At 43.2% G+C, this 66,114-nt stretch overlaps 1 protein-coding gene across 1 annotated transcript; it reads left to right on the forward strand.

Moving 5' to 3' along the window:
• Positions 1-394: 394 nt before the first annotated feature.
• Positions 395-59,116, forward strand: SH3RF2 (SH3 domain containing ring finger 2; the record flags this gene model as incomplete). The annotated part of the gene is made up of 9 exons (XM_080920102.1): positions 395-928; positions 5,831-6,100; positions 8,300-8,395; positions 15,070-15,393; positions 40,797-40,873; positions 42,527-42,697; positions 50,004-50,248; positions 52,928-53,286; positions 56,629-59,116. 9 exons carry the CDS (start codon positions 395-397, stop codon positions 56,902-56,904), a joined length of 2,352 nt encoding a protein of 783 aa, XP_080776228.1. The 3' UTR covers positions 56,905-59,116.
• Between the last annotated feature and the right edge of the window lie 6,998 nt (positions 59,117-66,114).

Consider the following 66,114-nt stretch of genomic DNA (forward strand, 5'->3'; position numbering starts at 1 on the left):
TCTACCACTTTGCTTTAATGCGTTCCCTTGGTACTCATTAAAATATGTATGCTACTTGCACTAGAAATATCTTTCCCGGAAGGAAGAAAAGTAGGTTAGTCATTTACAAGCTTATATCAAATCTCTATTGCCCCCCATTTGATTTTGAAAAAGATGTTGCTTAAGTGAGCATCCGAAAACCTGGGAGGAAGGCTGGCTTCATAAAAAGTAAGATGCAGCTACAGAAAGAGGAAACGCTCAGGCCTGGGTTCTGGGGTATTCGTTTTCAACACCCTCCATATGTCTGATAACAGGTAAACTACAAAGTTTATTTTGAGAACCATAAGCCTAATGGTTAAGACCCTGGGCTTAAAAAGTGTCCTATGATTCGGACCGAGGAAATAACAACAGTGTAATGAGCAATTATGAAGCCTACAAGTCCTCCACAGGAGCCACGGGAGACAGGCCGACAGCAACGAAAGCAGCTTTGCAGTCCCAGTACGAGGGTCACTTTGTTGCAGCCAGTTTAAGTAATCAGAAGGCCGGAACCTCTACTGCTGGGGCAAGTGGATGGACTAGCGCAGGAAGCTCGAGCTCTGTGCCAACTAATTCAGCACCACAGGGCCACAACAGTCCTGACAACCCCATCACCAGCTCTGGGGATATCAGTAGTGCCCCAGTGGCCTACCCTTTAATAGGAGCCCAAGGAGTCAACAGCACAGCTTCGGGGAGTCACAGTGAAGGGATTGGGGGTGACAATGGAAGAGAGAGAGATACTGAGAACCGGGTGGTGGCCGTCATACTGATGGCCACCGACATGGCGAGACCAGGCATGGAGGAAGTGCCAGCAGACAAAAAGAGAGCCAGGGTGCAAATGATAGCAGGAATGGAGAAAGCAGGAGAGAAGGTTTTAATCGTGAAAACAAGATGGACCCCAAGGTGGACAGCAGTAGGATGGACAAAGTGGACAGCAAGACAGATAAGACACCTGGTGGCTTTGCCATTCCAAACACAAGAAAGGCCAAAGGGATAGTTAGAGGGTGTGTGAGAATCAGCGTGGTCAGTTGTCTCAAATTTTATTTTTAGAAAGATTTTGGTAATGAAGTGTCTCAGGGCTGGGTCAGGGCCTGAGATATGCAGACCCCCTGCCCTTGGTGGAGAACTGGAGCGAGGAGATAGTATACCTTCATCTGGTGTTCATTCAGATGTTTTCTTGGGAACCTGAGTCGGCCCTAGAAAGCAGAGAACTGGGAGGCTTTTCTTTTTGCTCTGGGTTTGTTTTAAGGAGAGTAAGTAGAAAATACTTGGGAAGAAGGGGCCTTTTAGGACACAAAAATTTACTCTAGGATTATAATCACTTATATTTCTTTACGAAAATGTCACCTTCCAAACATCTATAAATTGGATTTTTTTTTCTTACCTGTGGCCAGGCAGTCTTTTTTTAGAGTTGGCTTCTGAAAACCCAACTTTCTGACCTGTTGGGGATGCTTGGGAAGCAGTTAGGTGCTTTCAGATCTTTGCAGGGAAGATACCTGATATGGCTCAGGTTCCCCAGACTTTGTTTCCAGCCCTGAGACATGTAGGGAAAGACAGCCTCCCAGACACAGGCTTTGAAAGCCCAAGCCATTAGGACTGAAGGAATGATCCTCCTGGAAGGATTCCGGGATTATCCAGGCCTGGAGTACTGCTAAATTCGCCATTTAAAACCAACCCCAACAGAAGCTTTCAAAGAGTCTATTTTATTGTTTTGTCTTTCTAACTTGCCCTAATAGTAGAAAAGGTTTTTTGCTGAAATGATTCTGATTTTTGTTCTATCTTGTTTATAAAAGGAAAAGAAATATACAAAAAACAAAAAAACAAAAATAAAAAACAAAAGTCTAGATCCTGAATCTACCACCACCTCACTTTGTATATTTGGGCAACTTTTAACTCCTATGACTTGAAATTTTCTAAGTTTTGAAATTTGAATTTATATATACACTTCAAAGGTTGCTGTAAGAATTAAATAAAATACACTATGGAATAATGGTAGTGGTATATATGAAAAATAATATTAACCCATATATATAATATATAATATATAATATATAATATATAATATATAATATATAATATATAATATATAATATAATATATATATATATTAACATCATTGTGTAAAGGACTTTGATTCTCTTTTCTTTATCATTTCATTCTTTTCTTTTTATAAATAAAAAAGGATAAACATCAAAATAAAAGTATATGTATGGAAGTAGTCCAAGGACACATGGAAGGATCTTTCCCCGTTTAGAAGTAGCCTTCATCCTTGTTATTTAAGATGGCAGTCAGAGCTCCAGGTGCATCCCACACAACAAGGTGGAGCCAGGGAAGAGAAGACAGTCTTCTTCAGAAGGACCTTTCTGAAAGGTTTCTACTCCATGGACTAGAACTCAGCAGCTAGGAAGACTCAAAGTGTGGTCAGCCAGTATTCCATGTAGTCATGTGCCCAGAAAAAATGTGGCCCATGTTATAGTGGGAAATTAGAGAGAAGGAGTTTAGAAGGACAGGTGTTGACCGTTGGTATCTCCAACCCAGGATGCCTCCCAGGCTTAGGTTTTTCCTGGGCATCCTCTGACCTCATCCCTCTGCATGCTAGTTTCTCACAGTGTCTCCCTCAGCACAGGTCACAGTCACTTATCCTACTAAGTTTCATTTTCTTCCCATAGCTCCATCCATCACCAATAAGCTTTACCCCATTCTTTTTTCTCCCAGGTTTGTCTGATTTTAATAGGTAACACAATCATTTTATTATAAACGTTTAAAAACCAGAACTAAACATTTATGGGGGAAACACTGTTTTTCTTAGAAATAATCTGTGTTATGATGTTTAGACAATAACATTTTCCAAAGCACTAAAGCTAATACGTGGTGATAATCTAGTCCACAGGCCTGTCTGGCGTCTATTACACTGAACAGCATATTTAGCGATCCATGCTAAAAGATCAATATCAGCTTTAATGACTTCAGAGCTCTCACCATGTGGATGTGTGTCATACTTTACTGAACCACTTCCATGGGCCTTGCTCACTTACTCTCTGGTTTCCCCAGGGTGAGATGTTTTCTTGTAATTCTCTAAGCCCCAAGCTTTCCTTACAATATCCATAGCCCCGTTATCCATTGCCAAGGGCATGTGAGTACTTCTCTTTACAAAGTGCTTGGAATTGTATTTTCAAATGAGCATTGTAGAATCAAAAAAAAATGCTGGAAGATCTGAATTAAATTTTTCCGACTTCCCTAGGGACAGCAGGGAACTGTTTCATCCCACTGCTTAGAAAAACACAAGTATCTCTGGTGAGAGAAAGGCGTTTGCTGAAACCTGAGTTGTTAGAACTTTCAGTGTACCAAGGCAACCTCAAATAAAACCATATCGAGATGATTCCTGTGTGGAGAAGACAATTTCAGTGGTGGGGTGCGGGGTGGGAAACATTTGAATGTATTAATTATTTAGACAGACAACTGATCTGACAAATGATGGTTCTCGAGCTGATTTTTATTCAAAAGCTATGATTGATTCCTGACTAATTGTTTCCTTGTCTCAGTTGAGTTTCCTAACGATCCAGATGCTCATGAGGTCTACAGTTCTGAAGAAAGCTGTAGACAAATTGAGCCGCAGTACCCTCACAACCCACTTCCTATTTGCAGGTGGTTTCCATTTCCATTTTCTTCCCATCAGTGCTGAGGAGTAGGTAGAACTGTTGTCATTAGTTCGCCATTATACATGATACTAATAAAGGAAGACATTCACTGAGCACATATTATATTCTAGGCAAGATGTTCAATGCATTATGGATACTATTTATTGCTCGCAAAAGCCCTAATGAGGTAGACATTCTACTAACATCCTATTTTATACATGAGCATAGTTCAAAAAATATTAAACAACCCTAAATCATGTAAGGAGAAAGAGGTACAACCAGAATGCAAAATCAGTATGGAGACAGAAAGAATCATTGACTCGCTGTACTGGCTGGTTTTATGTCAACTTGATACAAGCTAAAGTCATCTAGGAGGAGCAAACCTCAATTGAGAAAATGCCTCTGTAATATCAGGGCTGTAAGTAAGCCTGTAGGACATTTCCTTAATTAGTGACTGATGTTAGAAGGCTCAGCTCACTGTGGGTGGTGCCACCTGAGTTGGTGGCCCTGAATTCTATAAGAAAGCAGGCTGAGTAAGCACAAAGAGCAAGACAATAAGCAGCATCCCTCCATGGCCTCTGCATCAGCTTCTGCCTCCAGATTCCTGCCCTGCTTGAGTTCCTGTCCTGACTTCTTCAATAATGAACAGTGATATGGAAGCATAAACCAAAGGGCTTATACATTTTAATCCCCAAGTTGCATTCGGTCAAGATGTTTCATCACAGCAATAGTAACTCTGACTAAGACATTCACTCAAAGTCACAAAGTTGTGTGTCAATCCTAACCCATACTCCCAGTATCAGGATTAACAACAAAAACACTCAGGTGTCCCAGGCTCAGAACTAGTGATTGCTGATACTTACCATTTCCCAACTGTGTCACCTTATGCAACTTAGCAAACCACGGTCTGTCAGCTTCATCAGTAAATTGGATGGTGAACTTCTGTCTCAAACAGTTACTCTGTTGTTTCCATTTCCTAGATACTATAAGCAGTGATGTCCTGCAACTGAAGTTTGCATAACACTGTGGAAGAGGGGCAGAAAGATTATGAGAGCCAGGAGATCAGGGAGTTTGCTGTAAAACTATGTCTCCTAGTAATATCAGAAGCTATTTCCATGAGGTTTCACCAACATGCTATCCCAGTGAAAGCTGATCAAGGATGATACCATTAGTTTTTCCAAATACCTTTATAGTGAGATAAAAGATACCTGCATATAAACACTGATTTAAAATTCTTTCGTATATATTTATTGAATATATATTCAATAAAGTGCTATAAATAAATGGAAACAATCAACTATAGCCACATTCCAAATCAAAGTATAAAATTAAGGTGCTGCTAAGGTAGATGGAGAAAAGCCCATGAGACCTCAGTCCTACACAAGGAATTACAGCCAACTGAGTAAACCTGGGAACATGAGAGGCAGTGCTTCCCAGATCAGAGCATAACAGTTGATTGTCCACTGCCAGTCATCCCTGAAAGCATACAAGTAACATCATATAAACTGAGCAGGTTGTATTTGCAGATATATGTGTACATGCATGTACATATAAGGATGCGATAACAATTGGAAAAGGTAGAAGCTACAAATTTGAAGGAGAGTGGAGAAATGAACATGAGAGTATTTAAAAGGAGGAAGGCAGAGAAAATTATAATTTTATTATAGCCTTAAAACTTTTTTTTAAATTGTCAAAAAAAAAGTTACTATGACAGTTGCTGTTAATCTACAATTTGACAGGATCTAGAATCCTCTAAGAAAAGAACAGCAGATACTGAGCATGCATATGGGGGGGCTGCTTAGTTGTGAGCAGGACAATTACTTAGAAAGATGGAGATCCTGGGCTGTGCAAAATGGGGAAAGAGAGCTGAGCAAATTAGAAGCAGTCACTGTTTCTTGACCAAAGCTGTGACATGAGCATCTGCTTCAAGCTTCTGATGCCATGGCTTCTGCCTTCTTCATGGGCACCTTGAACTGTGAACCAACATAAACTCTTTCTCCCTATAATTGATTTTTATCCATGTACCTCAGCACAGAACAGGAAGAGAAACTAAAACAACTATTTACATTACATGAGACAAATGGTCCACACACAGCCATCACTAGTAGTTGGTATGAGACATTTCATCCCTCCACCCCTAAGCTCAATTCCTATTTTCTGACCTGTGTCACTTACAGGTGCCTCGAGCCAAGGCCTTGTGCAACTACAGAGGGAAGAATCCTGGTGACCTGAAGTTTAATAAAGGAGATGTCATCCTCCTTCGAAGACAGCTTGATGAGAACTGGTACCAGGGGGAGATCAATGGGGTCAGTGGGATCTTCCCAGCCAACTCTGTGGAAGTCATCAAGCAGCTGCCTCAGCCGCCCCCACTCTGCAGAGCCCTCTACAACTTTGACCTTCGAGACAAGGATAAGAGTGAGAATCAGGATTGCCTGACCTTCCTCAAGGTAAGAATCACAGACCACATACAGACTGTGGCAAAACCCAGAGTCCATTGTTTAATACTTGATGATTCTTAAGAGTATGCATTTTACATCTGAATGCATATGTATATGTGCACAAATATAGGTATATAATTTCAACTATGGTCAATGTTCTATTGCTGTAAAGAGACACTAAAACCATGGTAACACAAAAGAAAACATTTAATTGGAATTTCAGCTGTGTTTTCAGAGGCTGTTCAAATCTCATAGAAACCTGAGTTTGGGGTAACTTTATTCTTTTCTTGTATGACAGGATAAGATGTAAACTCATAAAGTGGTGCTATTATAATTCCTCAGTAAAAGTCCTTTGTAAAGTATTTGTGTCTTACTATTATGAGAAATGAGATTTTACTTTGGATTCATTCTAACTAAATCATCTCACTGACCTGCATAATCTGAAATGATGATTGTCTTTATTTGTTTGGTTCTGCAGAGAAGTCTCAGCAGGGTCATTCTGATACCTGAACTCCAGAGTTTACACTTAGATGACAGTTAGAGAAAGTCCAATGTCATAAGCATTTACTGAGTGTCAACTGTTTAGCACACACTAGACACTGAGTTCTGAGGAAGACATGGCAGGGAACAACATCTGCTTCCCCAACCTCTCTAGGGATTTGCAAACAGAGACACATATACCACACACTCCATCATTTTGTAAACCCATTATTTGACAATTTCTTTTAAACATATTTTAATCTATTTTCATTTTATGTAGATGAGTATTTTGCCCGTGGGCATGCACGTGTACCATGTGTGTGCCTGGTACCTGTGGAAACCAGAAGAAGGCATCGTCTCTCTATAACTTGATTTAGAGATGTTTATTAACCACTGTGTGGGTGCCGGGAACCAAACCTGGGTCCCCTGCAAGAGCAAGTGCTCTTAACCACTAAGTCATCACTCCAGCTCCCCAACGGGCAATTCAGTCACTTAGAACAGTAATGAAGCAATATCCCTCCTGCCACTGACACATGCACATCAATGAAAAAATATGATATCAGAAAATTTTGTCCATTGGAACACTGAAGCTTCATTAGAAAAATCTAAACTCAGATAGTCCTAAACCCAGTACATCCAAAGTCAACCAAAGATCTTCCCTCTGGTAAATGTAGTGGCATGTATTTGTATCTGGAATCTCAGCATTTGGAATACTGAGGCAGGCTCAGTGAAACCAGCCTGGGCAAAAGAGAAAACAAAAAGATGGTGTGGTGGCTAGGGAGATGGCTCAGGAGCTAAAAGTACTTCGCTGCCCTGAGTGCTCAAGTTCAATCCATAAACCACAGGGTTCAGAGAGAGAAACAACTCTCACAAATTGCCCTCTGACCTCCATACACACCATGGTACATGTCACACACATAGGTGGGAAAGGAACAAAAAGTGTTCCTATTGAAGTATTAAGTATGACGTCATCTGTATGTAGACGAAGTAAGTGGACAATATCAGAGTTCAGAGGTCATGATGCTTGAGTGTAGGAAAAGGCACAAAGGAGATGTAGAGTTTTCTATTTTAATCCGGGTAGGGGTTGTGGCTATGGTTGATTGTTCCAGCTGATTTCCAAGATTTATGAACTTTATTGAAAGCATATGTGTGTCTTGAAAGGGATTTAAATCAATATTTATATGTATATATCTTTTATCTTCCTACAAAAGCATCTAGAAAAATAGTCATCCACGCTATTAGATAGCGTGGGTAGAATCCACTTATTTTTCTTATCAACATTTTAAATGTTTCTGCAACTTTATATATAATCTATTGTAGTTGGAAACATTTAAGTGAAAGCTGCTTCATTTTGATGTATTAAAATTGAGTTGGTTTTGGAAAGTCTTCAAAATGTGGATGAACAACATTCCACTTCACGAAGCTAGAGCAATATCACCTATGGCTTCCTCCTTGGCTTCTCCATATGATTAATTTAAATGAAAACCACAGACTATGCTAGCAATTGGAGTACTCGATTGTTCCTATCAGTACCATTGATCCTCAAATCACTTCCATTCCTCTTGAAAATCTCGGTGACCCAAACTCTACCCTTTATAATACCAGAAATATTTCCCACACCACCTACTCAAGAGCTCACCCTTTGTTCCTTGCTTCAAACTGATCTCCAAGGAAGGTTTTATCACCTGAAAGTAGAGGGCAGAGCTGATGGGAGGCCTTCTCTTTCAGGATGACGTCATCACAGTCATCAGCCGAGTGGATGAGAACTGGGCAGAAGGAAAACTCGGAGATAAAGTGGGCATCTTCCCCATCTTGTTTGTAGAGGTACGTGATTCTCCCATCTGAGTTTGCTCAAAAGGTTCTGTATGCCCGTGATGCCTGAGAGAAATGCTTATTTAACATGAGGCTTAAAACTTACTAGAGCCTCTGAAGAGGCTCATTCTACACAGTGACCCCCGCCCCCCATTTTGGTGAAAGTGGAGGAATGGGTCTTTTCTATTCTGTTTCTTGGAATGTCAAGTGGTGAGTTTCTCACATCAAACTGAAAATTCACCTACAAACAAAAAAAAAAAAAAAAGTGTGCACCACTTTATGTTAACAATTGCACATTTGAAGACTGTTTATAAGGAAATAGTTAAACACAAAACATACAAAATGCTCACTGTAGATTGTACGCAGCATTGAAAATGTGGAAATGAGCAAAACAACCAACAGTAAGCACTCACTGTGACGGAGGGACAATGTCTCACTGTGTAGACCAGGCTAGACTCAAACTCAGACCAGGCTAGACTCAAACTCACAGAGATTTACCTGCTTCTGCTAGGATTAAAGGTGTGTGCCACCATGCCTGGCCTACTCTTAATTAGGGTGCTAGGAAAAAAATTATATATAACATTTAAAATGTTAAAAAATATACCGTAGAGCACTTGATATTATGAGAAAATATATGACTTACCGTTGAATTGAAAATGAATTAAATGAGTGTAGATTTCCAAGTCCTCAAGATGAGAAAGTGCTGGTATCTGTCTGTCCATAACAATGTGCATATACTTGATACTGCTGAGCCAGGCACCTAAATCAACGAAGCTGTGTCACATGTGTTTTCTACCACAATAAAATAAAGTTGAACTAAGTTGAAAGTAGCTCTACAAATGTGTTTGTGCATAAAGTGTGCAAGGGGCTGCAATAACATGCACCAACATGTACTAACACATTGGGAGTAGTGACCACTAGACTAGGCTAAAATTCCAGATGGAAACCAGAGACTGACACAGAGTGTCTTCCTCTACAGCCCTCCACAGTATTTTTTGAGAGTCTTTCAAAGAACGTGGAGCTTACTGTTTGATGATACTGGTCCACAGGATCTTCCTGCCTCCGTACCCTCCCCCACACCCAGCACTGGGGCTTCAGGCACGTGCTACCAAAGCCTTTATGCAGGGTCTGAGCTCCAAACACAGGTCCTCATTTTTGCATAACAAACAGTTTGCCTACTGAGCTCATTCCCCAGCCTTACTTCTGTGGGGAGGAAAAACCCCAACTTAAAAAAGCAAGCTGGGTTATTCATTTCTCTAGTGTCATTATCTAACCTCTAGTCTCTAACCTCATTAGCCACAAGCCTCACCCTAGCTCGAAGCAAGTCACTGCAAACTCAAGAGAGTTTTCATTGTCTAACTGCATTTACTGGGTGCTTACTATGCATAAAAGTATTAAAAGTGAGTATGGGAGAGCTATAAAAGAAGGACAAGGTAGTGGCCCCACCCTCCAGGAGGGTGGTGGAACAGAATTGAGGTCGAATTGGGAAGAAGCCAATTCTTCCATGCAAGAAAGCCAAAGCAAGTTGTGCAATGAAGGGTGTCTCCTAAGCATTGTCCAGCTTTCAAGGAGATGGGTATTTCCTTCACTCAGCCAGTCAAAGCAACATCGGAGGGAAGGGTGGAGGAAGAGCCATACAGAACGGCTGTGCTTCTAGTGTGTGCACCCAAAGGTACCCTCATTCCTCGAGCCTTTCTCTTCCTGGCACGATTACCTTGTGCTTCCTGTCTGTTCAAATTTTACTCATTTCATGAGGCTCTACTGGGGGGAGGGTCCAGAGAAATGTCAGCAGCCAGGTGAGCGTTGATTGATGTCTGTCTTCTCTGAACACATGTTGATCAGGCTTTACAAGCCAGCTAACACAGAACAAGGCTCTCCATAAAAAATGAGTTTGCCCAGTTTATGTAAGGCCCTGAGATCCCATAACAATGCAGCAAATTTTAAAGCATTAAAATGAATAAATGAAGATCTATCTGAAGGTGGTTAGAAAACAGGTAAATAAGCCACTCACTCTGACCCTGTCCGGTGCGCTCACTTATTTAATCATTCATTGGCACCTGCTCTATCAGGTTCTTCAATAAGTTCTAAAGATGCAGGATAGATATGGGTCCCTAATCCTGGAGGTCATGGAGTCCAGCACTCGGGTAATGAATTACAGGGATGATGGATGATGTAAAGAATAGGATAAGGGAACCGTTAGGGGGTTGTGATGCGCGGCTTCATCAGGGAGGTCAGCAAACCCAATCTGAGCTGACTGAAAAGCAATTAAGGTTAGGTGTGTATGAATGGAGGAAAAAGCAACTGGGGACATAGAAGTAGCACCAGAAGGACCCAGAGATGACTAGATCCCAAGCCAAGCTGCCAAGCCAAAGGAGTAAATTGTAGTAAATTATGAACCATTTTATGAACAGACAGAAAAGGTTAGATAATGCTGTCATACTAAACAGTCCCAGTGTCTCAGTGGCTTAACAAAGAAAATGGTGTTTCCTACCCAAAATGTATGTTCAGCACAGGATGCTGAGTGGCTCTCTTCACAGCCACCTGAGAACGGACACTAACAAAGCTGAGCCATCTTTTAGCTGCAACTTCTGGAGCATGTGTCCTTCCTGGTTTCTGTGGGAGGGGAGAATGAGTGGTCGAGGCCTCTGAAGTACCACTGCCCACATTCACTCACTGCCCATTGGCCTGAACCAGTCACATGACTCCAAGTCAGCAGAGGAAAGGGGACCATGTGGATACATGGAGGAGACTCTCTCCATCTACTATACTAAACTTAGGTCTAACACAGAGATTCACAGAAGCCATAGAAGGTTCTTAGGAAAGCAGTGAGTTGATCTGGCTTGTCCTGTTTTGTTTGACTGTCATTTTTCAGTAGGTTGGTTAGTGGGAGTTGATCTGTTTATTCTGTTATCAGACAGGGTCTCATTGTTTATTCCAGGCTGGCCTGAAACTGAATGTATATATAGTACAGGCCAGCCTTTACCTTCTTCTGCTTCCCAAATGCTCTGATGTGAGCTGCCAGACCCAGACTTAGATTTCCAGGATACAGTGGAGAAAAAAATTCAAAAAACCAGAGAAAATCATGGAAGGACTAATGAGCAGGCTGCTGGATGTCTGCATGGCTCAGTTAGGAAAGGACGCAACTTTGCTAGACTGGAAATGAGTTAACAAGTTCAAATCCTGCCTCTTATGAGAACCTTAGGAACTGCAGAGGTGGACGTCAAAGGTCATGGGAAAGCAGCCTGGGGTATCTTCAGTCTATGCCTTGTGTGCCTAGGTCAGTGGCGGGCCCATTTGCTAAGTGGAAGCAGGGAAGATGTTCGGAGACAAAGCTAACTCTCCCAGGACCTGCATTTGGAACCTAAGCAAACACAAGAAGGGGGAGACTTTGGCCTGAACCCCTGCAGAATTTTGAGATGCTTCTTCATAGCTCTGGGGTGAAGGGTTAGGCATTTATTTTATCACACGTTTCTGAAAAAAATTTTTTTCAAAAACTTCTGTATTTAATGATTATTTGTTTGTATAATCTCACTACAAATTTACCTCTAAAATTAGTAATTACGAGATTCCCTCAAAATTATCATTAAAAGTAGCCATTGCTTTACTTGTTCTGATAATTGCTAGGAGAGGGAAGAAGATAATCAAGTGGTTTGTCTAATTGGGGACCTACTTTTCAAATGTTACTTTGAATTAAAAATTGAGTTTTTAAAGCAGTATTTAAAAAGTTTTGACTCCGGTAATTTCACTAAGACCAGGGTGTACTGAGAACAGTTTGCATTGACAGCCCCACGAAGAGCAATTGAAGACAGCTTTTTTAAAATGAGGATAACAGGGAATTTTGTGTGCATAAATAAGACTTTCTGCCTGTTAACGCGTCATTTGATTTATTGAACGGCACCTGCACAAAGGGGTGGTAAAACAGAAGCCAAGCTTCTGCCCACTCTTGCCGTAGAGCAGCCTCAGTCTGTGAGCCTCATCAGGCCCAATGAACTTCAAGGATCTTATTTCAAATGAGTCCCGCAGTCCTTTTCCCGAGAAGCTATCAATCACGCAGGTGGAGGTCAGACCAGAAGCAGTCTCGTGAGGCCCTTTGTTTGGTGTTGCTGATAAAAATAAATAAATAAGTTTAAAAGGTAACGGTGGTGCCCACCTGGAGCCGGAACGAGCAGGACAAATAAAAAAAGAATTAATTCATGTCGTTAGAGCCGCAGAGGGCAGTAAGGAACATCACTCATTCTATCTGAAAGGCATCAGTTGTCCAGCAGTTGTCCTCTTCCCGTGCGAACCATGGAGGGGCAGATGCTGTGAGGCCTTGCAAGGCCTTGTCCTTAGTCCTTGCAGGCTACCATGCCCGAACAAGATGGCTATCTTACTAATTGATAATCACGTCTCGTCAGCATGTCTGTATAACATTAATAATGAGATTTTCATTTATATGGAGTAATATCTCTTTGCTTTCTTATGTATCCAGACCTCTGTTTTGGCAAACATGTATAATTATGTTCACACACTACAGTCAGTATAAAGAAGAGTTCCAACATGTCCCCTGCATATCCCTCATCCGGCACCCCCCTGTGTGTTCCTTCTCAGACTCTCAATACCTAGGAACCGATCTATTTTCTGCTCCTATGGCTTTCTTTTTCTAGTGTTCTATAAATGGAACACCATAGAACAGAGCTTCATGAGCTTGGCTTCTTTTGTGTAGCTTAGCACAGCTGAGATTCATCTGTGTCCGTAGCTCCCTTTTCTATTAGTGAGCTGTGTCCTGAAGCACGGTCGTTCCAGAGATAGTATCTTCAACATTTAAAGACCGGGGAAGACAGTTCATCTGTAACGTCTTACCATTGTGAGGACCTGAGTTCAATCCCAGGACCCAAGTTTAAAAAAAAAAATAAATAAATAAAGCCACTTTATTGTCCTAGCACTGGGGGGGTGGAGACAGGTGGATCCGGGGAACTCGGTGGCCAGCCAGCCCGCCTCATTGGCAAATCCAGGCCACTGAGAAACCCTGCCTAAAAAAATCCAAGATGGCCACCTCCTAAGGAACAACAGCCAAGGGTAACCTCTGGCCTCCACACGCACATATGCACATATGCAAATCATCAATCGGCAGTAAATGACTTGGAGGTTGTTTCCTGCTATTGGCAACTCTGAATACAACTGTGGTTTGAGCATACATTTTTCTCTCTTCGAGTAATTACCCAGAAGTGGGATTGCTGGATCCGATGCTAAGTATGTGTTTAGCTATGAGAAACTGCCAAGCCGTAACACGAGCTTTAAAAAGGCATAAATCAGACCGTGTCACTCCTCTTCCCAGATCCTGCCAGGAGCTTCCTGTTACACTGAAAATAAGTCAAAGCCGCCTGAGTCCTTGTGCAATCAGGCTCCTGCCAAGCCTGCGGCCGCCTCTCCCAGTCTCCTCACCTGTTCCTTTCCATCCTTCTCTGCCTCGTCCTGCCCGGCCTGTTCACATCCTCTTCTCCACACAACCAGCGCTTTCTCATCGATAGTCTCAGCTTAAATGTCGCGTCCTTCAAGGCGCTTCCTTGATCCTCCCCCCAACCAAATGAAAGTCGACACTTTCCCCGACACTAAACTTGTTTCTCAGTTTACAGATGAGCTCTGTCATTTGTGGACCTCATCTTTCTTATCTTTGAAATGGATTTTTTTTAAGTGCACTTGGTGAGCCCCAAGCCAGCTAAAGACCCTTCCTGAAGATACAAGGGGGATCGCCTCTGAGGAATGACAGCGGAATTTGACCTCTGCCCTTTATACATATGTACACATGTGTATGTGCGTACACACATGCAGGTATGTTGAAAGTCATACACAGGTCGACACAAATATGAACATAATAACATGCCTCCCCTACTTGATGAGTCCTGCACAATATGGAGAGACTTTTCGGACAAGAATCACCTCTTCTTCATTTTCTGTCTTAGCTATTTTAAACCTCTGCACATTGTCATTTTAAACGTTCTTAAATGGGAAAACTTTTTTTTACCTCTCTAGTTAAATTTCTAAATTAGAATGAGGCGTGTGGCTTTGGAGAGCCATTGGTGACTATTGTGATGATAGGAATTTATCCAATCATCCTGAGACTGAAGCGTTAATTCATAGGAACCCTCACTGCTTTCAACTGATTTCACATTTCCAAAGGCTATGAGTCCCGACGGTCCCTTAATAGAATGAGCAGGATGGCGGTGAAGGCTACAGTGACACAGCAATACAGCACGGGGCTGGCTGGCACCAGATCAGACAAGCCGTTTGTTACATTTTCAGAAATTGTGCTAGCCAGCCTCTAAACCATTGGTTTGTCAATAACACTGCACGCCAGGGTTTTTCCATCCTTTCTTGGTTTTGTTTTTTTCTTCTTTCTTTTCCTAGCTAATTAACCAGAACAAGTATTTTAGAGACAAAGAACAGGAAAGGTAAGTGAAGAGATGGCAGTATTCAAAATAGAAGCAGGATGAGCAGAAAGATGGAGTCAAGGTCCTAGCTGTGTGTGTGCTCTGTCTCAAACACCAAATGTACGAACTTCAAATGGGTAAGAGATGTAGCTTGTTATTATACTGACCAAAGGATGGCCTACCAAGCCAGTGACTGAGAAGATAGCATCAGCTGCCAATGAGCATGACACTTACTACTATGTCAGAGAGAGTAACTCTCATCTCTCCTCTTTGCAGCCAAACCTCTCTGCAAGACACCTCCTAGAGAAGAACAAAGGGCATCAGTTATCACGCACAAAAAACCTGTCCCTGATGTCCACCCCATCTAGAGGCAAAGCCGCCAACACATCCACTCTCCGAAAGAGCCCAGGGTCCAGGAGGAAAGGATCTGGGCAGTTGTCCATGACTACAGCTTTGAACACACTCAACCGAATGGCCCATTCTCCTGAAGGACACCAGATGGTGGAAATCAGCACCCCAATGCTCATCAGCTCTACCAGTCCCTCTATGCTCACACAGCATGGGGACAAGGCAGACTTCCCTACCAGCTCTTCAGGACAGGTAGGGAGTAAATCCATGGGCACCGGGGTGCTAGGCAAGAAAGCTTCACCGTGTCCCAAGCACTGTTGGATGCTAAGTACCTAGCAGGCACTCAGAACGCATGGATATTACCTAAAGCCATGTGCACGCTCATCAAATGTTTGTGATCTCATTCTATCCTTAAGCATCTCACAAGTTGCGAATGATTATTATTAATCCCTACTTTACAGGTAAGAAAACAGAGAGTTCAAAGGGTTAAACAACTTGCCCAAATACGCAGATACTCTTCCCTTTTCTGTCCTGGGGTGAGCATGGTTACCTACTCATCAGAAAACTTTCCTCCAAGGAGATGTTAGCAGCCATTTTCCAGACAGGGTTTTGGGATTATAGGTCACGTCTTCTGTAATAGTCTGGACGTCACATAGGAAGAAACTAGGACCTGTGGGGTAGCAGGTGTTCTCCAGATGATGATATGATTTGTGGGTCTAATGCCCATTTCTACATTTTTTTTCTTTTTGGCCAAAGATAAGAGGACAGATGAGGGCTGCTCTCTCAGACTTAGTACAATAGCTAAGTCTCATTTGTCACTTTATTTAGTGCAAGCCCTTTACTGAAAAGATGATTAAAAATTTCAAGATGGCAACAGCAGCGGATTAAATCAAGTGATGGCCCCGCATGACTACACAAGTCACACAGCCATGGGGCCAGCGTGGATGCTTTCACAGTGGGCACCTAGTGAGGTAATGGGCATAAAGCACTTGCTGTAAGGATGTCTACACATGCTCAGCTCCCGGTCATCACTGGCTCTCCGTACTGTGTTATTAGCCCTGCTCACTGAGATGCTGAGAAGAGATAAGCCAAGGTGAGCCGTAGCAACTCAGAAGCTAAAGTATTTCTGACAGCATGTGGCTATTTAGGCTGAAGGGCACTTTAAAAGATGAAGGAGTAGAAGACGTATGAGCAAGGTAATTAAGGAGAACGCTGCGTCAGGTGCTCAGCTTAAAACAGTCTCTGGAACCATGCGGGTGGCAACTTGAAAGGACAAACTTCAACTTGCGCTGATGTCTTTCTTTCTTTTTAAGAAGCTGTAAATCTTGTTTTTGAACATGAATGTCTACCTCGGGATTAAATGGCTTAATTGGACTTTAATCCCTTTATAACAAGACACAGAAGAAGGAGACAGTCAAGGGCTCCTCAAAGACCTGTGTGCTGGTCTGAAAGGAAAACAATCACCTCTATTAACACTCTATCTCATACTACTGTCTGGGCTGCTAAGAGGGCAGTGTCTCATGTAACTGTACCCTCACCTACACTACACTACACACACATACCTCTCTCCCTCTCTCTCTCTCTCTCTCTCTCTCTCTCTCTCTCTCTCTCTCTCTCTCTCTCTTTCTCTCTTTCTCATATACTCTCTCTATATATACTCTTCTGACATTTAAAAACTTCTGGCATGTATTCTAGGCACATTTTTATGAACATATACATGCTTTATTTGGAGTTGTTCTATCACACACATACACAAACACATGAACACTCTAAAACAGGAACATGATGACTCACGTGAAGCCAAAAAGTCAGAGTTTCTAAAGGATTCTTTATATAGAGGCACGGGTATATAAACGCTGCCCACACTCTATAAAAATAAGCAAGCAAGCTCAGCCATGAGTTGGCTCCTCAAAACATGTATCTAAGAGACATGTTCTCTGTGCCTTTGAAATTTCTATTCCTGGGCGTTTACCTCATCTGCTGAGAGGATGAGCCAGAGTGAGAGAACACAAGTAGTACTCAAAACAGATCTTATTCCTTCCAAGTGTGCACAAAGAATGGTAATTCCAAACCACAGCGCTCACTGGCAATCACTGGGCAGTAGTGACAGCCCTTCATCAGTGCAATGCTTGTAAACACTGAATATTTCTGTATAGATGGCACAGGTACTGTGTTGTTAAAACATACCCAGAAACCCTACATACAATCTTTATCTCACTTCCTCTCTGTCTCTCTCTCTTTTTCCTCTGTCTCTGTCCCTCTCTCTCTTTCATTTCTTCTAATATCATTGAGAATCTCATTAAAAACCTGGGTTGGGCCTAGCCCACTAATTTCTCCCTACCTCCTCTTCCCATACCCTCACATAATGCTTATACCCAAGTGGGTGTTCAAAAATAATCAAATCAAATAATCAGTGGGTTTTTTTTTTTTACTTAAGTATCTGGGCAGGTAGAATGGATCTCTTGTATGTCTCACAGATTACTGTTACTCAACTAACAAATATCCAGAGTGAGTAGTGTGTACTCATATTGAGTGAAGTCCTGCTCCAAAAATAAGGCAGTAATAATCTAAAATATTTTGAAACCAATATGAGACAGATAGATGGATAAGTGATAGAGGCATAAACTGATGGATGGATGGATGGATAGATAGATAGATAGATAGATAGATTGATTGATTGATTGATAGATGATAGATGATTGATAGATGATAGATTGATTGATTGATAGAAGATAGGTGATTGATCGATGATAGATAGATAGATAGATAGATGATAGATAGATAGATAGATAGTCATATTATATGAATAGACACATAGATGGACAGACAGTGATATAGAATACTGACAGATACACGATAGACTCTGATAGGGCAGGTTCAGTCTCCAAATCCCTGCCTCTTCACCCTACAAATATGGTAGAACCTTTGTGGGAGAGTTATAAACTCCTTACATTATGGTAATTAAGAATCCAGATGAGAGATGTGTTGGCCAAGTTCACATAGTAGAGCCTGCCTGGACCTGAGTACTGTCTAGAGCTAAAACATAAGACTGTTATTTCACTATGCCATCAGAAAAGACCACCTGAGCATCACCACTGAGCCAGTGTAGTTTGCCTTAAGTTTCTATCCTCTCTGGTTGTCTTCATTGGTCTTTTTGACTACAAGGCTTTCCGCCGCTCTTCCCCGTATACCTCCCAGTAGGAAAACAAACACAAAACAAAATGCCCTGTCTCTTCTCTACCTAAAGGCTTTCATTTACTGCCACTTTGATCCTTATAAACTACCAGCTGTGTCCAATAATTCATGGTGTACTTTGCTAAGGTCATCAAGAATAAGTTGTTATCAAGGAATACACAATTTTGCAGAGATTCAAAACTCAATGGCTAACTATAGTAGAGACCGAACTCCCTAAAGCAAGATGAGGTTCGTGATGGCTCCCACACTGCCTTACATGGCATAAAAACCCAGAAATTATTAATACAAAAGAACAGGCTGAAAAACACATCCCAGTATTCCATAGGGTACTTCATGAATTGTTCCATGTGCTTTTCCATAGGGTGTTCCATAGGGTGTTTATTAGGATAGCAAGGTCTCGTCTCTGTTCTAGTTACACCCCTCAAGCATTGGTTACTCTCCCTAAATAAGGAAAAGAGAGAACAACCTTAGATTCTGTAGGAAGTTACTGCCTTGCTTCTAAGTTAAAAAATATCAGGTTTCTATTATGTTGTGTGGTAGCAACTATCTAAATCTTATAAGTGATATTAATTTTATGTTGACAGAAGAAAGGCATAAGGGTACATGTGTTACATAGACACGGAAAAATACCTATAAGGTATGATTCAATACAGATTAGATCATGCTGATTCCTAGTGAACACATGTGTAGACAGAACATGCACGCATGGCTTCGGACACAGAAAGATAATCGTTGTGTTTAACCTTCTCCCTGGCAGAAAGATAATTGAAAAATTTTGAGAGAAATTTTCACCACATGGTCCTGGAACTCACCATGTAAATCAAACTGGCTTTGAACTCACAGAGATGAGCCTACTTCTGCCTGCCAAGTGCTGCCAAAGATAATTGAATATGATTTTGCTGTAGATTATGTAGTGAAAAGTCCAGGGCATTTCTTTTCGAAAGGTTGCAAATCACATGTATGTCCCAACAACAAGAGAAAAAAAGGAGGCTGGATAATAAGAAGTTATTTTACAAAGTCAGCATAGAAGCCAATCTAGTTAAATGCTCTGGCTCCCCTCTGTGATAAAACCAGGCTGGAATTGCCCAAGTTATCATTGTGTAATTGTTACCTTCACTCCAAGGAGCCAGAAGAATGGGATTGCATTTTCTCATTGTCTTCGTGTCTTCCTAGCTGTAGGAAACCACTTGCCTGGGTAGACCATGCACTAATAGCCTCAAAGATGATGTACTGCATCTGTGGGCTAGAAACAACTGCACTTAAACATGACTGAGTCAGACCTGAGCACTTGGAGGAGGTTCTTTGGAACCTTCAGTGCAGAAGATCAGGTGGGTGTCTTGGCCCGAACACACTTGACCTTAAAGAAAGCCTGGGAATTCCCTCTAGGACCTCAGAAGAAAAAAAACTGCCAAGAGTATGACATACAACTTACAGAAAGAAGTCCTTTGGTGATACAGCACCTTTTTAAGTAGTCACAAGTACAAGGTCTTCCTTGCCCTGGGATTCAGGATCTGGAGCTTCTTTCACAAAGCAATGTCTGCCACACTCACAGAGCAATAAGGCTAAGAGGGCCTGTTACCTCAGCACCTCCACTTCCTCCCTTCTTGTCTCCATCCCCTTCAGAGTCTCCTCTTCCTATATGTCAGACCCAAGTAGTAAACTTGCTATTTAAAATCTCTTTCCCAACCTCTTACCTACAGCTTTTGGCAAGCCCATTCTGCCTCCTAAATAGTCAATGTTGTATCCAACCCTTGCTACTTTCTGAGTTTTGAACCTTGTCGCTTGTCTAGACTATAGTTCTAGTCTCTTTCCTGGCCTCCTAGAACCATGCTCAATCACATGACATCACCCTGGTGCAGCCCCTCCCACAACCTCTCGTTTTTACAAATATAATTTTGTAGTGACTGTTTAAAATGTAACTCTTTTTAGCCATTTCTATTTCCCAAATCACCAGTGGTTCCCGGAGGTCCCAAGGAACGGTAATAATAAAATCTGCCATTTATTAAGTGGCTACTAAAAGCCAAAAACCATGAGAGGACTTACAGACATGATGATGCACAAATATTCCGAAGAGGCACTGATGTGAGCCTTTAGCACTCAAGTCTCTGGGAGGAAAAGATGACATCATCTGTCTCAAGGCAAAAAACTAAGCCAGAGTTCGAGTGTAACCCATTCTCCCTCCCCTAAAAGAGTTCTTGAGTGTGGTACCAAGTGGTCCACAGTCTGGCTACAATTCACATTCCAGCAGCCTCGGCTTTTTACACAGTCATAAACATGCACTAGTCTGTGATAATACAGAAGGTAGAATTAATCTAGATATGACAGCATTCATAATTTCATAATCCCAGCACTTGGGAGACAGATGCAGGAGAATGAGGAATTCAGTGCAATTTTTGGCTACATAATAAGTTTGAAACTGGCCTGAAACTGACCACATGAGGTTTTGTCTGAAAGCACGCTTACCTGCGTGCATGTTACGGTACTCCACACCTACAGGGCGACTCACACGCGGCCGCCACTCACTCTTTTTTTTTTTTTTTTTTTTTTTGGTCTTATATCCCTTGAAAGGCCTGAGTTATTCTGGACAATGAACAAAATTTTTTGTTGGCTAAATAATGCAACCCTCCTGGAATGTATTTCTGCTTCACTTGCCTTTTTCAGAAGTACCCATCCCTTAAGCTCTAAATACATAATGTTTCTTCGAGGAAGTTCTTGTCAATCATCCTTTGCAAGGGTTAGTGTCTCTTCTGTATTAACTATATGCTTGTATAACATGTTGTTTTAAGCAACATGTTAGAACATCAATATATAAAGCCAGTATGCATATATCTTATTACATTGCTCAATAGGTTGAAAGTTTCTCAGAGTTGGGGATATTGTTTTACTCACGTATGTCACTGTAGAATATCTGAAACCCTCTTGTTTTTATTACCTAGGCAATGTAGAGAAGACAGAGAGGACAAAAGCAAGTTAGTGTGAGACATGTAATTCCCCTTCCCACCTATGCCTGGGCAATAGAAATAAGTCTAGGCATCTTCCCTGAGTTCCTAGAGAAATGTATCTTGGAGAATTCGGAGAGCTAAAAGGTGCCTCTAGACTATTGTGTCTAGACTACTGTGAAGCAGCTTCAAGAACTATAGTTAAGTCTGGATATGCTCTATGGGTAACCCATCCTTCATGAAGGACTCTTAGCCTAACTTAGATCTCAGGTTTTTATGAAAGATGGTTTTTACTGAGTATTGATAATCCCCCCTTGGGCTGACTCTGTCTGTCTATCTTCTCTCCTCTCCTTTCCTTTCTTCCTTCTCCTCCTCCTCATTCTTCCTCTCTTCCTCTCTCTATCTCTCTCTCTTCCCTGTCTGTCTCTGTCTCTCTGTCTCTCTCTCCCTCCCTCCCTCCCTCCCTCCCTCTCTCTCTCACACAATGCAAATGTATGCTTAAGATTCTTAGCTAACCCCACCATCTATGAGAATGTACAGAGGTGAATAATGGTAATATTCCTAAATGGATCTCTCCCCAATATAAATTTCATTCATTTCATGATTCTCATTCAATCAATCTACACTCAAAAGATGCTAAATGTGAAAATGAGGTCTTTAGTCCCAGTTTTATTATTTACTTTAATTTTTTGATATGAATCTTAGTAATAAGTTGCTATATTATTGTCCAATCATTGCCATGATTTTTGAATATCAAAATTAGCATGTGTGTAGGTGGGTACGTGTTCAGACAAAACCTCACGAGGCCAGTCCCGAGCTAGTTTCAAATTTATTATATAGTCAAAGATGGCTTCGAAATCCTGTGTCCATCTCCCAAGTGCTGGGATTAAAAGTACTACCTCATCCAGATTAACTTTACCTTCTGGATTATCACTGACTAGAGTACATGTGTGTTTACAGCTATGTGACGAGCTGAGGCTTCTGGAATGTGACTTAGAGCCAGATCATGAATACTATATTTTAAATCTATATAAAATTTTTCAAAATATTATAATGAACACACTTGGGCCAGTTTATCTCTTTACCCCATTCTTCTGTGAAATAAATGAAAGCCCAGACATCAGGTCAAATTATCTATTATAGTGACTGTGTCTTTGAAAATATTTTAGCACTATCATAATATTAGCAAACAGCAAACAAAATTGTCTTTTACATTTTCAAGATTCCATGTTTGTTTCTTGACTTGCCTTATAAACATTCTCTTCAAATGAGCACTTTACTTTGGCTTACCACATTTCCCTAATTTCTCTTACTCTATGCATTCACTGGCCTCCTTAGCCCTTGCACTGCACAAGTCTTTTGTCTTCTTAAATTCAAAAAAATTCTGAATAGTGACAGTTGCATCTTCACAGTGGTTTTTGATTTTTGTTTGCTCTTTTGTGACGGTGCTTCATGTTGTCTGTGTTTCAAAATTTATCTATATAAGCAGTACTTTAGTATTAGTACTGTATCCCTTTTTATGGCCAAATGATATTCCAGTGTATGGAAATGCCATAAGATGTAGTTGACCCATTCATCAGCTGGTAGGCATTTTGGGTAGTTTCTATTTGTCTATTGTGAAAAATGTTGCTAGGAGCCTTTGCATGCAAGACCATTTGTCTAGGGACATTTTCACATACACATAAACCTAAGGATGGAGCTGATCATTCATGACCATCATTCTCTCACAGAATTCTGTTTCACAACTACTTTCCAAACTGAATGCATATTTTATTTATATTTACACCACTACAACACAATGATTCCAAATTTTCCAGGTTTTACCAACATGTGTGGACTGTCTGCCTTATGGAGAACTGCCACCCTAGTGTATATGAAGTACAGTATTTCACTGTAAAATTTTGTATGTATGTTTGGTTTTTCTGGGTTTTGTTCTTTTGTTTTGAGGCAGGCTCTCACAGTGTAACCAAGACTAGCCTTGAACCTGCTACCCTCCTGCTTTAACCTCCCAAGTCCTGAAATTATGGGTACATATCACTGTGTCTGACTGTAGTTTTAATTTGCATTTCTTATAATTAATGACACTGGGTATCTATTCATAAGTTTACTAAACAAGTATTCTTTAGAGAAATAATTGTATCATCCATATTTTAATTGAGTTCTTTGTCTTCTTTTAATTGAGTTGTAAAAGAGTTCTTCACATATTCTACAGAAAGTCCTGGGTCAGATATATGATTTGCAAAATGTTCCCATTCTGTAGGTTGCTTTTCCATATTTTCCCTAATATCACTTAGAATGCAAAATGTTTTCATTATGATGATGTCTAATTTATCCATGCTAGAAAACTATTACCTAACCAAAACTTCAGATTTAACCTTATAGTGTCTACAACTTTATCTTTTACTCTTGTGTCTAGGACCCAACTGCAGTTGGTTTTTGCATATGTTATGAGATTTCGGTACAAATTCATTCTTATGCATGTAGATATCTAGTTGTCCCAGAACCATTTATTGAAAATGGCATCACAGCTTTATTTTGTTAGCCTAACACTCTTGTTAAACTTAAATACTTATCACAACACATCCAGAGGTTCAAAATGGTTGGGTGCATCTCCTTTTGTATTAAAATGACTTCAAATGAACATGTCACTAGCCTGCTCCAATGGTTCCCAAACTCCCCATCAGTCGTCCTTCCTAATGATTTGAGTGCCATTTCATTCTTGGTGACATTCCAGTTCCATCCTTCCTGCTGGATTTCTTTTTAAACTGCAGCACTTCTGTAGTATTGACTTTTGCTTTCGAGAGCACCTTGTGTGTCAGACACTACACAGAGACCTTTCTCTGGGTTACACGTCAGATCCCACACACCTGTATGTCAGAAGCTCATAAGCCAGGGACTCCAAAGATGATATCCTTGATCTCTATCCCCTACCCAACTCATTCCTGAGCATTTACTAAAATAGGACTCACTTTTCACCGATGTCCTGCCTCGCTGTTTGCTATAACTGAACTGCTAACCCTTTTTTCCACTGGCTGCTGCCAGCTAGACTAACGTCTCTCTGACTGTCTGTGCCAATCTCCTTGTTTACATCCTTATCATTGCCCTCAGGCTGGCCCAAGTGTCCTAGGTTCCTTGGCTGTGTGTGCATTCCTGCACCCTCCCCAAGGTCTAGTTTCCATGTTAGGGCCAAAACCAGGAGAAGGAGGTCTGAGCTTGTGCAATCTAGAGACGAAATGGCTTCAAGGTTGATGTGGGGATGAATGATGATCTTCTATTTTCCAAATGTAGGTTTTCATACTAGAATTATGTGAGTGTACTCAGAAGCAAAAAGGAACATAAATCAAATTTACAGTGAGAATGCTCTCGTATCCCATGGATTATTGGACACTGCATACAGAAAGCCTAGAGGAACCTGGGCACTCATTACGATTGTGTTTTGGTTTGGTTTTCAAACTTTTGTCAGAAAGGCAGATCAGGAGTTAAACGTAAAGTATTTCACTCAGTCCGAGCATCTCATTATGACTTTTCCATCTACTAACTAAATGGCATTAGTGTTCTCGTTTGCAAAATGGGCTAAGTCTTTCCGTGAAGCATCTCTTGCAAAGGTGTTCGGTGGCTGGCAAGGTGTCATTATTGTCATTTGTAAGACTAAAAAGATCCCTGACAACGGCTAGCAAAATCGGGTGGGCGATAGGTGAAAGGGGCTTAATCAGGCGGGGGTGGAGTTTAATCTGTTTTACCTGTAAGAAAACTGGCAGGAAGTGGTCCTTCCTTGACAGATTCAGCCTCCCCACCTCATCAGATAGACACTGAGTTGCAATTGAAAGTAGAAATAAGAGTCTTTATGCATAAAATCCGGTGTGTGGCATGATCCCAGGGGGCAGTGGTGACTGTCTTCACCAGGAACATGGTGGATGTGACACCAGTCACATGGGGTCCCATTCAGTGTGTGACCCTCCAGGTGTCCAGCCCATCCTGGTCTCAGTTTCCTCATCTGCTAAGGAGACTGGTGGCATTTACCCAACAGAGAATGATGGTGAATCACTTGACAACACTTTCTGAAGACAGATCCAAGAGAAGGGCTGCTACCGTTACCCAGTTTAGGATGGCCATTTTAGGGAGCCTCTTCTCTTCAGCTCACACACAGCCTCACGGGCAGTCATATCTATTCCTGTTCAGGCAACTGTAGTGCTCCCAGCCTCAGAGAGCTGAGGGTCAGAAAGGCTCCTTCCCTGAGACAAAGAACTTAGTAAACATCTGTGCAGAGCTACAGGCTTTGGGATTGTTAGAATTGGAGCAGGGATTCATGGCTCCTTCCTGAACAGAAGGACTTTTTGGAAAGATATTTTCTCCCTCAGAGCCTCAGTTTTCCATGTACAGGAGATAATGGCTTGGATTTAGCAAAGGTAACTAACTGACCCAGTAAATGTCCCCTCTGTTGTTTTTATTAGGTCAAACCAGGAAACTATTAAGTATCTCCTCTGCTCCTGCCCCAGGATTGACCTGTACAGAACATCCTTGCTGGGAGTGAGTCATTCAGAGGAATGACCTGATAAAGTGGGAATGTGAGGGCTTCCAAGAAGCCCCTTTGCTTCCTTGACAGGCAGTGATAATTCCAGAAGTGCAGGAGTCTAAGTTGGTATTCTATCCGTGTGTCCCCTGGGACAATTCCACTTGCTAAACTCAGACCCTCAGCAATAATCCCAAGTAAACCCATGCTAAGACAGTAAAGGTACACATAGGAGAAAAGACATTGGAAAATGGAGATGTAGGCTGAGGTAGGGCCAGCTCCTTGTCCACTATTCTACAGATACACACACACACACACACACACACACACCTACCTTTTAGCTTTTTCTAGGAGTTATGCTCTCACCTGATAAGTGTCCTAAGCCAAGAATCACCCTGTTTTTTCTTGCATTGTCAGTGGAACGGTCAATCAAGAGTTGTTAGATATGCACTATGCCCAAAACACTTGAGCCAGACACTCAGCAAATAGGACACTTGGTCACTGCATTTAGGGAAGCTCCAAACTAGCAAGGTAGACACCTTTCATAGTTATAAGTATGCAAAATGCTATAAGGTTTGAAGGAGAGGCCTGAAGAAAATCTGAGATGAAGGGTCCACCTGCTCTGTGAAGCAAGAAGGTTGCCTAGGGGAAACAAGGTGCAAATGGAGACCTGGAGCTCAATAGCAGTCAAACAGGTAAATGAGGAAGGCAAGGCAGGAGCTGCAGCCATCCCTGCCCAATAGCCTAGTTTTAGAGTGGTGCAGGGCTCCTGGTACATGGTCACTTCTATACACTTCCATCCCCAGCCCAGCCCCCAGCTCCCCAAGGTACTCTAGAGAAAGCCTGGTTTCTGGTGATAAAGCAGGTTTGGTAATTAACCTTTCTCTGGTTTCCCTGACTCAGCACTTCCCCAAGTAGGTTAAACTTTACATCACCACTTTGCCCAATTAATCCTGGCCAGTAAACCACTAAGGAGACCCAACCCTGTCTGGGTGAAAGAGGGAGTGGCCCAGTCTGCACCTCAGCGTTTTAACAGAGATTCTTGAACTCTGAGGCTGAACTCAGGGCTTTTGGAGGAATCTGAAATTTTTCAAAGATGGGACAAGTAGGTTTGTCAGTCCCTGGAAGAAGGCCTGAAAGAAGCTGAAAGAATCAAAAGATTGAGTCACCAAAATGGGTTCTGTTTCCACTTCAGTTCAACCCAAAGGAAAGGGGACATTTATGACAGATTCAGTGCTACGGTCCCAAATACCACTCCAACCTCGGGTGTTGCCAATAAATAGCTGATTCGATTTTTACTGAAGAAACTAAGCTCCTTCACTGGATAACCCATAATTAGCTCAGGGTTATTCAGCCCACATTGACTATTTTCCAAGTCTTTCCCTACACCAGCAGCAGAAGTGGGAATCTCAACTATCCACAGAAATGGTTTTAAAATGATTCTTAAGAAGTAGACAGACACAGCAAGAAAAATTATGGGATTGATTAGTAATGTCTGTCACACCCAGACATAGGAAATGAGTCACATAAGTCATGTGACAAGTCTATAATCTAAGGTCTGTAAGGCCACAATCGTTTTCTTTGTCATTTTTAGGTGGTTATACTGAGCTAGGGGTACATCCAAGTTTGTTTAGCAAACAAGGTACTCTGGGAGGGCTTTCTTCCAGGGTGGCATTTCTATGGGGGGAAAGATGGGCAGGACTTTCTATTGTTTCCATAGAAAAGAGTAAACATGTTCCCTATCTTAGCCCCTTGTTAACAACTTAGCAACTGTACTTTCTGTGAGTAACAATATCCTAAGAACAGAAAAAAATAGAGAAAGTTCCCAGAAAAAAAATGGGGCATTTTCTTTTATTAAAAAAAAAAAATGCTTATTGTATTTCAAAGTCATGTGTAAGAGAGAAAATAACCCATCCTTCTCCCTCTTTTCTTACCCCTCCCCTGAACAATCAAGCAACTAGTGAGGAGTCAGACAGCTTGGTGCACAATAAAATCTTCTGACACAGCGAATAATGTTGCAGACACCAATGTATCTGTTTCCGACACATCTTTCCCATGCTGACTGCTAGGTAGGGCACTGAGGACAGAGAGACCGAGGACAGAAAGGAGACCAGATCTTTGCCACTGGCCTGACTCAGTTCAAGTCCTTCCCTATGTTTCTGCTTCTTTCCTTGAGGCCTTTAGCTCTCCCTAAGCCAGATTAGCTAAGAACATTTGCTGTCATTAAGCTCCTATTCACAAACATGGTGGCCTGCCATATGCCAGTCATTTCTTCATCTGGGTATAAGTGACCGAGGCCTGGTGACGTGCCACACTTGTATGTATAGTCAGGAAGCAGTCCCTGGACAGATGTGAGCAGGTGTACACTGGAGCACAGTCTACTAGTTTAATCGCTCACCTGCCTTGGTTCAAGCGGCAGAAAATACCTGGGAGACTGCCTTCCTGGCCTTCATTCCTGAGCCTGGTGTTAGGTAGTTTACAGCCACCAACCTGAAAAATGAGGTCCCTGTGGAAGGACTGACCACGTCACTGTTGCACCTGGAAATCACCTTCCATTCTTTTGTTTCTTTGACTTAAAATAATACTAACAGGGCTGGAGAGATGGCTGAGCAGTTAAGAGCACTGACTGCTCTTCCAGAGGGCCTAGGTTCAATTCCCAGCAACCACATGGTGGCTCACAACCATCTGTAGTGGGATCTTATGCCCTCTTCTGGTGTGTCTGAAGACAGCTACAGTGTGCTCCTATACATAAAATACATAAATAAATACATAAATAAATAAATAAAAATAAAATAAAAAGATGAATCTTTTCTTTTTTAAGATTTATATTAAAAAAAAATAATACTGACAATCTCCAGCTTATGGGACAAGTCCTGCCTGCTCCCTGGTTTGGAACTGGGGTACAGAGGAGATCAAAAAGATAGTCCTCTATAACAGGCAGGAAAAGTCTTACTTTCAGTGCTCAGAAAATAAAGTGTATTGTCACACAGGTAGGCTCACTCCGTGGGTATTATCCGTGGCCAATTCCACACCGCAATGACAGAGTTGGGTGATTTTGACTGAAACTAAATGAAAAGCCTAAAATACTTGCTCTCTGATCCTTTACAGAAAAAGCTGGTTGGCCCGGGACCTTGATCTTTCTTCTTTTGTAAGGCTTTGTGCGCATGCATGTCTGGTCACTTTGAACCCTGTAGGGGGGAAGGAACATTCCGTACCCACCACACAGGCTGACTACACACACTGGAGGCCTCTCTTACTACCCACCTTGTCTGAGAGTTTGCCTAAGTGCTCCCTCACTGGTTTTAACCCCACGAAGCCAGAGTAACTGGTACCTTCCACCATTCCAGAGTTAAGTCCAGCTGAACCTGGCAGGGCAAGACATTTAGTAAATGTGAGTTGAACACACAAATAGAAAAATGAATGGAACCTCTTGAATGTGCCTGTGGCTCTGTGTGTTTGTGTGTGTGTGTGTGTGTGTGTGAGAGAGAGAGAGAGAGAGAGAGAGAGAGAGAGAGAGAGACAGAGACAGAGACAGAGACAAAGACAGAGACAGAGAGACAGAGCATGCAAGGGAAGGAGGAAGGGAGGGAAAAGGGGAGGGAGGGAGGGAGAGAGAGAGGGCCACTGAACGTGAGCAAGAATGAATGAACAATTAAGTGATGGAGAGATTGGATAAGAGAGAGATGTAGATGAGTAAGGAAATCCTTGTATGAATGAGGACTTAAATAAGAAATAAGGCAGCGAAAGAGAGGAGTCTCTAGCTAGGGTGGATGAATGCCATTGAATGTAGATAAAGGGTGTTGGTCCTACATTCAGCCTATCTCATCAATTTTGCCTTCTTGGCTCATACCTTGCCAGCAATTTTGAGCTTAATCTATACCCTCCCTTGAGGACGCTGTGCCCATACTTTGATGCTTTAGATTTGGGCTCTGTCCCCAAACAGGCAAAGTCACCTGTAACCTTGGGCCTCAGGCCAGTCCACCATGTTTCCTAGAGTCTAGCCTCCCATATAGAGAAATAATTGTATGTCCCAACACCATGTACATAAGTAAATGGGAGGGACACCAGAAGGTAAGGGACCCCACAAGAGTAAACATTCCGGGTACAAGGGGGGAGCAATGTGATATATGAGGATGAATTCTATAGCCAAGTTCATTCTAGCTGGAGAATAAACCAGTCAAGAAGGAAAAGACCGTCAGAGGCAGTTCTCATTCATTCTCCATCTCCAGTTCCCTTAGAGAAAGCATTTAACTAGCCTCAGTCTCCTCTAGTTGTTCTGTGCTGCCTGCATTCTCTAGAGTTTGGGCACCAGGAGAGCAGAGGCGTGCACTGGGAAAGCCCTGAAGGTTTTGTCAGGAATATAAGTGAGAGAGACAGGAAAGCAAGTCTAGCACCTGTCCCAGCCAGCTCCCAGGACACAGGCATCCCTCTGTGGTAGACCTTGCCTGGCTGATGCGAAACTCTGCCAGTGACCATCAGCATGCCACTTGCACTCCTTAAGGTTTGGGGATTACATTGACTTTAAAGTCTATTTCAGCTCTCACATCCTGAGACCCTAAAACCAGAGGGTGGGGCTAAAGATATGGCTCTGGGGTTAAGGCTATTTCTTGTAAAGGACCCAAGCTAGTACCAGTACCCACATTGTATGGCTCACAAGCATCTGTAACTCTAGCTCCAGGGCATCTAATATCTTCTTCTGGCCTCCACGAGGACCTGCACACACACACACACACACACACACACACATAAATAGACATAAATAATAAACCCTTTAAGAATAATAAAGCTGGGGTCTTTGGGCTTTTCAAGACTTTTATAGTTAATAAAAGCCAAAGGCCCTTGCCCACAAGTCTTAAAAATAACATTTGACTATTAGACAGGGATGACCATCTAACCTGGCCATTGACCAGGAGCAAAGTGTCACTAGGTGTGGTAGCATCTGCCTTGACCAGTGAGCACGGTGTATGCACCAGCTCAAATGCCGCCACCATTCTCCCGCAGGCTCTGCTCTGCTGCCTCTGTCTTGTGAAATCTACTCATAAAACTTACAGGGGAGAGGTGGCTGAGAAGTCTCAAGCACATTTGTAGATCTCTCAGAAACTGGGCAAACCCGTATTGACTCAGCCTCACAAATAAGGGACTGAGACAGTTCTGAGGAACTGAGAGGCTAGTGAGTTGCCTGTGGTTCTAATCCTCACTGTTGCCTGTCCTCTGAGAACCCTCCAGCCCTACCTATCCCTGGCACCTTGATCCTACCTCCAAAATATACATGCTACCTTAGACATTGCAAGTGGGGCTGAGGGAATGAACTCTGTACCAGACTGTTCGAGTTCAGATCCGACCTCTTCCAACCTCCTGGCCCTGTGGCCCTTGGCAAATTATTGTAACATGTGTTTGCTTAGCAATCTTGTCAGCAAAACGTGCATGAGGAAGATATAGTAATGCTTAGTTTGGAAGACCAGAGGACAAGTGGGTCCCTGGAGCTCCCTGGCCAACCAGCTTAGCCTATTGGACCAGATTCATATCATAGAGAACCTGTCTAAAAGAGAGGCAGGGAATGGTTTCTAAGGTATAACATCCAAGTTTGACCTCAGGCCTTCACATGAACATGTATATACACCCAGGGTCACACACAAAAATATGCATAGACATGTGTACACACAGAAGTAGTATTTGGTTTTTTGACTTACTATAAAGATTACATGAGAAAATAAATTAGGAATGAGTGGCCTCTGTGAACACAAGCTTTTGTGGCAGGTACATTCTCAGAAATCTATTTTGGTTCCTCCCATTTTACCTCAGTGAGATTACACACCCCTTTAAACAAGGAAACTGGGCTTTGGAGAAAATGTTAAAAGTCCTTCCATTTGTACAACCAGGCTTGTCTCTAGAGAGGGTACCAAGCTATTGATAAGCTTGGAATCCATGATCTCTATTAATCTTGGGAGAAGAAAAGATTTCATGACCAACCAAGGTCTCAGCCTGAGTATGGGATGCTTTTATAATGGTCTCTCATAAAGTAATCCAAATAGGAAAGCTGGCCTGCCACCAAGAAAGAATCAGGTGACTTTGGGTTACTGGGAAAGGTATGTCTAAAATGTCAAGGGCTGTGAGCTTACTTGTCGTGTGGGAACTCAAATTCCCCAAGGGAACAGGGACAACTGATTTGATAATATAGGGAATTGTGGTTGTTTTTTTTTTTCCTCTACTCTTTTTTAAGGGAAAAAAAGAGGAAAGGTCAGGGTTAAGGGAAAATGTCATGTTATGTAGTACAGCCATGCTTCAAAAGTCACAATCCTCCTGCCTCACCTTCTGTGTGCTGGATTACAGGCATGCACTACCCGACCTGATTTCTTTTCTTCCTAAGAAAACCACCTCCCTTGTTCTTCTAATAATTTTAGAGAAGTGGGTTGTTTTTTCTTTCCTGAGTCAATAGATACAATGTAATAGTAAATTTTGTGAAGATCACAAAAATAGACACTGTATTGTCAAAGGGTGTCTAGGTTCTCTAAATTTCTCCAAAACAATTGTTTTCAGTTAATTTTTCTTTTAAGCTAACTTTGGTTTACCTCCCCAACTATCTCTCCTGAAGTGAGGCTCTAAGACTTATGAACTCTTGATAAGTATTCCCAGAAAAACCTATTAAAGAGCACTTAAGTCAGACAGAAGAATTCAGGGACAGCCAGGTCCACTTGCCTGGGATTACATGGCAAAGGAGTAACAGAAAAGCCCTATTCCCTAGGAATTCAGAACCAGTTTCTAGAGGGAAAATGTTGTAGTTGCTTGACTGGTTTGGTCCATCCAACTCTCCATTGGAGAAATGTACTTCAGCAACCAGTCTTTCTAACACAAAAGCTACTTTCTTGGGATAGAGGGTTCTCTTGTTTGGGTCACGGGTGGGTACATCATGGGACTCACTGGATGTTCTGACACATCACAGCTTGGGATTGGTCTGTCTGGAAAATGTGGAGACAAGTTTCTGCTGCAGGCAAATGGAATCTTAGCACATAGTCTACCCTACGCATGAGACAAACTGATGGTGCATGCCTACAGCACCAATGCTGTGGAAAACAAGAGGAAGTTTCTTGAGTTTGAAGGCAGGACTACATAGCCAGATCCTTTCAGAGAGAAAAGAAAAGATGGACAGGAAGGAAGTTAATTGAATTTAAAAACACATATAAAAACAAGACAAAACAAACAAACCTCAGAGAGGTGTATACTTAAGTTCTTTCACAACTTTGAGAAGATGGTATTTAAACTTTTCCAAAATGAGAAGGAAAAAAAAAAAGCTCTATGTATATCATGAAGTCAGGGATGTTCTTTATATTATAAATAAAAAATAAAAACACAGAGTTGGAGAAATGGCTCTTACAGAAGATCTGAGTTCAGTTCCCTGCACCTTCATGGTAGCTAACATCTGTCCATAAGTCCAATTCCGAAAGACCTGATGCCCTCTTCTGACCCCCGAGGAAACTGTATGCAGATGTGCAGACCACAGGCAACACTCCCATACATATAAAATAAAAATAAATGAAAAGTAATTCCACTAATATATCATATTAACTAGTTAAAGAAAAAGACCTATGTAACATTCTAAAGAATATAGAGAAAATGCAGTATGGAAAAATAATATATATATATATATATATGGAAATATTTGATAGAATTCTATATCTATTTACCATACACTAGAAAATGTATCTAGGAATAAAGTTCTTAATGGAATCCAGTGAGAGGGATCTATCTAAAATCTACAGCAAACATCTTGCTTAGTGGTGAAATGCTGGGCCCTTGAAGGTTAGAACGAGACCCTGCCATATTTCTGACCAGCCCTGCCTAGAGGCCTGGCCAGCAGACTAAGCAAGAAGTAAAGGTTGAGTACGGAATAATGCACTGAGAATAGGTATACTGCTGTCAATTTTACTAGTCTCAAACTGGCGACTGTAAACACAGCCTCTTGTCTATTTACCTAAAGGAAAACTAGGAAGGTAATTTTCTTTTACTTTTTATTTTGTTTTCTTTTGTTTTCAGTGTCTCACTCTTTACCTCAGGCTGACTTGGAACTCACCATGTAATCTAGATTGCTCTCAAATGTCAATCCTCCTGCCTCAGCCTCCCAAGTAATGGGTGTAAAGTTACAGGCTTTATAGTGTCATTTCTTTGTATCTGAGTCAGGCTTTCACCACAGACCAGATTGGCCTTGAACGTGGTATGTTGCAGAATGTGATCCTCTGGGGACTCTGCTCTCCCGGGACTGGGATTAAGGAAAGGCACTATTGTGTCAAGTTTTCTGCGGTTCTCAAGATCAAAACAGACAACATAGATAATGAAATACGTCAGCCTTTTAGACCGGAAAACTCAGTATCTCTCTTTAAATGGTATCTGGTCCAGGTGTGGTGGCCCATCGGCGTTACCACTGAAGCGGCTGAACCAGGTGATTGGCATTATCACATAGCAAGTTCCAGGCCATCCAGAGCAACTGGGAAGTACGACGTCTGACGTCTCGGAAAGTTAAATAAGAAGGAAGGGAGTGAGGGAGGAAGGAAAGGAGGGACGGAGGCAGGAAGGGAGGCTTAGCTCCAGTTTCTTTTAAGTCCGTGTCATATGCTAGACAGTGCAGAGATTTGATTTACAGCAAACGGTCGAAGAGAAGAACGCGCTATACCGCTGAGAGGAGTTACACGGGATAGGAGTTGAAAGGCCAGAGTTGGCCTTCGGTCGTACTCCTCCGATCTCACCACACCCACATTTCAGTATCTTACAGTTGTTATTCTACCCAAAATGGACCCCCAAAGTCAACACCTCTAGAGGTTTTTGGGTTTGTTTTCATGAAGCACAAAAAGTCACTCTAAGGTTCCAAGGAAACATTGAAAAAGCCAGGAGCCAAATGACCTCTAAAGTGAGGGGGCAGAGTTTGTGCGGAGTGACTCGCCTGCAGGTCAGATATCACGCATCTTAAGTTAAAACTGCCATCACTAACTTGGCTCGGACTTAGCTCCAGTTTGTTTTGAACCAATGGAATATGCTAGAAAACCTGGAAACAGACAGCGTGGAGAGGTGATTTACGGCAAACAGCTCCGCAAGTCCCAAGAGAAGAGTGAACTATGATGCTGGGCCAATTGGGTATCTGTGTGGGGAAAGAAGGAAACTGGATTCCTACCTCGTCAAAAATCAGTTGCATGTAGACTAAAGAATGTATATATGAAAGGTGAAACTCTAAAACTTTCAAAAGGCAACATAGAAGCATGCCTCAGGACCTTGAAATTAAAAGACATTTTAGTCAAGATTTTTTTCAAAAGTACTGACTGTGTAGGAATACATTATTTAATTAATTTTTTCACCAAAAGACCCCACAGAATAATATATATATCATATATATATATATATATGTATGTATATATATATATATATATATAAAGCTTCAAGGAATTTCTATCTAAAAATAATGAAATTCCACAACTTAATGAGAAAATAATAAGTAAGCCAAGGATTTTGGGATGACAAAGGATCTGGAACAGGCATTTCATATACTAAGATTGGTCAGTAAACTTTTGAAAACGGGAAAAAGTAAGCTCAAATCCATTTTGCATCCACAGACATGAATGTACAGCCATGATGAGCTAGCATTTCAGACCACCACATGAGCAGATATTAAAGATCACGTGACCTCATGCTGGCAAGACTCTGAAATAACAGGAATTGTCATTTGTTGTTGGCAGACTTGAAAATTGTTACAGCCACACTGGGAAACAATTTGTTATTACCTAATAAAACTGAACAGGCTCCTACCCTATAGCCCATCAATTCCATTCCTGGATGTATATCCTGGGGAAACTCTTGTACATGGGCACAGGGGACATGTACGGGAATGTTCACAACAACACAGTTTATAACAGCCCCAAACTAAAAGCCGCCCAAATGTCAGATAAGCGACAGATTAGTCCCATGGTGGTGTACTCCTGCCATGAAAGAGGAGACAGGAACCACAAATATCCAGCAAACCTCCATGTCACAGAATATACTTATTCTGTGTGCTTTCTTTTCTTTTTTTTAAATTTATTTTTCTTTAATTTAATTTCTTTTAATTAATTTATTTTCCAGAAGGCAGTACACTGTTGCTCTCTTTAATCAGATCCCATTACAGATGGCTGTGAGCCAGCAACCAAGAGGTTGCTGGGATTTGAACTCAGGTCCTCTGGAAGAACAGTCAGTGCTCTTAACCAGTGAGCCATCTCTCCGGCCCCATGTGCTTTCATATGATGTTCATAGCAGACAAAACAGAGAAGCCTGTGTAAAGATGTGTACCAGAGTGGGAGAAACTCCCAAAAAGCCCTGGGATGACTAGCACACATTTTAGCACAATAATAAGAGCAGTGACTCTCAACATTCCTAATGCTGTGACCCTTTAAAACAGTTCCTTATGTTGTGGGGACCCCTGTCTCAGTTAGGGTTTTACTGCTGTGAAGAGACACCATGACCAAGGCAACTCTTATATGGGTGAATATTTAGTTGGGGCTGGCTTACAGTTTCAGAGGTTCTGTCCATTATCATCTTGATGACAATCATGGCTTTGTTGCAGGCTGACTTGATGCTGGAGGAGCCTAGAGTTCTACATCCTCATCAGAAGGCAGCCAGGAGGAGGCTCTCATTTCCTCACTGGGTGGAGCTTGAGCATAGGAGCCCTTCAGGGTCCACCTCTACAATATCACACTTCCTCCAACAAGGCCACACCTATTCCAACAAGGCTACACCTTCCCATGGGCCAAGCATATTCAAACCACCACAACCCCCAAGCATAAAATTATTTTGTTGCTACTTTGTTGCTCTAGAGGGAGGGAAGCCACATGGTTGGTTATTGAGGAAGATGCCGAGAGCTTCACAATATCCTATTTCTATCTGTTTTCTGACTTGAGTGGTATGGATATGCGTATCACTTTACTGTTATGTAAGTGGTGCATAAAATTATATATACACTTGCTGTGCACATGATTATTTATGATGTAGATTTTTTTTATAGAAAATAGAAGTAAGAGGAAAGATGTGAGAAGTACATAACTGAAACAGCGTGGCCAAAGAGATCGCACAGCAGAGATGAAGGAGTGGAGAAAGGTGGCTTGAATGAGAATGGCCTCCAGGGACTCATACTTGAATGCTTAAGTCCTGACACTGGCAAGTGTAGCCTTGTTCAAGAAGGTGTGTCTTTGTTAGAGGAAGTGTGTCACCTGGGATGGACCTTAGGGTTGTATACCTAAGCCAGGTCCAGTAATTGCTCTCTTCCAGCTGCCTGTGGATCCAGATCTAGAACTCTGTTACCTCTCCAGTACCATCTCTGCCTGTGCGTCACCATGGATCCCAACATAACAACAATGAAGTAAACTCTGTATACTAAGCCAGCCCCAGTTGAGTGTTTTCTTTATAAGAGTTGGTGTTGTCCTGGTGTCTCTTCACAGCGATAAAACCCTAACTAAGACAGACATCGGTGGCAGGATTGTAAGGTATTGATTGCCCTGACGGTCTTGACAAGGTTTTGGGGAGGATTGTGGAAGGACCTGAACCTTTGGGCTAGAAGAGCCACTAAGTATTTGAGAGTTCAATAGGCTGCTTTGTCAGAGATTAGAAGACAAGAATGTTGACCTCAATGCAGACAATAGAAGCCTGGTTTATGGAGTTCCAAAGGGAAGCAAAGATTCTGCTGGAGCCATTTGTATGAAGACCTGTGGTTCTTCTCAGCTGAGGCTGAAGAATTGGCCCCAACTAACCAGAGAGCAGAACCACTAAATCATCTTTGTTTTACGGGGGTAACTGATGCTGGTCAGCTGAAGCTGAGAAATCAGTGGTGATTAAGAAAAGACCAGTATCACTAGAAGAATTCTTCTAGGAAGTATTTCCTGAAAGTCGGCACACAGAAGCTGTGTTCCAGAGTTGGCCATGGTTGTACCTCAAGCTGGTAGCCAAACTTGGTAGTGTTAGGAGTCACTCAGATGGTGCCATTTTGAAGGCATGAAAGGTTCGTGGAAAGCAGCTACGTCTTGGTGCTCTGAGAGGCCAGCAGAGGCCATTGGTGAAGATGCAGCCTCAGTTGCAGTTGACATCTCAGGATTCAAAGGGCCATACAAAAAGTTGAGGCTTAGTACCATGGCGTATTAGTGAAAGTGCTGCCCAGTTGCAGCAGAAGACCCCAGAATTTGGAGATGCCACTGCCATGGAACAACCCACCAAGAACAGCAGCAGCCGTGGGAAGTAGACCCTGCCCAAGTTTAAAAGACAAGCTGTGTGTGATACAGAGGCTAGACCTAGAAAAGTAACTCAAACTTTTAGGAGGAGCCCAGATACTGGACATTTCTTTGACCTAATTGTGACTGTGTCCTGGTATTTCCCTCTCGAAGTAAGGATGTATTTATTTTTGATTTTACAGGATCCCACACCTGAGAGACTAAATATTGAAATTGGTTTTGGGCTTTAAAAGAGACTTTGGATGTTTTAAATAGAATGAATTTAAATGTTTAAATTTGTAAAGACTGTGGGAATTTTTAAGTTTTAATTTTTAATGTTTTGTGTTGTGATAGTGATTTTAGTGTCTCATCCTGGGGATGAAGTAAAAGGGAAAATTGTAGCTTGACAGTGACATGCTTGTGTGTCCAGTTGACAAGGGGTCCATGGTGCTGGATAGTTTTATGTCAACTTGACACAAGGTAAAGTCATTCGGGAGGAGGAAGCCTCAGTTAAGACAAAGCCTGCACTAGGTAGCTAGTTCAGTGGTTAAGAACTTCTGATGCTCTTGTGCAGGACCCACAACCATCATTTCCAGAGGGTTCCCACGTGCTCCTTTAGTCTCCTCAGACATGTGCACATATGTGGAACACACACACACAAACACACACACACACACACACACACACAATCTAAAAAGAAAAAAGAACAACCAATAGCCCCAAATGAAGCTGAGACATAAAGCAAAAGGGGATGAGCTTATCCTGCCTGGCGTAACCCACCCAAACAGGCCGGTGTACACTTTAACAGGAGAGGGAGGAAGGAACAGACTGAAGGACGGACGAACGGATGAACAGACAGACAGACAGAGACGGTGTATGGTGTGTAGTGAACCAGAAAGAACAATACATATCAGACGTCCCTTTAATCTTCTAGTCCTAGTCTTACTCCAGAGGACACTTTACTGTCCAGGTGTCCTCCTCACTTGGATCTCATTTTCTGTAAGCAACATCCACTCCAACTGTGATAGGAAAGTATCATATTATGGTATTTTTCTGCTTTGCTTTTGTTGGGATATATTTGTATGAGTTTTATGGGGTGCATTACAATACCTTTGTACTTACATGCACTGTATAATAATTGAAGGTAATGAACATCTATCTCTGAAAACAAAACAAGCAAAACAGATGCCTCCATAAATGAGGGCTGTAAGCAAGCCTGTAGGGCATTTTATTAATTAGTGATTTATGGGGAAGGCTCTACCCCATCGTAGGTGATTCTGTTCCTGCGTTTTATAAGAAAGCACACTGAGCTAGTTATGAAGAATATGTCAGTAAGCATCATCCCTCACGACCTCTGCATCAGCTCCTTCCTCCAGGTTTCTACCTTGTCTGAGCTCCAGACCTGACTCCCCTCAGTGATGAACAGTGATGGGGAAGTGTAAGCCACATCAACCCTCTCCTCACCAACTTGCCTTTTGTTCATGTTGTTTCATTGCAGCAGTGGGTTTCTGTCGCTAAGATAGGAAGCAAGGCTGGAAAAGGAAGCAGGAAAATATTCTAAGGTAGCTCAGCCTTTAAAATGTTTGCCACACAAAAGAGAAGACTTATATTCAATCCCCAGAATCCAGATAAAAGACACAGATGGAGTGGTATAGACTTGTAATCCCAGAGATGGTTTTCTGGCTGGCCAACCTAGCATGATCAGCAAGGCCCAGGTCCCAGTGAGAGATCCTGACTCAAAAAAGAAAGAAGAAGGGGAGATAAAAAAAAAAAACAAGATAAAGGCTAATGAGCTAGCTCAGCAGGTAAAGATGTGAGTTCTGAATTCTATCTCCAGGGCCTATATGGCAGAGAGAATTGACCTCCATATGCACACACACACACACACACACACACACACAGAGAGAGAGAGAGAGAGAGAGAGAGAGAGAGAGAGAGAGAATAGATAGATGATAGATAGATAGATAGATAGATAGATAGATAGATAGATAGATAGATAGATAATAAATAGATGATAGATAAGATGATGGATAGATAGATGATTGATAGATGAATAGACAGACAGAGTAATTTTTCCCCTAGGAGAGCAGGCAGAGTTTAGAGGCTTCTATCATTGCTGTTGTGTTTTTATCTGGGAGAAATGAAAGGAATTCAAATTTGTATTCTGTAAATTATCAAATACCCTGATGTGTATGTGTGTATGTATATGTTTATGTATGTATGTATGTATATATGCATGTATGTGTTTTAATACTATCAGTAGTTAATAAACAGGTAGACTCATATCCTAGACTTCATTTTAAACTGTCCTAGTTAAGTAAATCTTGTCCCCCACAGTGTCCCCTTTAATTAATAAGCTACCTTTGATAAGAACTAAATTTGTTGATTTATAAGTATCATATAAGGCACTTATAAAATGGGGGATGGGCTAAGTCCTGAGTTCCTGTTAGTTGTCTTATTACTTTCTACATACAGTTTTCCCACATAGATAAGACCTAGGTGGGGTGGAACAGAGAAGCTTACCGCCCTGCTGGCTTTGTGGGGACACCCTGCCACACTCTGCTAAACTCCTTTGGGAACCCAACCCTGATACACTACCGGGGCAGGCCATATCTGCTCCACCTCACTCTGCCCAAAACCACAAAGCAGAGAAAGGGCGGGATGGGTGATGCTGGGCGGTGCTGAGCAGTGCTGGGCATGGCTGTTGTTTTCAGCTGTATCAAGATGCTCTGTGTCTTGTTCATGCACCTGGCTTGTGGTGCTCACTGGTTCTGCTTGGCTGTTCTTCTGCCTGTACAGGTCAGCACTGCCTCCCCAGGACATTCCACAGCCACGGTCAGTGTGCCCAGCTCCCAGCAACACCTCTCAACTAACATGTGAGTAAAACACTTGGAGCCTACCTGCCCTCAGCCCCTGGCATGGAGATCTCATCTTTGCAACCCCCTCTGCCACCTAGTCTTCATGCCCAACCCGGAGCATCCCAACAGCTGACGACACCACTTCCTTCTCTTCCACTGATGGTGGTGACCATGAATGAGAAAAGCACAGATTACAAAGCACAACATTGCTAGGAGATTGAGTATGGAGCTGTCTCTATTGTCTCACTTCAGATTTAATACATTGGGTCATAGTGAATATTGACTTGGCTATAGTCAATGAAGTTTAAAATACACACACACACACACACACACACACACACACACACATTCAGTATTAGGGTAAGAAAAACACTTTGATAAAGAGTTTAGGAGTATCCCACAGTCCTTAGGATCTCAGAGGACTACTGGGCATGTCCAACCTATAGTGTACATGCTACTTGAGACCAAACATAGCTAAGGATGCAGCCCAACACAAAGTCATAAGCTAACTTAAAACATTACCAGATCTATTTTGCTCTTGTTATTTTTTTTTTTTTGAAAGTGCAATTATACAGTTCTGGGGCATAAATTTTGGAAATGACAACCTCATGTCACAATGTCATAAGCTTGGACATGCCGGGCTGAGGTGTTGGGATTCTGTAAAATGACTAGGTAACTGTGGGGTGGAGTTTACAGAATCCCATATTAGGTGACCCCGAATCCAGCACAGCTATTAAGTTCTTCCTTCAGTGCCTCTCACGAGGCTGCTGTTCTCACAACTCAGCCTCACTGTTCCCTGTTGTCCTCACTATCGTGACTCATACCTGGACACCACCTACCTGATTCCTGGGTGAACTTTAGAAGTCTTTCTTCTCACTCCTGTTTGCATGACACAAACCGATTCCCCTCCACCCACCAGTCCCCAGTGGAATCATTATGTGTGAAAATATATATGTGTGTGATAATCACCCGTGCCTCCTACTTCCTAATGTACACTTTACAGCATCCAGCTGTTTCCCGGGCTGTTCCCAGAAGTCAAACAAACCCTACTCTCAGCCCAAAGAATGTTTCAGTTTGTGTGATGACTCTGGTCTCTTGAGCCTTTGTCTTCAGACCCTCCACAGACAGACCTGAGAAGGCACTAGGTAGACTGCCACACACCTCTACCACTGCTCCTGACCTTCAAGCTGTTCCTCTGCTGAAGGCCAGTTCCCCATTGTCACAGTGCCCATGTTGGCTTATCTGTGGTTTGTACCTACAGGGAGGGGAGAGACGAAGGCCTGCTTCCTCCCCTGGCCTTCCAGCCCAGTTGCTCCACTTCTGGCTGCCTTCCATACTTAAGTTTCCCTTTTGGGGCTGGAAAGATGGTTTAGCAGCTAAGAGCACTGGCTGCTCTTCCAGAGAACCTGGGTTCAATTCCCAGCAACTACATGGTGGCTCACAACCATCTGTTAATGGAATCTGATGCCCTCTTCTGGTGTGAGTCTGAGGACAGCTACAGTGTACTTATATCAAATAAATCTTTTTTTTTTTTAAGTTCTCATTTTTAGTGATGTTTGTTGCTAGGTGCTGGTAGGTGAGCTATAGGGTCTGGCTTCCCCTTACTCTTCGTCAGCTCTGCACCCTCCTCAGGCACGTTCTGCTTCCTTTACCAGCTCCTTGTGTTTCTAGGTTTGTAGCCCTGCACTCTTACGCAGCCCACGGACCCGAGGAGCTGGCTCTGCAGAAGGGAGAGGGCATCAGGGTTCTGGGCAAGTACCAGGACGGCTGGCTGAGGGGCCTCTCCTTAGTCACTGGACGAACTGGCATCTTTCCAAGTGACTACGTCATCCCCGTTTTCAGGTATGTCCCCAGGGCCCTTTTGTGCATTGAACTGGTGAACCCAACATCTTTTCAGGGTGTAAGCCAAGAAATAGCTTTCGCCTTCACATCCCATTAACTTACCCACAAAGTATTTATAACTTTTCCCTCCCAGAGGTCTCACCGTGTATTTATAGGCCGGCCTGGAACTTAGCCAAGTTGGCCTCAAATTTGTCCTCCTGCCTCAGATTCCCAGGTGCTAGGACTACAGGTGTGAGCCAGAGTGCCCAGCTTTGCCTCATTTAATATCCTGGCCATGCCAAAGAACCTGGCGCACATTACTCTCCAGGTGAAGTCAGTGAAACGCGGTGAATGGCTTGCTTAGGGCTGTGTTTGAGGTTCTCTACTGCTGAGTCCCACATTTCCCACATCACCTCTGACACCAAAACAATACCATCGATGAGACTAATTGGAAAATGTGACCAGATGCCTCCCTGGGGCATCTTAGAAAGGTTCTCAGGACACTTGAGTATGAAGCAGAATTTCCATAGATTCAGACCCATACATGTCCCACCATGCCCGGGTGAAAGACCAGTTACCCTGAAGGAGCCCTTTCCTCCAGCTCTCCCAGTGACATACCTAATCAATGCCACTGACCAGCAGTTTGCTCCACCTCTTCACACTGTGCCCATAAATTTATTCAAACCTCAAATCTATTGCAGTGACTCCTACCTTCACCATATCCTGCCCAGCCATGAGGTAATGAGGCCCTTGTCACATGTCAAACCCTGTCTTTGTGACATGTCAGAGGGTCAAAACCCTGGAGAGTGGCAGACTTTATGAGACAATTTGGCAGACCATCCTTTAGGTGGGGCCCTGTGTCCAGAGGAGGGCAACAATGGTGAGAAAGGGAACGGCAGCATTAGAGACACTGATGACGCAGGCTGCTTTAACCTGTAGAAAACAAAGGATGTGAGTGACCTGTGTGCCTGGAGCTAGACAGAGGCCATGACTGGCAGCAGACAAGAGTGGGGATACAACTTAGATGACTTGGGTTCAAAGAGGACTACGTTTTCTAATGTGTAGATTTTCCTTTACACAGCTGGCTGGCCAGGTACACAGAGAGAGAGAGACTGAGGGGGAGTTGGGATAAGACATTATAACTATTCTTTTCTTTGTAAGATCACTAGAATTTGTTTGAAGAATAGCAAACTGTGTAACTGATACTTTCATCTCTTTATTTATTGACTATTTTAAAGATCTAGTGACTATATTTTTGCCTGCGTGTTTGTGTGTGTGTGTGTGTGTGTGTGTGTGTGTGTGTGTGTGTGCTGTGTGCCAGTCTGATGCCCTCAGAGACCAGAAGACGGCAGTAGATCTCCTGAAGCTGGAGTTACAGATGCTTGTGAACCACCATATAAGCGCTAGGAACCAGACTCTGGGCTTCTGCAAGAACAAGTACTTTTAACTCTTGAGCCATCTCTCCAGTCTCTTAGTGATCACTATATGTCAGATATCATACCTTTCCTGCTCTCTCTCTCTCTCTCTCTCTCTCTCTCTCTCTCTCTCACACACACACACACACACACACACACACACACACACACACACACACACACATCTGTGTGTGAGGATTATTGTGGAGAGAACATTCCAGGCCACAGGAACAGCAAGTTCAAAGGGCCTGGGGTAGGAATGTACCTGCCATGAAAATCAACTAGACTGGGTTAGAGCAAATGTTGGGTAGGCCAATTGAAGATGAGGTCAGAATGGTAAATGGGGCCAACTCATCTAGAATTCTTAAGTCATAATGAAGGGTTTGGTTTTAACTCCACAGCAGAGTTTTTGAGCAGAAGAGCAATATGATCTAACCTATGTTTAACCATAATCTCTCTGTTTTCTGGGTTGAGAATAAACTGTAGAGAAGGGTAGAGCCAGAAAAATCTAGCTAAGAGAATACCATACAAACCCTACCGTGAGGGTAAGTCATCATGTAGTCAGCATATGGGGCAGTAATTGGAAGCTGTAGATTCCACAAATACATTAAAGCTAGAGGCATCAGGGCTTCTCTGACATTAACTACTAGGTATGAAGGGATAGAGGATATAAGGTGAGTGTAAGTTTTTTCCTCTGCTTAACCAATAGAGAGAGCATCTGCTTTATTAGGATGCCAATGATGAAAACGTTAGCAGATGGGCTTGAGCTGTGGGCAAGCACTCACTTCACAGCAGATTGTGAGGTGCCTATTAGTAACACAAGTAAAGGTGCTAGCGAGCCACTGAGTATATGTCAAGCATCAAAGGGAGAGTCCTGGTCTTGTGATGCTTACTAAAGCCATGAGATTAGATGAGATCATTTTGGTTTGATGAGAGGTCAGGAGACTAATAGGAAGCCAGAAGCAAAATTCCTCAAAGAATAAGAGGAGAGACAGACCTAGAGGGTAAGGTGATGACAACAGCTGTCATGGATGGCAGAGTTTGATAAGATGAACCAAGGCTAAAAGGTATTAAAAATAATGTGAAGTAACAACGAAGGGTTGATGATGGACAAGGGAAGGTGCCTATCCTGACCTGTGAACATTTTCTTCTATGGGCTCTGACCTAAGTAGTCCATGCTGACTGCCAACATCTCTGCTTATACACCAGGGTTAGCCCAGAGCCCAAAATGGATCATCAAGGTATTAGTATGAACAAGAGTGGTCATATGTTTACCATCATATATGAATATTTTTGAGGAAGTATAAACTGTGGAAAGTCTTGGTTTCCAGGGATGTGTGGCCACCCTGTGTATGTGGGACTCTAGCTTCTCAATGCTCCCTCTTCCAATCTCCCTCCTTGGTCTTCTCTTAGGTATCCAGTGTCCTCTAGTAGGTCATGCATATCTGTGCTCAACCCTCTGAAATGGGGGCATGCCCAGACAGTCGAGAGGTTCTAGCACCACAAACTGACCTCAAAGTCCACAGAAATAGAACATTAGCAGATAGTGAGATCCTAAGGCTGGGACATAGTTTTCTCATGGGGAAGTGGCATTCTCAAGAATGAGCACCTTTGTCCCTAAATGCTATAAAGTTAGGGAGGACCCAAGTGTTGCTTCCTTGATATTTCTCATACGAAGAAATCTCCCATCTCCACTAAGCTTAGAGGTAGATGATATATGCCAAATTTGTCCATCCGGGTACAGCTGACCCTTATTTATATCCACACTTCCATTATTTTAAGATTCATCCTCCCATTTCTCGGGACTGAAAAAAATATTGTCCATTGTCGGGTTTGGCCCTGCTATTATCAAACGCTACATGAGAGCTGGGTAGATTAGCTAACACATGCAAAACTCCCTTCTGCTACTTCTGCCTCCTTTGTCTGTTTCCTATTTACAACGCTGGCTCTGTGGTGTTTTCAATGCCTTTGGTGTATAAGGCTATCAGCCATGGCTCAGAGATGTGAGATGCCCCCTGGGCTCTGACACCTTTGCTCTTATAGCATCATGCCCTACAAACTGAGAGACAAAGTTTAGGGATTAACTGTAGATAAGAACTGACCAGAGCTGGGCATTGTGACACATGCCTGTAATCCCAGCATTCAGGGAAGCTAAGATAAGAGGATCGGCATGAGTGTGAGACTAGGCTAAGCTATTTAGTGAATATCAAACCAGGCAGGGCTACATAGCAAGACTTTAAAAAAAAATGACCAAAATGACAAGGTTTCTATTTAAGATTCAGTAAGTGGGACATTTTAACTACTCATACTGAAAAAATATCTACACCAGCTACCAAGATATCTAGCACCTATTAACACAGCTAAATCTCTGCTTCCATGAAACTTCTCCTCCTCCCAGACCCTGAAGATATAAGCAGGCTCAGGTTTACAAGGCAGCTGTCATTGCATCCATCTGTCCACCCCTTCATAACAGCACCAGCATCCACTTGCCTCTTTTTCCTGAGTGGTCTCAGTAGGTGGTAATCCTCAACTTTCCCAATCCATCCAGAACTAGTTTTCCTTTCCTGGAGGTGGTTGGTGCATGAGACAGGGTCTCGTGTTGCCTAGACTGGCCTTGGTATTGTATAGATGTAGCTCATCTTGAGATTCTTATTGTGGTGGTTGGAATGAAAATGGTCCCCAATAGGCTTATAGAGAATGTCATTATTAGAAGGTGTGGCATTGTTGAAGTAGGTGTGGCCTTATTGGAGGAAGTGTGTCACTCGGGGTGGGCTTTGAGGTTTCAAATGCTCAAGCTAGGATCAATATCTCTCTCCTCCTGCTACCTGAGGATCCAGATATGGAACTCTCAAATTCTTCTCCAGCACCATGTCTCCCTCTGCACTGTCATGCTTCCTGCCATGACAATAATGGACTAAACCTCTGAAGCTGTAAGCCAGCACCAATGAGATGTTTTTCTTTGTAAGAGTTGCTATGGTCATGGTACCTCTTCACAGGAATAGAAACCCTAAGACACTCATCCTCCTCCTTCCATCTCCCTAGTGCTGGGATTGCAGGTATGTGCCACCATGGCAGTTTAGTTTGGCCAATCTGACAGTCCTACTTCTGACTTTGAAACTGGAACCAGGGAGAAACGAATGCAAAAAGGTGAAGATTACTATGTTGAGACCAGTAAATAACATCAATACTCCGGGGTCAACTCCACAACTGAATCTTCAGGTGCCCACTCAAATCCTGTCCCCAGGTCCTTTCCACCTGGCTCCCATCCTCCAATAAATTTCCTTCCATGTAATTATGCAGGATGGTTCTTTACTATAGCCTTCATAGACATATATGCCTGTCTTGTGCCTTATGAGTGGAGAAAAGTGGCAAGGGACCGTCACTGCCTGGCCTTTCATTCTCCACACACACACTACAAAGTTGGCCAAGGGTCAACCTTTCTCCTTAGCAGGAGGCTGCTTCAGAGGCAAGCCCAACAGAACTGCTGTGTGAAATGCCCACTTTGAAAATAGGATAAGCTCTAATATTAACGAGAGAAAAGGACACAGGGACCTGTTGGCAGAGCAAACCAGAATATCCACTTCTCCCACTTAAGCCCAAAATGTCTTCTAGTCTCCTCTGAAAAACAAGGATCATAATGTCTTCAAGTTTGGGGTTTCCTGGGGAGTAATTAATACATGTTAGCAAAGTGCTTTGATGTTGGAAGAAAACACTAGGTAAAGGGTAAGTTTTTTGCCAAAAGACATAGAAGGAGCCAGCACTGGGTGGGAAAATCACAATTCAGGAGTTCCTGGAATCAAGCCCAGTGATGAGTTTATAGTTAGTGCCATAAAGCATCACTCAGAGAAGGGACTAGTAAAATAAGACCGACTTGAGCCTAATTAGCTGCATTCTGTCCTTGCTTCTGCTGGGAGACAATTTGAAAACTCATCTTGCCTATTGCTTATGCACTTTGCAGCAAGCAATTCCTAGTAGCCTCTTGTTCAAAAGACAGTCAGCTGCACTCTGAGGTGTCAGCAAATTTCTGGAGATCTTCTTTAGTGCCCAGGCCACATCTCAAGAATGTAGTCTAGTTTTTCTCACTGATGAACTACTCCATTCTTCATTGACCACTCCATGGAGACCAGAGCAGGTTGACAGTACTGCATAGAAGGTCCCTTGCAGCCGGCATCAGTTTCTAGCGCATGTGGCAGCCTATGCTTCTTTAGTAGCATTGGGCACAGTTAAGCAATAGCTAGCCTACCTTCATAAGGCCCTCGCTTGTTACTAGAATATACGTTGTGCTCTATAATGAGCTGAGTTGAACAGTGGAAAAGAGGATGAGAAAGAGCAAGGAAAAACAGCCTAAAAAAAACCATGGAGGCAGCTGGGTAGCAGGACACCAGGAGGGCTTTCTACACTAGGGCCCTGGTGGAGTTCTTTATTTCTGTGGTATTATAAGAGGCTATTTCATTAACAGAGTGATGGTCTGATTGGTAAAATGCACATGGGAGGCAGGATGCCAGGTCTGGATGAAGGAGAGGAAGAGGAAGGGATATCAAGCTACTGTTACACACTCCACTGGGTTTCAGACTGGAAACTGTCCATGAGCTTACTACTTATAAAACCTTAATCTTGTTCATGATATCACAGCCTAAGACTAAAGTGATAATATCTTATGAAGTCACTTCAGTGCTACCAGCCATCTTAAATTATTTCAGGTGAAAAAAAAATTTTTCTCTGCTTCTCTAACTAGCCCTGGAGCTGGTATAGTTCAGAAGTGGGGCAGGGAGCTGGCTTAGACCTGGTTTCAAACCTCCAGTTTGGTAATTGCTTGGACAAGTAAACATGAGTCTCTGTCTCTCGGTCTCTGTATCTATCTGTCTGTGTGTGTGTCTGTCAGTCTGTGTATATTTCTGTCTCTGTCTTTCTATGTCTCTGTGTGTGTGTATGTTGTGAATATATGTGTATGTGTGTGTGTATGTGTATGTAAGAAGCCACATTTATATGTAAGTAGGTATAGGGGCCAGAGGTCAACTTCAAGTGCCATTCCTCTGGAATCATCCACTGTGTCTTTTGAGCCAAGGTCTCTCACTGGGACCTAGAACTCAACAACTAGGGTAAGCTGTCTAGCCAGCAAGCTCCAAGAATCTGCCTGTCTCTGCCTCCCTGAAATGGGATTACATGATACCACCACTACTGGCTATTCTGTATGTAGATGATGGAGACTGAACTTGGGTCCTCATGGTTTCACACCAAGCACATTACCAACTGAGCTTTCTCCACTCCTATATACTCTGTTTAATCTCTACATCTCTAAAGACACGACCATACCTGTGCTTCTGCAGAAAACCATTATGAGAAACTCACACTTATATGGGTGAGGTACCTGGCCAGTGTAAGCACTCAGTACATATTAACCAAAATGACTAGAAGGGAGTTCTGAAATCAATAATGTCAGCCAGTGGACAAACACATTAATCAGCAGTCCATACAGAATACAGAAGCTATAAAATAAGCCTTAGAAAACATCACTTTTCAAAGTGTTCAGTATCTAGTGGAAAAGCTACTAGATAAACAAAGTCTCAATAAACAGAATAAGCAAAGAGCAGTGAACACGTGTTAAGATCTGTGCCCTGAACCAGGCTGAAGGGATGTGGATTGAGGGGATATCAGGGCCACACGAAAGAATGAAGTCTGGGTGTACAAGTTTTACCAGACCTTGTGACCCCTTCCTTGCTGTCAGAGCCCACATAGTTATTAAAGGAGGGAGGTGGGATCAATTTAGCCAGGTCTGTGGGTAAAAGAGTGGGGATGGATAGTTGAGAAAGCTATATTTATATGAGAAAACTGACTTTTAAAAAAAAGACAGAGGACTCTTGACTGAACATTTTCTTTCTCCGTTTCTTCTCTTTTTTAAAAAAAAAAAATAGTTCAACAGCTAAAAAGATTTCCAGTTTTCCTGATTCCCGGAGCCCCACTGTCTACACCACATGGGCGTTACCCACCTCCTCTGTGTCCTCCCAGGGTAGCTTTTCAGAAGGCGATCCCCGGCAAAGTGGACCATTCAAATCTGTCTTTGTGCCCACTGCCGTAGTTAGCCCTCCGAAGAGCACACCTGGCCCAGGGACTTCTGGACAAGGTTCTCTTAGGAAAATGCCGAGCAGCATGAGAAAGAGTAAGTACTTATATAGAGTCACATGCCGAGAACTAAAGATGGCACTTCCAACTGGGACACACTGGAAGCTTGCCACTGGAACAATGTGCTCATTCTGGGCCCAGCCTCTGCAAAGGAGAAGTCCTAAGGGACAAGCGCTCTTATCGAGTGTAGTCCAGACCACCTGACGGCCACTGTCCAGGTCCACTTAGACATATATGATGAATGGGGTGATACCAATCTGAGGTCCACTTTGTAACTGGATCATAGCCAAGTGGTGCTGATTTTTATTAAAAACCAGCCAAAGGCTGACATTGCTGCTGACTGTGTTCTCGGGACACCCCTGCACGGGCAAAGGTTGGAGATCAAAGATGAGATGCTAGAAACAGTGCTAAAAGCCCCTGTTTTCTACTGTGCTGTGTAACGTGTGCAGAGGGGGGGGGTCTTCTTGAAAAGGTTATACAAAAGCAAGGCTCACACCCCTATCCCACCACGTCCAAAGTTTTCAAGATTAATAGAGATGCCTGGCATTTACACTTCCCGCACTGCCCTGTGACTTCCTTTCTCCCCCTCGACATTCCCACTGAAGGCGCAGGGGTCACACAGGGCTATCAACAACACCGCCCTGTCATTAGTATCTCGGTAAGCTAAACCCCTGACATTTCCTCTGGGGATTCAAAAAAAAAAAAAAAAGTCCTGAAACTTCATTGTACAAGACATCAAGGGTTTCCTTCTGTCACATCCAAGTGGTGCGGCACGTCCTTCCATCAAACCATCCCTGCAGTCTCTCCTACAAACTCAACAAATGTCTAAATATGAGATGCACCATTGCAGACATAAAAGTTGCACAAGAGACAGTGTGCCACAAGGGAATATATATATGGCATTATATTTATACATATAATATATATTATACACATATCTATCAAAAACAAAAGAAAACAGTCTTCCCAGTCCTTGCATCTTACAAGTTGTGTGGCCTCTTCAATGTATCCTCCTGCCTCAGCCTTTAGCCCCTTCTTTTCTACTGCCCACTGCACCCTAGAATTCACCATAATAGCCTTGCAAAAGTTACCACTCTCTTTATTCTCCTCATTTATAAAATGGAAATAATAAAACTCACCTTATCACCATCCCTATGTTATCTAGCATGAGCATTATATCCCCATCAGATTTAACTAATAGACAAATTTAACATATAATAATATTGTGTCTAACCACATAATGAGCTCTTGAGAAACATGGCTTTTATATATATTCAGAGACTTACATTCCGCTTATGACAGCTCACCTTTTTAATACGCTCCTTCTGAATTGCTGTGTAAGTGTTGATTGACCTGGATCTTTGACTGCTTGTGATATATGCCTACATAATAAGAGAGCATTAAATCTTCTAAAAATTGGAAACTAACTAGATAAACAGGCAAGAAGCCACATTTCCCTTGTCTCCACTAGCCTGATGCTGTTTTGCCTTCTCTGGTTTCAGAAACTTTGCTTTCTCCCTTTTGCCAAGGTGGCACAGGTCAAGCTGTCACTCTCCCCAAAGGTTCAGGCTACTCAAGGGGTTGACAGTGAAAAAGGTGAATGTCTAAATGCGAAGGTCAAACTTAGAAGTGACAACATGCTTGCAGCAAGCAACTGAGACACACTGGCTCATTGTCCAAGTTCACTTCTGCGGTTATAACCACAACAGAGTGTGGCCGTGACTGGGGCCCTCTATGCTAGACACAAATAACTTTGATTTACACATGACCAAGACATGTCAGGAGAAACCATCGTGGATGATATGTGGTTCTCTAAATGTTTGGAGGCCCTTTAAGATATGACCCACAATGCTTTGCAAGGGTAACTCCCAATCTTTTCCCCAAAGACAAAAAACCTCCCATTCCCTTGGTCACCTATAAGATTTATGTCTAAGAGATGGGACTTCCTCCTTAGAGCCTCTCAGGGAGGACTCAGAGGAGGACTGTCTCAGTGAGGGGCAGACCCACACTGTTAGACTTCGTGTTGCTAGGGCAAGCGCACTGTGCTGTCTTTCACGTAATAACGATAGCCAGTAAGCTTCGGTGACTTTGGGTGCTGTCTGGAAGTTTGTGTATCTTGTAAGATGCAATCCACACTCTGCTGTGGTTCCAAGCCTTCCCAGAGCAGGAAATGAACAGAGACAGTGAACATGAGTGGTGTTCTTTGCTGCTGCCCTAACCCATTTGCTTAATTAGCAATTCCTTCAGCAGGCAGACAGGAGTCGTTTCCCCCGTTTAGCTTTCCTTCTCCGTTGTCTGCTTACTTTTGTGTTCCTTGCTTTTTCTTCACCTCTGGCCTGTCTGCCTCTGTGTCTGCTCCTCACTGTGAAACGTTGTGTCTGTTTCTCTGGCCATCTTTAAAGGCTAGAGAACGAGTAAAGGAGAAAAGGGAAGGGGAGAGGAAAGGACAGGAGAGAAGAGGGGAACATAAATTGAAGCAATATACTTTCAGACACCTCACACAGCATTCAGCTAGGCTGATACCCTTTGCCAGCATCCCAAATACCACCAAATAAAGAATAGGTCATCTTTGAAAGACCCCAGGAGAGAGTATGCACGGTCACATTGGGAAATCATTTATCTATCTATTCTGAAATATCAGGACACATTGCAACCTACATGCAAAATGTACAGCCTACATCCACCCTATTGCTGATACTTGCTCTGTCATCCCCAGATGGATCCCTGCAGAGACCAGTTCAATCAGGAATCCCCACTTTCATGGTGGGCTCCCTCAGGTGCAGTCCTGCCATGGTGATCCGGCCTCAGAAGTTCCAGTTTTATCAGCCACAGGGGATGACCCCTTCCCCAACACCAATGATGGTGGAGACAGGGTCTAAATCTATTTCCACTGGGGAGCCTGCCCTATCCTGTATCAACAGAGGATGCAAGACCAGGATCCACTCAGCAGGCAATTCCATCATCGGGGAAGGCAAAGAAACACCCATCAAGAGTGAGCCGCCGCCCAAGCCCCCTGCATCTGCACCACCCTCCATCCTCGTGAAACCAGAAAATTCAAAAAATGGCATTGAAAAGGTAGGAATGAGTGGCACTGGGAATGACTGACACTGGAGGTGACTGACACTGGAAATGTGTGACATTGGGAGTGAGTGACACTGGGGGTGGGTGACACTGGGAATGAGTGACACTAGGAGTGAGTGACAATGAGAGTGACTGGCACTGGGAGTGAGTGACACTGGGAATGAGTGACAATAGGAGTGACTGACAATGGGAATGAGTGACAATGGGAATGAGTGACACTGGTAATGAGTGACAATGGGAGTGAGTGACACTGGTAATGAGTGACACTGGTAATGAGTGACACTGGGAATGAGTGACACTGGTAATGAGTGACACTGAAAGTGACTGACACTGGGAATGAGTGACAATAGGAGTGACTGACAATGGGAATGAGTGACAATGGGAATGAGTGACAATGGGAGTGAGTGACACTGGTAATGAGTGACAATGGGAGTGAGTGACACTGGTAATGAGTGAAACTGAAAGTGACTGACACTGGGAATGAGTGACAATGGGAGTGACTGACACTGGGAATGAGTGACACTGGGAATGAGTGACACTGGGAATGAGTGACACTGGGAGTGAGTGACAATGGGAATGAGTGACAATGGGAGTGACTGACACTGGGAATGAGTGACACTGGTAATGAGTGACACTGGGAATGAGTGACACTGGGAGTTGAGTGACACTGGTAATGAGTGACACTGGGAATGAGTGACACTGGTAATGAGTGACACTGAAAGTGACTGACACTGGGAATGAGTGACATTAGGAGTGACTGACAATGGGAATGAGTGACAATGGGAATGAGTGACAATGGGAGTGAGTGACACTGGGAGTGACTGACAACAGGAGTGAGTGACAATGGGAGTGAGTGACACTGGGAATGAGTGACAATAGGAGTGACTGACAACAGGAGTGACACTGGGAATGAGTGACACTGGGAGTGGGTGACACTGGGAGTGAGTGACACTGGGAGTGGGTGACACTGGGAGTGAGTGACATTGGGACTTAGTGACATTAGTTATAAATGACTGGGAATTAGTGACATTGGGTATAGAGTGACACTGAGAGCCTGACCCTTTAGCCTCCTAACTTTGCACACCACGAGACTGTCACGTTGGTGGACATTGGCAACCACACTGGCAGCCTCCAACAAAATCCTCACATACAGCAGGCCGCTATCCCCGTAACAGCAAGCATGCCTTCTCCTAGCTAGCCATGTTTCTCTGTCTCTTTATACATGCTTCTTTTGAGATCCAGAGACAGCCTGGACAAACCATGGCTCCATTTGAACTGCCACACTGGTTAGGTGGCTCTGGCCAAAATGCTTCACTGTTCTGAGGCTTTATTTTTTCATTATTTTTTTTTTTTTGCCTAATCCTTAGAAATAATAATATTGGGACTAAAGAGATGACACAGAAGTTAAGAGTACTTCCTGTTCTTATAGAGGACTTAGATTAAGTCCCTAGTACCCTCATGGTGACTCACAATCACCCATGACTCCGGTTCCAAGAGATTTAATGCCCTCTTCTGACCTCTGCAGGCACACACGTGATGCGCATACAGAGAACACCCATATACATAAAATAAAGATAAATCAAAACAATATTGAGTAAATAGTAACAATGGCCATGCATAGGCTTGGAGATGAGTGTGGTGTGCTGACACAGGGCTTGACACATACTTTTTCATCAGATGGCAGAAACACAGGAGAATTTAGGTGACATCAAAGTCACATCAAATTACTACTATAACAGCTAACTTGACCTCTGTGGCACCCATCATCAGACATGTTAACATCTAGTCTGGACATTTTTCTACTAGAAGACATGGAGCTCCACAGGGTCCTCGAAGCAAGAGAGGTGATGAGAAGGTGACGTTAAAGGAATCATGTGATGTTCATCACACACCTTCAGCTTATTGAGCGTCCCCCACACCCATCAATCATCCCCCACACTAGCACTTTCTCCACCATTACCCATTCCCTACAAATGAACGGGATAATGTTTCCTCCTATTATGCCTTTACTGAATATTAAAGCTGCTAACAGACACCGTGCACGGTACTACACGTGTTCAATCTCTTTACGCCCTGATAACAACCCTCTGAGGTAAACAGTCTTTTCATCCTCATTTAGATGAGGAGACAGAGACTTAGGGAGTTAAACAACATTGCCTAAAGCCACACAGCTGACATCTGTATCCTATAAGAAAGCCCAGGCCTTCCTGCTAAGCTTATAAGGAAATGCATTTGGAAAAAGTCATGGTGACTGACAGAGGGGTTAAAAGGACATCTTCCAGCTTCTGGTGTTCACGTAATCTAAAGGATTCCATGCCCCAGATGTCCAGTACCCCATTCATCAGACACAGCCCCCAAACTCTGAAGTCATTTAGTAAGTCCCAAGATACCACGGGAAACAGTGAGAATCAGAAAGCATGGGATGCTTGGAGACAAAAAAAAAAAAAAAAAGGACGATAGAATTTGATGGAACAAAGAAGCAGTTCTCAGGCAGTGCCACAGAAAGAACACTTTATTAAGCCCTGGAATGGCGGCTAGCTAAAACAAACAGCTGCAGTTGGTGAGCAGGATATATAACCACCTAGGAGGCATCAGAGGAAGCAAAGTGAGGTGGAGCCTGAAGCAAGTTGGAGACACTGTCTAATAAAAAGGGAGCAATTCCTCAGCCCAGCCTGGTGTTGCCAAAATTGGTATAAGCCCAGAGTTCCAGCTCTTAGATTCTATGTTTGCTTTTAGATTTTATTTTGGTTTTGAGACAGATTTTTCACTGTATAGTTCAAGCTGGCCTCGAATTGACAAGTCCCATACTTCAGCCTCCAAATGCCTGTGCTACCTACCTCAGCTAGCTCTGAATCTTCCATCTTCTAAAGAGACACAGGAAATGCTGGTCTGCATATTCATCTTATGGTCTTAACATGTAGGGAAGTCAGTCAACATGCACAAGGCTATGTGGCAGCAGCAGACACTCAGGAACCATGTCTGTGATGAGCATTTCTCAGGCGATTATGGAGACCTCAGAGTGGGTTCATTAGTAGAGCTCATGAGGAAAGCCAGGCCCTGAAATAGACCTTAAGGAAAAACAGAGGTGAGAGGGGAAAGTGAACGTGTATTTCCAGGTGGGCAATCTAGGTTTGCGCACTCTCAGATCAACAGCCCCTGACAGGGTACATTACATTATTCGTAGTAGACACAAGTACTTGCTGAATGAACTTCACATCAATGAGGTGTTCTGAATGGAGACAACTGTAGAGAGACCACACAAACCCTATCATCAGAGGGTTGGGGACAGAGCACACATCTTACCCATGGTCCTTTGCTCTTCTTTCTATTTTACAGCAAGTCAAAACCGTGAGATTTCAGAATTACAGCCCTCCGCCCATCAAACACTCTGCCTCTAATCCCGCCTCTGGAAAGCATGAACAGCCAGCCACCTTGAAGGGGTCCCAGCCTGAAGCAGTCTCCTCAGGAGGAGAGATGACCATTCTATTTGCCCACCGAAGTGGCTGCCACTCGGGACAACAGACAGACCTTCGGAGAAAGTCAGCCTTTGGCAAGAGCATGCCCCCAGTGTCTACTGCTTCAGCCACACAGACCTTATTTCCCAGCAAATGATTCTTCAGGTGGCTTTTCTTAGTCACAAGAGAGGTCAATTGCATATAAATACAGTCTGCCTCCACTACTGACATCTTACTGTTCTTTAAAAGGTTGAGTCTCCTTAATATCCATTTTTAACCTGCAGGAATGGGAAGGCAGGAATTCCAGGTTGGCCTTCTCCTTTCTTTTTCGCTCTGGCTGTCCTGGAACTCACTCTGTAAACCAGGCAGGCCTTGAACCCAGAGGTCTGCCTGCCTCTTCCTCCCTAGAGATGGGATTGAAAGCATGCAGCACCACGGCCTAGCATGTTTCTAAACTTTATGGTTTAATACTGCCAAACCCATTGCTTAAAGCCAAAGAATGAAGAAAATGTCAATACCTGTATCTCCAGGATTCTGGAATGGCCTGTCTTCCTATGTGTTTGATCTAAAACATCTTTGTAGCCTAAAAGTCAGAGTGTGACAGTGGTGACATTGTTCTCGGGGTCTGTTTGACTTAGTCATCACCCCCCTTTCTTCTCATCACACTACACCATTCTCTGCCATCTGCTGAGGCCATATCTTCTTCACTCCAGAGAGAACTCCAGCCACAAGGGGGGAGTTTATGAGATGGACACTTTGAACATTCTGAGAACCCACCGAAACTGAAGAGAGTGACTTTCTGAGTTTGCTGCCCACAAAGCCACAGTCTAATGCTGACTACCAAACGCCCAAAGACTATCATTCATCAAGCTTTTTGGCCTGATCCTTTCCATATATTTCTACACAGTAGATAAGCAGAGAGCTGAAAAGGCAGATAAAGGATGTGTGTGGTGTTATAGACGTTCATCCTTCCTCTCAAAGCGTGCTCGAAGGGACCTGGAATGGGCATTGGGCTTAGATCTCTATTCTGCCTGTATCCTGGCATTTTGTCCTCCCTGCTTCCTAGTCATGTGGGACAGGGAACTAGTTTTCCTTATAAGGCAATGGGGGAGGGCAGAAAGTGGTCCTCTGTGGAAAGCTGCTACCAAAGGAAGTGGACTGAGAAGGTTGGGGAAGAAAAGGGAGATAGGAGAAACAGAGGAAGAATCACGCACGAAACAAATCTGGATGAGGAGAGGCTGGAAGGAAGGAAAGGGTGGAAGAATATAAACAGGTCTGGTGGAAGTGATGCTTACACTGACAGAAGGTGGGGAAAGAACCAGAGTCTGCCGTGGAGAAACGGTCAAAACTAGATGACTCCATGCAGATGGGCTGGAAGGAGCAGGTCCAGCCAGGGAGCCTTGTGAACAGGATGAGGGAGCGGTGGGAGGCAGCTCTGAGAGCCAGGGCCATGATCTAGGACAACCCATTAGTTCTCATTAAGTGTAATTGTTGTGACTTAACATTCATCACGTGTCCATCACTGCGGACACTTTGATGCATAGATGCCGTTTGCTACTAAGGCTGGGTGCCGCTTAAAAAAAAAAAAAAGACAGGTCTAATTAGATGTTTCCTACAGACAGTTCTTGCAGGTCTCTGGATTGTGAACATGCATCTTTTCCCCACCCACACACTTGGCAAACTGAATTAACTGTAGGCTTTTCCAGACATGAATAGAATAAAATGAAACCATAATTCTGCCAAAGACTGCGACATATGTGGCAGAATTTTGGAACTGGTGAAGCCCACAGTAGCATGTTGTTCCTGCACTTCTGTGAGATGTGTATGTTATAAAGTCAGCATGCTCAGCTCTGCCTTCTTGAACTCAGGACAGCCATTAAGATGGAGACATGGGACACTCACAAGAACAGAAAGATACTGTGATTTGTCCAAGTATGAGTACCTATGCCTCACCTTTACCCGAGAAAGGCATCCTCACTAAGTATAGCAAGTCACTCCATACCCAGTATAGCAGACATACACCATAATGAGTCAACTAAATGTTTAGCCCATTTTTCAATGGCAGCAGGTCATTATTTTTTTTTTTAATGGTTGTGGCTATCAAGCAGGTCGTTAGAAGACATCCAAGGGGCATGCTTATGAAATGGAAATAAATATGGGGCATGAGACAAAATTTTCATTGTACACTATTTCTACAGGAAGTCCTCCCTAAGAAATGAGTGTAGTTCCAAGGATGTCCACCTCCATGGCACCAAACCTTTCATCCATTCCCAGACAGAACCGAATGCTTCCCAGAGCATCCTGTATCTTGTAGAGCTTTGTGAGTGCTTGAACAGGATGGGCTGATATTTCTAAGTAAAAGTTGATTTCACGAGAACCTTCTGTTCCTTTATTCTACCATTGTGTGTCTGATGTTTACCTCTGTGCTAGCTAAACACAGCAATAAGAGTGGTGCACTTCCTGCAAAACTGAGCATCTATAACTGATCCTGTTATAGAGTCAAGGAAATTGAACCTTGAAAACTGGCCACAAGCTGGTTGAGGCAAGGATTGGGAACCCAAACTACTTGATAATGTAGCCCATTTGGGTACTGTGGTGTGTGAACCCAAACGCCCTCCCCTGACTCCAGAACAGGGAATGAATCACAACTGCCAAAAGGCAACATAGTGCAATTTTTGCTCCAAATGCAGAGAAGGCCAGCAGGCTCTACTGGACAATTCAAGTCTTCATTTATCACTTTGTGGGAAGGCTATCTTACTCAAAGGCAGACATTCTTTCACATCAATAGGGTAAAAGGGCCAGCCTCACTGAACTATTGTGAGAATTACCTAAGACAATAAAGCAACTCAATGCTTAATGAATGCCTATAAATGCTAGACTTGGCTAAGGTTTTTTGTTTGTTTTGTCTTGCTTGAATATTGTGGCCCTTAATCCCAGTACTTGGGGAGGCAGAGGCAGGAGGAGCTCTATATGAGTTCAAGACTAACCTGGACTATATAGCAAGTTCCAGGCCACCCAAGGCTACATAGTGACACCCTATCTCAAAACAAAACAAAACAAAAAGGAACTTGAAAACCTCAGGTGGGAATTTTTAAACTAAAGGTCTATCCAGCACTGTAGAGTTGAAAGGAAAAAATCCACACAGCCTGGTCTTTGAGGTCAGAACACAGTCTGAATCCTGAAAGAAGAACAAGAGTCAGAAAGAATGAGCAACGGAGAAATGGGATTCCAAGTAGACAGAAAGCTTCAGCAATTGACCTTAAATATAGCAATCAAGCCAAATTCCACTGACAAATCTACTCCTTAGTAGAACATTCCAGGGACCCAACACTCCAAGTCTGAAGTAAAAATGCTCCCCTGTTACACACAAACTTCCCAGGTAAGACTCACAGACCCTCGAAGTGCCGCATTGCTTCAAGCTCAGACCCTAGCAGCAAAGGGGTTAATGGTAGGATCTGTTTGGAGGAAAAGGGAGGATGGCTAAGAGATGACAGTGAGCCACAACCAGAGCTCATCTTCCTTTCTTACATGGGTCCACCCACATCCCCACCCTTCAGCCATCTCCAAGAGCATCTCTTGGAACAGAAGAATTTGAAGAAGTGTCAACTTGGTGAGTCAAGAAAACAGACCAAATGACTCTGAGTCTCAGCAGCTCTTGAAAACTCAAAATGACCATCTAAACCAGGTGCTTTGGTAGCCTAAAAAAGCTGGGTCAGGATCAAGGCGGCTTCAATAAAATAGCCAGGAATCTGTCAGCTGGTCAATTCCACAGGCCCATCCATCCATGCACATGATCCATGCTTGCTTTAGGCACAGCTCCCCACCTTGGACTCCATCTCTCAAGTCATAAACCCCTCCTTCAAGCTAAATGACTAAAGATTAGTTGCCCTGGAATTCTCAAGTCTAGTATAGTGTTGTTAATCTGGAACCTTGGGAGTCATCTTTGGTGATCTGTAGGTGAAGACCAGGCACTCCTAAGTTTTTAACAAGCTGCTCCAAGTGGCTCAGAAGCACATAAAGCAAAAGGAATTCATCTCCCTCCGTCAGGGACAGAGCAGAAATGACATTCAGCAGGAGTGTGGCCACACTAGCTCTTACACTATCGAAATAGCTCTGTACTAATAAGTGAATTACAGACACTCAAAGCTCTCTGCAGCTTCGCCACATCACACACCCAGATTTTACCCCAGATCCTCTCCTCCACTCCATCACCCAGCAGCTAGCTAAATACATGGAGATCTCCGCCAAGAAGCCCTTCTTCCTTCTGATTGGCTAGTGCCTATGTCTGGTTACTGAACGTCTGACTGTTGCCCTGTGATACAGAAGAGGGCCAATGAGGTCACTCACAAGAAGAGAACACTGCCAGAAAGCCCTGGATTCTTCCCAATCATACTCTGGCTCAGGAAAGGAGCTGGCTGAGTAAAGACGACCTCTGCCCCGAGACTGCCTCCTCCAACAAACAGTTCCTTCCATAGACATAAACAATGCTTGGGTGTCTTCCAGCTCCTGTTCACACATGGTATTGGCAGGTGTAGAAGTCATTTGTCCCAAGGAGCTCTCCAGGCATCTACCTGTATCCTTTCAACCCTGCTGGTCACAGGCCTGTCACACACCTCTGGACTCCTTCCCTGGGAAATGAGGAGTTGGGACAGGAAGAATAGCCAATATGCCCTCACATCTCCCCCGCCCAGACCCCACAGATGCTTCCCTTGTTTGTGGCCTGGAAGGAAAGACTCCAGTCTTCCCTTTTGTTGAGAGAGAATATTCACAGATCCAGCAGCTTTTGGCGAGACTATGAAAGGCAGCTGCTTGGGGTATGTGTTTAGGAGGAAGCACCGGACCAGTTCGAGCCGAAGATTCTTGCTGCAGGTTGGTGTCATTGGGAATAAATCACACAAGGACATTTTGCTTAAAATAGAGCAATCGTAAATGATCAAGCTGTCTGCCAGAGTTATGTCCTGGGCCATAGCAGAAACAAAATGTTCCCAGGAGGCCTCAGTCCACTGATCTACACTTTGACAAATAGAAAACAGCAGAGGTGGAATTCAGGGTATCCCTTCAAATCAAACACCAGTAAGGTGGGAGCTGGAACAGTATGGCAGACAGCAAGGGTATTTATTCATCAGTCACTTTGGAGCAGGCTTTAGGAGAACTGATAGGGACATACTAGTTAACAGGAAGCAAAACTGCAGATGGCCCTCACAGTGTGGGATGTCTTGATGTTTCTAGATTGGGGGCTTTTTGGTTACTTCTCCTTTTAATTATTAAATGTTACATATATATGAAATATACTTAGTGTTATGATTACATAAGATCATAAAACAGCTATGTCTAGCACACAGCTTTTTAAATAATTGCCAATACTATTGAGGTCCCACTATGTGCCTTTCCCCTGCTCTACCCCTCCCAACCACAGTCCTGAAGTTTCATGCTTCTCTTTGCCTAGTGATGCTCCCACACGCTCTCTGGAACGCTCATCTCCCCCTATAGAGATGCTCAGTAGACAAGTGAACGCTGCAGCACCATGCTGTAAACATTCTGAGGATTTGCAACCCCATCTGGCTCCTGCCACTGGGATTCCAGGGCTTTGATTTGCTGCTGGGAACAGATGAACTGACGAGTCTAGTTTTGACATGATGCTGGATATGGCGATTTTTCAAGGACTCTTCCAAGAACAGCTGTTTGTTGCTTCTAAGTTGAGGCCATGCCCAGACTGTTTGAGGATGGGATTTTTTTTTTTTTTTTTTTTTTTTTTTTTTTGGCACCTCCTTCTTGAGCCTTTGCCTAGCACCTCTCCATAGCCAACTATGAAAACCAAAACAGCTTGTTAGAATCTGAAACTAAAAGTATCTTGGTGGTGGTGCCGCTGAGATGACAAGATGAGGTTGCCGAGTTTCATGACGATGGTGACAATATCGGGTTCCCATTAGAACCCTGTGAAGCATGCATTTTGCATCTATTTTGGTCCCAAACTGCAGATCAGAACACTGAGACTCAGAATGATGTGGTTCCTTGTGTAAGGTCACAAAATCAGTTGGATGTGGAATAGAAATTAAAAAAACAAACAAAAAAAAGCAAACAAAAATATAAAAATATCATCTAATGAGCGAATTTAATGTTGTTTGCTTAGCTCCTATGATGTGCCAAGGGCTTTATGTGTTTCACGCATTCCCTTTAAACCTACCCTACCTAATGAGAGGTGTCGCTTTGATGGATACCATTATAGAGAGAGGAATTAAGGCTCAGAGCTCAAATGACTTGTTCAAGGCCACAAGAACCGTAACCCGAAACTCTAAACCCAAACCACAATCTTAAATCACAGCCTCTTTTTTCTTCAATGGCAGCAATAAACATACTTCTAATATGGTTAAGGTTGGAAAGGAGAGACCAAGGGTTAGTGTTGCTGAGATCCTGAGAATCAGGTTAGAGGGTACATCTCAGCAGGTCAAGCCTTCCCAGAATGGGGGAAAAAATCTTATCCAAGAGGCAGGAATGAGGTGTGGCAGCCATGGTGGGATAACAGTGAGCTTTAAGCTGCCTTCTCTAAGAAGTCTGGGCTGAAAGAAATTAACTGAGAGGGTTCTGCACAGTGTAATCCTGAAAACGGCTCCGCCCCTCTGTCAGAGCAGCCAATCACAGTGGAGAATGCGAAGCAGAGCAGACATCGAAGCCCAATGGTCATTCTGCATCCCCCAAGTCATCCTCTCCCGGATAGTACTCTGGTTTTGCCTGTCCTTGCGCAAAACGACATAAAGCAGATTCTCAGAACAAGCAGGAGATGATCTCCAAAGTAATCCTGTTTTCATCTCTGGGAACAAGATGGTTCACGAAGGTGGCATCTTCCAGTGTTCCATGCTGGAGTTTATCCAGAGTTCAAAGGCAGCTCCCACAGATGCAAGCTGATTATGCAAACAGGGTCACTGCTGACGGACAAGAACTGCAGCCTGCTAAGGACAGAGAAGATGTCAGCCAGAACTCAGGGGCATTTGCAGAGGCTTCTTTTTGCAGGGTGTGCAGTTTGTGTAGACGCCTTGGAACCAGTGCTAGCTTAGTGGATGGATTTAATGGGGGCCACTGTGACATTAGGGTTTTTGATGCCGTAGATCATTCGGGTGCTGCAAGTCAGAGGCATCCTAAGGGCCTTCTCATAAAAATAGAGACTCTTGGACTGCATGGGAGGATTGTCCAAGCTGTTTATTGGCACTCAAGAGCCCTGCACCAATAAGCACACGGGAAGCCTAAGGAGACAGCTATAAAATGCAAGTGTTGAGTGCTGTCCTTGAATGGCCTGGTGGGGATTAAGTAAGGTAATGGGCCTAATGTCGTTAGCACTGTGCCCGGCGCACAGACAGTGCCCGGTAATGCTGTCATTATTATCCACACATCTAATCCCCAGAACCAGCCCGTGAGTTAAGCACCACGCTCCCTCTTCACAGATCAAACAACTGAAGGGGATAAACCATTCGTTCATCTAAGGTCACAGTTAGGAAGCAGCAGGCGACCTTGTTTTACCTCTCAGATAAGCTGGTGGTGCATGAGGTTCACTGTAATAAATAAGACAGCGATCCTGAAATGAGTTTGATGCCATCGTCCCCACCAGTCTTTTCCAGTTATCTCCGCCCCATCACCACCTTATCTGATGGAGTGTTAATGTTTGGGGCAGCTCTTCGTAGCCCTAAACACAGCTAGTAGTTTCACTGGTGTTATCTACCCCAGGGACCCGCAGCTTTACATGGTTGACAAGACTTATGAAATGTCCATTCTGATTTGCAAATAGGTCTCACAGGACAAGCTTCCAGCTGGCTAATGATTTTAATAGCAACTCCTCCTCTTTAGTGCCAAGTATCAGAAATCAAATGTCTCTGGCACACTGCATAGCTCAGAAAACACAGGCATTCATTAGGTAGCTGCGCTGGGAAAACCATCATAGCCCATGGCATCTGAATAGAAGTCATCATCCTATCCCCACTTGGAGCCAGAACACTTGCTTCTTAGGTAAACACCAGTGTTATTTCTGTCACTCGGTTTCTTTTTTCATTCAACCGTACTAACTGACCACCTACTATGTGCCAGTAATTGTTGTATAGGGTTAGAGCAGCAGAGTGGACAAGTCAGGCTAGCTTTCCACATCCATGAAGGGAGCAGACAGTGGACACACTCAGCTGTTAACAGGGCAGAGGTCAAGAAGGAAGCAGAGATGTGGGACAGAGGATGGCTAAGAGGTGTGAGCGGCATTCCCAGGGATGTCTCCAAGGAAGTTACATCATAGTTGATATGTGGAGGTTAGGAAGGAATCAGACATGCAGCATGGAGAAGAGAACAGAGTAGTTCATGGCGCCTAGGTAGCCCAGGATGTTCTGGAACTCTCTGTATAGACCAGGCTGGTCTTGAACTCACAGAGATCTGTCTCACTCTCCCTGCTGAGTGCTGGGATCAAAGGTGTATGCTGCCACTGCCTGGCTTCAGTCATTACATCTTGAAAGGACAGTGGGAAAGGAGCCGATTCTCCTTCCTGACCAACGAGCCCTTTGTAGGAAATGACTCTAGAGACAGTCTTGAGTTACCATGCCAACACAAAAGTTATTTCCTCTTTCTTCACTCCCACCTCCAACCCACCCTAGTCTCTGTCTCTAAAAACAAGGGCCAGGGCTCAGGCACCAGAATTTCAGAACTTCGGGGTCATAGGTGCTCATTTCCCAGAGGAACCTACTCTCTAGGTTCTCTTTAAGGCAATGTCTGCACAGATCTGGGGTTCAAACACTGTGAGATGGTGATCTAGAATTGGGTAGACAAGCTTCAAATGTCATCTCTTCATCAAGATGAATTACTGGCATTCCACACCTACCTGTGCACTCAGAAAATACCAGTGATGTGTCTCTGCCTTCCCTTGCCTATCTTCTGTTCTCTCCTCCTCCTCCTCCTCCTCCTCCCCTCTCTTCCTCCTCCCCCTCCCCTTCTCCTCCTCTTCTTCTTCTTCCTCCTCCTCTCTTTTCCCAGGTTCTCTGGCATTACACATAAGAGCCTGTGCTGTAAAGCTGGAAAACCTGGATTGTATACAAAGTATGACTTGCTGTGTGACTTCGGCCACTCACTTTACCTCTCTGACAATTCTCTCATTGATGTAATGGGATTAATAATAATACAGGATACACATATACATATACATACACATATACAAGAGAGAGATACCTAGCTCTTATTATCTCTGTTTTAGGAATTAAACTGTGTGATTTTAAGATCTCTAGGAAGCTAACACAAGGTATTTTCTTTTTAATGGAGAAAGGGTCTCTGGTATACATACAGCCAGGAGCCAACACACTGTGGTCTGTTTCCAGGTATCGGATTTGACATCCTTTAATCAAGAAGT

The sequence above is a fragment of the Micromys minutus genome (genome assembly GCF_963924665.1).
Source record: "Micromys minutus genome assembly, chromosome: 8".
NCBI classification, from domain to species: domain Eukaryota; kingdom Metazoa; phylum Chordata; class Mammalia; order Rodentia; family Muridae; genus Micromys; species Micromys minutus.